This window comes from Periplaneta americana, chromosome 2 (genome assembly GCF_040183065.1).
Source record: "Periplaneta americana isolate PAMFEO1 chromosome 2, P.americana_PAMFEO1_priV1, whole genome shotgun sequence".
Classification (NCBI taxonomy): Eukaryota; Metazoa; Arthropoda; class Insecta; order Blattodea; family Blattidae; genus Periplaneta; species Periplaneta americana.
This window is the reverse complement of record NC_091118.1, coordinates 92,256,012-92,328,100: the sequence shown is the minus strand read 5'-3', so window position 1 is coordinate 92,328,100 and position 72,089 is coordinate 92,256,012. Positions and strand designations below refer to the sequence as shown.

At 35.5% G+C, this 72,089-nt stretch overlaps 1 protein-coding gene across 1 annotated transcript; it reads left to right on the top strand.

Moving 5' to 3' along the window:
• Window positions 1–23,314: 23,314 nt before the first annotated feature.
• LOC138694428 (endocuticle structural glycoprotein SgAbd-2-like) lies at window positions 23,315–51,320 on the top strand. The gene is made up of 3 exons (XM_069818125.1): window positions 23,315–23,452; window positions 34,078–34,211; window positions 48,493–51,320. The coding sequence occupies exons 1-3, from the start codon at window positions 23,366–23,368 to the stop codon at window positions 48,803–48,805; spliced, it is 534 nt and encodes a 177-aa protein (XP_069674226.1). The 5' UTR covers window positions 23,315–23,365; the 3' UTR covers window positions 48,806–51,320.
• Window positions 51,321–72,089: the final 20,769 nt, after the last annotated feature.

Here is a 72,089-nt window from a genome sequence, read left to right as displayed (position 1 = left end):
CACCTTCATCTCATTCAGACGCTAAATAACCTAAGATGTTGATAAAGCGTCGTAAAATAACAAACTAGAATAAAAAAATACATTAGCTGTAGCTGCTCTATTTGGACCGGTCACAACTCTAAACATGAACTGCTTATACTACGAGACCGGGCGGTCGCTCACCTCCTTTATATTACCGTACATCGGCAACCTGATTGCATGCTGCGTGTGGCAATTCAACGAAGTCTAATAATTATAGTTCCCTTAACTTTCGTATGTAGCTAACAGTAAAATCATTATTATTAAGTTTTTCATAATTATTTTGTAATGAAATAGATATTAACCTACTTTTAAGTATGATGTAAGCCTAAATCTGTACTGTAAATATTTTGTAATAAAATAGATATTGACATAATTTATAGTATAATATAGGCCTAAGTCTAAATTTAAGTACATATTTTCTATCCTCTTTTTTCGAACAATGTCCTCCTTTTTGATAGAGTGTTAGTTGGGAGGCTGGAATGAAGAAGATCTTTGGGGAGACCGAGACATAGCTGGGAGAATAATATTAAAATGAATTTGAGAGAGGTGGGATATGATGATAGAGACTGGATTAATCTTGCACAGGTTAGGGACCGATGGTGGGCTTATGTGAGAGCGGCAATGAACCTGCGTGTTCATTAAAGGCCATTTGTAAGTAAATAAGTAAGTCCTCCTTTTTGAAGCTTTGTGTCCTCTTTTTTATCGATGTGAATCTGGTTACCCTAACTATGATACGATTTCAAACAAAGTGAAAATTGCGTATGTTACCACTGATTCACCACACCGGACTCCATTATGTAGCAATAATTTTTAAGTATAACAAAATGGAACTTAGTATCTTAATAAAATTTTTCATCACTGTACGAATTATTATATTACTTCTATAATTACGAATTAATTTTAAAAAAGTTTATTTCGGACCACGACAAAGACCGGAGTCGAAGTTACAAATTATTATTCCCACACCATAGAGCTCAACGCTTCGTTGAATCTCTGTAGGTTTGAGACTGCCGGCAACTCACACGGTAATAAAATGCTAAAACAATATTTTCTTAAAGAATTTAATATAGAAGCTGAAGTTGGCACGTTTTACCTCCTTCGATTTGAGTCGCACCCAAAATTGTTTCTCACTGCTCCCACCGACAACTCTACAAGTAATCATTTCCCAATTATACGGCCAGAGTTCGATTACTAGCTCCAGAGAACAGGATTTGTTGACAAAATCGTCACATCATTCATCTCGTTCTCTTTCATCATTACAATTATTTTTCTCTGAATCGTGAGGAAATGGTTGACATAATAAAACAGCATGACGATCGAATCTTTTCATCTCACCAGTTACTTAAGCAGTACAGAGATGAGAAAAATATACACGATAAGCTGAAAAGTCCGAGAATAGCACACCTACGCTCTTGTGGGGCAACAACTGATGGATGGAAACATTCCCTCAACAATATACAGGTATTCATTACTGTCTTCCAGTGACACATGATAATTTGTTTTGGGCCAGGAGAAAGATTTCTCAAATACCACATTTCTAGACTGTATTTGGAGGTTAAATTCATTTAATACTGTAATCTGATCCACTAAGAACGACGTATCAACGCTTCATACAGAAATATGAGTACATGTGTGTGAAATCTTTACTGCTAATCATCAATCATTGAATTATGCAATAGTGTAAAGAATTTAACTGTTTAGCATTTTAGTAGATAACCGTAAGTAAAAGGAGCATGGAGAGTAAATATATTTAATATTGTGTATAATACATGGTAAAGTAACAAAAGAGGGAAGAAATTAGTATATTTTTAACAGTTACTGATGTTGAAAAGTAAATAGAGTAATAATGAACACGTTTAATATAGTAGGCCTAATATACCATATGAAAGCAAAGAGACTAAGAAATAAGTAGGAAATGCATCATTGTAAACTTATACAGAATGATTAACGAGGGGATACCACCACTTAGGAGCTTATTTCCAAAGTCATTTTGAGCACAAAATGTCAAATAAACTTAGGTCATATTCTCAATATTTTCAGAGCTATAATACTATAATTTGAAGTTGTTTATAAAATACCTTTCTTCTTTAGTTTAAAGGTAAAAGAATATTGCAAATAGAGAATGAACTATTCAGAAATATCATTTCTTTAATTGGCTAGTATTCTGAAGCTAAAAGTTTGTTGTGAGTTCCATAATTGCTTTGTACAATTTTTTTTCGATTTCTAACTACAAAATTACATTATTCTTACGCACTTATCACAACAATAATTGTTACAAACCACACCACTTCAATGAAAATTCAATTTTGAATTCTAATGTACAGTCTTGAATAGTTTATAAGGGTGACGTTAAAGATCAATTCTGTAAGAAGCAACTATGGAATTTACAACAAATGTTTAGTTTCAGAACACTAGCCAATGAAAGAAATTATACTTCTGAATAGTTCATTCTCTATTTGTAATATTCTTTCGCACATTTGGCATTTTACGAACAATTTCAAATAAGTGTAACTCTGAAAATATTGATAATATGATCCATGTTTATTTAACATTATTTTGCTCAAAATGTCATCGGAAATATTCTCCGTAAGTAGCGGTAACTCCTCGTGAATCACTCTGTATAGAGCTGACTTATTTTCTATTCCAACTGCCCCGTCGGATGTTGGAAAGTAAAGATGTGACGCTAATTTAGTGTCACCATTAACATTAAGTAAATAAACAATGCTAAAAGAAATACAATAGATATGAGGAAGGAAAAAGAAAGAAAAACTTGTGGAAATAAGTTAGCCCCATTTAAATAAAAACACTTTAAAATACCCTAGAGGAAAATATAAACTTAAATTGCAGAAGTAGTTTATGTTTCAGTCGGAACAAATCAATAGCTAGATCTGATTCTCAATTTCATGATCACAATAAAGATGATGGCGATAATGAGAGAACAATAATGATTATTAACATAACAACAATAACAATAACAGATTTCATCATCATGTATAGAAATATAAGACCATCTTTAAGCTTTCCGTGATGCATGTATTTGTTAAGACGTAACTTTATATTTACATGAAAACCGTGATCTTAGTTTGTGTATTAAGTGAATAAATTTTCGCATTAAAATGTGAAGATACTTGTTGACCAGGTGGAAATTCGGCATTGTTCCAGCAATGTGTTATGGTAGCCTATATGTATAACAGCTATTCGGTTAAAGAATGCAATGAAATTGACCTGAGGATGAAAGATACTAAAATTAATGGGAAGACTAGGTTCGACAACTAAATAATGACCATAAAAGTTGAATTTGTAAGTTTTCATCAGAAAGCATTGCTATGTGTTGTAATAAGTACGAACCTTGCTTGTTGATGCCACGAGTAAGCTATTCTTCTATGTATGCGTCAAAGCCCATGCGGTCAAGACCGGAATTCGACTGTAAAACAAAAAGAACAGGACATGAGAAGGCTTTCTTATATACGATAAGTATTTTATGACACTATGTTACATAATTCTACACCACAAACTAGGGAAATGCTAAGGATAAAATGTGAATCAGTATATTTCAAATGAAGAAGACGAAGAAAAAAAAGAGAGAAGAAGGAAGGCAAAGAGGGAGATTTAGAAAAACAGAAGAAAGAGATGGACAAAAAAGGGGAAAAGAAGGTAAAACAGAGGGAAAGCGAAGAAACAGGTAACGACAAGTAGGAAAAGACGGAAATGATGCAGAAGAAGAAGCTGTAAAAGTTGGAAGAGAACATTAAAAAGAAATAGAAGATCGACAAGATGGAGTCGAGGGGATGGTAAATAAACATACGGTAGAAAAGAAAGAGGAAAAGTAAAAGATTAGAATATAAAAATATGAAAGAAACATAACAATGAGAGCGTAACCTTATATTACCACGTTGGGTAGGCCTACATTGTTTTCAATAACAAGACAGATGTTACACCAGGCGACACATTTATAGTCTATAAAGAATGAAATTACACGGGTTCGATCATAGACAGCTCTTTTTTTTACTCCCAGAAAGGATGTCGGATCACTTACCTAATTGTCGAAAGACGAATTGTTTCTTTCTCACAGTTGGAAACGGTAGATTAGTAACGCTAAGCACATAATTCCTTTTTTCTCAAGGTTAACAATCATCCAACTTCTAACTTCTTGCCCAAATACATCTACATTGCCTGCAAAAGGGAATATTATCGTGATATTTGTCCCACTTCATAATATATTAGTATTATGATTATATGTTTGCAATTAAAATATATAATTTTCTCCTCATTGGTGTATGTAATATACAGCAATTAAACTCTTGGCTAAGCAGAGGTTTCCAAATATCCAGGATCACATCCCTGTTTTGCTGTCATAATATTCTCAATTCTGGAAAGGTTAACTGCTCTAATTCCAACCCCATGGATGCACGAAAAAATACACTTTCAACCACTCATAAAAGAATACGAAGAAATATTTTATGTAATAAAAGGATTCAATAGAATAGTCATTGGAGCAGATTTTGAGTAAATTAAGGTTCTGTGCAATCGCCTAAAGGCTTCCAATAAAATCTGAGCATGTTACGTGTGTTAGAGTAAATTGTTACTCCTAATTCATTCATGTACATATTTTCGAGATAAATTAACTTATTCTACATAAAGAGTATTAATAAAATCCGTCAAATATAATTGAAAAAAACATGTCCAAAAAGTTATGAAGAAAATAAAAGGAAGATGTTTCTTTCGTGTCAGACATACTGAAAACATATGTTATTGTAAAAACAAGGCATCGATTCTTTTTTCAGCATTGAAGTACTCGTACTTTGAGTAGGTAGATACTTGTAGGCCTACTCTTGTTTTAGGCAATCATTGCGCTTTATGATGCCGTTTAACGTTCAGGTTTTGTAATAGGTCTATTATCTGCTGACATTTACTACAAAAGAGCATAGGCCTACATTTCAGCGCATTTATTACCTTAATATAACTATTCTGTTATTCTCGCATTGTTTCGTGCTGAGATTGCCATCGTTGTGTCAGTGCGGCTTAACGTCATTTTGTTTGTTTGAATAATGAGATAACATCTTAAATAAATTGCTAGCCTGGCTTTTGATGGGTTTTATTTCGCTGTGTTACTTTCCCTAGGTAATTCAGTTTTCTCTGCTAATATTTTACAACTTCTCCAATTACTTCATTATCATCGAACCGTTAACTTTTAATAAGGCTTCATAAACGACCAGCAACTTGAGCTGAATTCAGAAGTAAAGGAAGAGAATTACTTACCTACCTGAGCTAGGTCACTTGCATAAACCTTTCAGTTATTAACCATTCATAGCATTACACAAATTAGATAGTAATAAATAGTAAATAAATAGCTAAAATTTGAAGATATATTTCAAAATAGCTAACTGGAGTGCAAGGTTATTGACACATATTTTGAATTCCATTAATCCATGTTCACTGTCCGAGCAAGAAAAACATGTTTTTCTCATCACACTCACAAGCAAACATTCTGATGGGGACAGATAAAAAAAAAGATTTTTTTCTTCTACCATGTTAATAATTTCAAAAGAAGTGCTTATACAAATTTTGGCCACTCGGACGCAATTACGAGGCCGTCCAGAAAGTGTTTTTCCCTTGGGACGTTTACAGAAAATAATCACAATTGCATGCAAAGATTTATTGACACAGATACAACAATTGTTGTACTATTTGTCAAAATATCTCTCACTGGAATTGAGACATTTGTCATACCATGGGATCAATTTTTATCCTTTGTTCTAGAAATCAGCCATCTGGGATCGTAATCAGCGTTTGACAGCCGTCTGCACTTCTCTGTCGATCCCATGATATAACATATGTCTCAATTCCGATGGGGAATATGTTGAGAAACAGCTCAACAATTGATGTGTCTGTTCCAATGAATTTTTCAAATGACATTATGTTTTCTTTCTGTTAACGGCCGCAGCGAACTTATTCTTTACGGCCCTCGTAATTGCGATCGACTGTCCAAAATTTGTATAAGCACTTATTTTGATATTATTAACATGGTGAAAGAAAAAAAAAATAACTTTTTTATCTGCCCCCATCAGAATGTTTGCTTGTCGGACAAAATAATAGGCGTCATGTCTCACATAATGCTTCAATTTTCTTCTGCAACTGGTTGCACGAACTGGTTTTCATGTATTTTGTAATTCTGGTATAGCATGAAATGTTAAAAAATATATAAATTATGATTAAGAGATTACGGAAATTTGACGCTCTAAATACTTTACACTTTCGGCCTAAGTAGACTCTGCTGTAGATAAAAATAATTGTTATGCTTTCAAATTAAACATTTATTTTAACTTCAGATTATGGTACTGAGATTTTCCCTAGTTCCTTAAAGATATTAATGGAGGGAAGTCAGGTATGAAGCCGTCGTTATTATTCCACTTAACTTTCTGACATTTCGTGTATATGCTTTACGGATAAACTGGAGACATTCCAATTTGAGGAAAATTTTCATTCAGGTTTTTCACTGCAAAACCAGTATTCTCCAGTCTTTCCTATTTTCTGTCTTCCTCCTAGTCTCTGCACATGATCCATACATCTTAATGTCGTTTATCATCTGATATCTTCTTCTGCCACGAACACTTCTCCCGTTCACCATTCCTTCCACTGCATCCTTCAGAAGACAGTTTCTTCTCAACCAGTAACCCAGCCAATTCCTTTCTTCTCTCCTGATCAGTTTCAGCATTATTATTTCTTCACCCACTCTTTCCAACACAACTTCGTTTCTTATTCTCTCTGTCCATTTCACAAGCTCCATCCTTCTCCATATCCACATTTCAAATATGAACTAATAAAATGAAAAATTATTTCACATAAACAGAACACGAAAAAATACACCTATAGTTTCCCGATACCAAAAGCATGTAGTTACTAAAAATCTGCTAATAATTATTTTTCTACATCACTTTGTTTACTATACAGACAATGCAAAATATTAAGTAATATACATTATATAGTTTGTAAAGGTACAAATCTTATCATGAAACATAATATTATCTTAAATCACATAAATTTTAAGTAAAGTATATGTTAATGTTTTAGCAGCACTGGAATATTTTTATAGAATTTGGTAGTAACGAGGCACAAAAGTGAGCAGTTTTCGTACCAACTTAATTCTCTTCACTTATTACACATTGTTTCTTTTCGATGCAGATTTATTATCGTGTGTAATTTTACATTTTTAAGTTTGAATAACTTTCAAGTTTAATATAATTCTAAGGATAAGCTAAAAAAATGTGATGTCTTGAATTAGGCCTACAAGGAATTTATTGACAGAAGAATTGTGACGTATTTCATAAAGTGTTAGTGAAATAAGGAAAATCTAATGAATATATCTTGTTTTTTTAAGGTTTAGGCCATTGTGACCTGTTCCGACCTCAAGAGTTAAATTCATCGTATAGTAGATCTTCTAGGATATCTAGTTTCTATTGATTTGCAATTTAGAAGCACTTTACAGAGTCTAGATTCTGGCATTCTTACCAGAATGTCGGCCCCAGAATGTCGGCCCCAGAATGTTTATAATAATATTTTCTGTTAGTGAAAATACATTTAATTGTTCTCTAATCTCCATATTTTTCTTTTGATATATAAAAGTGTATTCTGCTAAAAGTCTCAAAATTTTCACTTCAGATGTTTCTATTTTTTTTCCATATGATCTATTTGTTGCGCAATTCTCACAACTATATTTTACAATAGGCATTGTCATTACTTTATAGAACTTTCTGCGTGCTCTGCATTGATTTATTTCTCATAGTTCTCCGAATAGTGCTACACATTCCTTGCAATCCGTTCAGTTTAATATTGTCTTCTTTTTCGCAATATAATACATTAACTCCAGAGTAGGCCTATAGTAATTAAAACTTAACTTATTAAAGAGGTTTATTGTTTATCGATAGTTAAAATGTTAGCCTATGTGGTTTTTATCTTAAAAAGTAATTGTTTTAGACTTAATAATATGTCATTGTCAAATTAAATTCTTTTCCTACTTTCTCAAGATAATACGAAGATATTTGAAATTCATCTTCGGAGTTTCTAATACAGTCTTATTATCCACAAATGAGATATGAGATAGCCAGTAAGTCCCTATTGGGCAATGACCTCCTATTAAGGTGGGGTGATTGCGTTGATTTCCCATTGTGAGCCAGTTCATGTAAGATATTGTCTAGCGTTTTACCCTATTAACATTAGTTCAGAATTTAATCAATTAGAATATTATTATTATTATTATTATTATTATTATTATTATTATTATTATTATTATTATTATTATTAACATTGTGGTTTTCGATAGCACTTTCTATACACTGTTTACTATAACATTTCTCACTTTACTCATAGTTTTTTTTCTATATAACTGTTATATTAGTTTATTCCCACGTGTTGCCACGTTCTCTGTCTAGTGTTGTCCATCTTTTCCCCACTGTGTTCACAAATTCGTCTGACCTTGATGCGGACATCCTCGTCCTTCTCTTTCCCTGTCACTTGTCTAATATTGTTGATGCATATGTCTATGGTTCTGGGTTCATCCTTGTCAATCTTCACTTGGTATTGTATCTAAAATTTTTATAATTTCATTTTAAATCATTAGAATACGTTTCTGCTAATTTCAATCGCATCGTCAATGTAAAACTATATCGAAGAGGGCAATTTTCAGTGGACATTCCTATTTTACTTCTTGTTTTATACAGTATACCTTATTAGTACAATATCGGAACAAATAAAATTAAAGCTAATAGAATGACACACAAACTAATGACATCATGAAGTATTTGAATGAATAAATGAATGAATGGGGGCAAATGGGAGGGTAAAAAGTACGAGAAAACGTATCCTTGCGATGCAAACAGAGACTGAGAGGAAGTAGGCCTATATATGAGAGCTCCAAGCCCGTTGACCACTTGTCTGATTCTGATTTTCGCCGTTTCTTATGATTATGGACATTACAGAATTTGGAAGGCAAAAGCCGAAAATGAAATATAGCTACGACATGAGGGGAGGAACGAAGCAAGAGAAACAGAACAGGTCGCCGAAGATTTTAAAAGCCTGGGTAACGAGTGAGAAGAGAAGGGATCTAAGCCCTTGCGCTGTTACTCTCGAGTAAATTAGCCCTAAAAGACCGAAGGCGACATGAGAAAGCCAAGATTTCGATATCAGAAGACTTTAATTTGTATTTGTAGTTATTTACAATAATATTCCTAAATAACATTCATAACTATTACAACACAGTTGGTCATCCTCGATGGAGTAACGGATAGGCTTCTCGACGTTGAGCCCTAGGTACACGGGTTTAAACTCAGTAGATTCCGAAGGATGAAAACCGTTCTCTGTTTCTTTCAATTTCCCATCTGTTTCAAGATTTACTTATCATTGACGTAGGAGGATTGAAATAAAACAAATGTTGGATACATCCGCTTCGATATAAAACGCAATAAGCGCAATCAATTTCAGATTTTAAACATAATCTTTCCAAGGTAGTGTATATTTCCCTTGAGTCATATTTTTAGAAACACTATATTTCACACACTCGAACCTGGTTAAAAGAGGAATTTAAGTAACAGGTGATTATAATAAATTAATAGTGTATCATTCAATCACTACTACTGTCTAACCTTATTTCTGTAACTATGGTTACAGCTCTTTTAACCAATATTGATGTACTGAGTCATGTATTAACTTTATCTCGCCTGTATACTATAAAAAGAGATATTCTAAATTAATGTTTTCAGAATAAGTAAAAGGATTTCATTTCCACCACAGGAACCCAAATTCCAATGAGTCTAAGTGATATTTGTGTAGAATAACTAATGCTATGAGAAAGTTTCGCCTGTTATAACTCCGACATTCCCACGTTTATTAATGCGCTAGATGTTCCGTTAACATCAGTTATATAAGGTAATTTAGGAGGAATAGTAAATATTTTATGAGGTTGTAATGTGGACAATTCTGAGTAGAACAGTTGATATAGGCATGTGGTCAATTTTCAGTGGGTGTGCAGATACAATTGTTTGAATGTTAAAAGAGGTATTAAGGAAGACAAATGATTACCTGTACGTCCTATTGACTACATACAAAGAAAGAGTAGACCTACTGCACGTGTTCCTCTCCCGAGATACTCTGAGGGCAATACTATTCATAAAGAATGTAGAGAAACAGCTGTTTGTAGTTCCCTTGGCTACAAAGATGGGCATGTTCTTCCAGCAAGACGGAGTCACTGTACATTTTAGTCGTCATATGACTCATCCCCATATCAGTTTGATTGATAGGTTTTCCCCTCTACTCACACTCTCTACCATCAGTCAAGGGGAAGATGCTACTGTCCATCTCACTAACGTTCGACTAACACAGTGCCACAGTGACAAATTTTATTATTGAAAATGTTTACCGGTTATCTATATTTAGAAATCAAATAATGTAAGTTCTTACAGTCAACTACTTAACAATATTATATGCATTGAACCTTTATGTTATTACATGAAGTAGTATTTACAAATTATGACAAACGTTTTCACCAATAAATTCGGCATCTTCAAGTCACATTAAAAACATATTAACATAAAATGAACACTTAAGATATTCCAGTTAAACACAATCGTTAAAAATTAAAAACTGGTATAATAGGCAGTCTGAGTAATATGCCATTAAAATACGTGTAGCAAAATGATGTTACCAAGATGTCGTGGAATATGCTGATAACACTGTATTAACATGGAAGTGTAAATAACGAAGACAGAAGGCATGGCAATCCTCAAGTTTATGCAGGTGTAGTTCCCAAAATGATGAAAATATGCTACAATATATAGGACGATCGTGTTGCTGTTTATGGACGTATGGAATTAAAGCCGAGAAGGTTGAGGAGAAGTTGGCTTGAGTCCATTGATGAGTCGTGTTGCTGCATCAATGGACTCAAGTCAACTTCTCCTCAACCTTCTCGGCTTTAATTCCATACGTCCATAAACAGCAACACGATCGTCCTATATATTGTAGCATATTTTCATCATTTTGGGAACTACACCTGCATAAACTTGAGGATTGCCATGCCTTCTGTCTTCGTTATGTACACTTCCATGTTAATACAGTGTTATCAGCATATTCCACGACATCTTGGTAACATCATTTTGCTACACGTATTTTAATGGCATATTACTCAGACTGCCTATTATACCAGTTTTTAATTTTTAACGATTGTGTTTAACTGGAATATCTTAAGTGTTCATTTTATGTTAATATGTTTTAATGTGACCTGAAGATGCCGAATTTATTGGTGAAAACGTTTGTCATAATTTGTAAATACTACTTCATGTAATAACATAAAGGTTAAATGCATGTAATATTGTTAAGTAACTGATTGTAAGAACTTACACTATTTGATTGATACTATGGGTATAGCCTACTTAGCGGATCCCAAAAAAAAATAAAAAATATATATATATATATATATATTTCGAAAGTTTATACTAAGCGTTTATATTTCATTTTATTGTTGTTTATTATCAATTGACGCATTAAAAAGCAACTGAGAGCAGAAGATAAATGTTTTCTTCACTGCTAATTGCTACACTACAGTGTACAGAATGGAACAATCTGCACTGTGTCACTTGCCCCTGATTTCATAATATAAACCAAAATTCCTTAACTTAATTATTAGTTATAAATATTGTAAGAACGGCGCTATGTAATTATCAAACATCTGTGTCACTGTATTTTATATTCACTTATGTATTTAAGTTAATATTTTATTTTCTTGTGTTTATACCCTGGGGGGGGGAGGGGGTGCACGTATAAGAGGTAACAGCTACCGCTCTGTCACTGACGGACTCAAGACAAGTAGGAATGGAAAGAAATGCCTTCGCATCCTCTCAACTTGTATGAAATGTCGTTTAAATCACACATTCCCCGAACGATGGATCAGCTGCAGTGGTCACGCGCATCTCAGACCTTACTGCTGCCAATTTTGTGTCTGTGTGGAGGGGAGGGGTGAAAGGTGAAGTGTACAAAAACTAAATAAACAGAAGACACGAAATGGTCGAACGTATAATAAATAGTGCTGCCCTCATAGAAGAACAACAAGAAGAAATTTACTGATACTGCAATATGTAGCAATAAATACAATCATTAAGTCATTTGCCTTCCCTTTTTGCAACTTGTTTTGCCTAATATTCAAACAGCTGTATCTGCACACCCTTGAAAATTGGACACATGTTTATATGAAGATTTTTACTCAGAAGTGTTAATATAATCACCCCCCCCCCAAATACGTAGTTACTATTCCTCCTGTATTACTCTGTCTTATATATTCGTACTTGTGATATATATTGCAGGTTAGTTACACCTATGTACTTATTCGATTACTGAACGTCGCTCTATCCACTGCAAAGTTATCTAGAGTTGATGAAATTGATGACAGCGAGATGGCATGTCGTTGAGCTTTGAGTTAGCGTCGTGCATTACAGGCGCTAAGTTCGGTTCAAATTTGTCGAGTATGACGAAGTTCGATATTCGCCGATGTTCGCTCTGGAAAAGGAGGCCTGTCGTGTTTATTTCACCTTGTTATAAGAATACTCGCCGTCCTCTTCTCATGCTTTAAATGCTTAAAGATTTTTGCATAGATCTTGCGATTAGTTTTTTATATAAGAGTAAGATTAAGTTTTTAATGTCTTTGTTGCCTCTCTCATGTTCGAACATTGCAGGACACTAGTGTGAGTGATGATTCACTATAGGATTAATTGGTGTTTGTTTTAAGTTGAGGAAAATGTCAGGAAAATCCCCAATGAAATAATCAGAATAACGGTGTTCAAACCCACGCCAGAGTACATTCTCTGAGTGCAATTCCCACTCGCTATTCCTAGACCACCAATATTAAACACAAAACTCTTAAAACGGGACTGCTTTGTTCAGTTGACTGAGATATCCAAATATAACGAATTTAACAGAAATGTAGATATGTTCAGGTCTTCAAAGTACCAATCTGAGAATTAAATCCGTAACAAGTTCCGAAACGTAGGAAATTAAATCTCAACACACAGCATAAAAACCGAAATTTTTCTTCGTTAAACAAAAATATTGCGCACTATCGCTTCACATTAAACCAATCCCTTAGCATTTCTAAGGTGAACATTCCATCTGTGTAGCTGCAGTGGAGTCCAATGCATATTTTTTTTAATATGATGAAAAGAGATGAAATGACGAAAATTTTATCACGAAGTCAATGTTTTATACATTTCGGCAATTAGTCAACAAAATCATTTTGCCTTTCCACCTACTGAAGTTAAATTCAAGAGAAGCTCAAATGACTTTTACACCTGTTTATTGAACACTGAACTATTACGACTCTGTGATACTAAAAGTTTGTTACAAAGCGTCGACGACATGTGGGAGCCATGACAACCGTTGGATAATAGGCCTATTTGACATTTCATAGCTCATCAGGCAACATTCGAACATGCAGGATGTACAACAGTGATGTCAAAGCAAGCGCATTTTTCTGACCTTGACGTCGTGCGCGGGTAGCAAGCGCTAAGTATGGAAAGAGGAAGGGTTGTGTATATGAATAAGCAACCTGTTGGATTAAGAAAACAGTGGTGCACAAACTTCAAACGGAACGTGAAATTTTATGTCGTTATTTTTATATGGCGTCTTTCTGTTTAATATGATCTATATTGTCTGTAAAACAAAAGCACTAACACTGATTTCTTAATATTGCACTTGTGTTTTAAATCTTAATAACATAATAGAGAGTTAAGAAGGAATATTCACTTAAATTCCATAGTAGTATAATATTATACTGTATTAAGTGGATGAAACACATCATTCATAAAGAAAGTGATATTCCAAAGAAAGGGATTGAGTATGACGTGATAAGTTGGAATTGATATTGATGGTATCTTTAGCCTTGCAAAAGTAATCAATAAACTAATCAAAACAATATTACAGTACAAAGCAAAGTTACCTAGGTACTGTATCTGTTTTAAGTGTAACTAATATTACATAACTTAACAAAACTCTTATCGCATTATGCTTTTAAGGTGATATTTGTGACCAACTTCCTATCATCAGAATATTAAATTATTTTCTCGAAATCTGCTGAAGCTATAGAGCTGACATTTTTACAACACATGGGCACGTATCTTTTGCTTATGATGTAACAGTAGTTGCTTTGTTAATTCATTTCCTTACAAACAATTTCCATGCGAATATTTTCAAAATTTTCAATAAACTATCTTCAGTAATACGTACATACGGTATATTAGATTTAGGAAAACATTCTGTAATGCTACTAAATAAATAGGCCTATACCTGATAATTTCACTTTTCTATACGAAAAGTTGAGAAAATATTTCTTTTGAATAAAAAAATCAAACTTGTGAAAAATGAGCATTACAATTAAAACTTACATTCTTATAATGCACTTATACTTCTCAGGAAAATCTAAAAATTAACATGGATACAGTTTTAATAAGTTATCTTCCCTTTATCTATTGAATCAGTGCTGGCCATCCCTGCATATAGCTCGACCAAGCGGCATATACCACCTCTTTCGTCTGTCTCTTTCCTTTCCGCTGTAAAGCGCTCAGGCTCTCCTGGGGTCTAAAGCGCGCGCTTGCTTCTGTGGGCATCAATTGACATGCCTGATGTACAACATATTCGTTTCGTCTTGCAACTGCACCGAAGCTTTCTAAAATAGTTCCATGTTACACAAGTAGTATATCAAATCTTAATTACTTTGCAATGTATATTCATGTTACTTACATGAAATGGCAGTGAAATACATTTGACATTTAATATTTCCTCTCTCCTTGGAAGATTATAGAACCGTTTCATCTAAGACAAGTATATGTTATGGATTACCACATGAATTAGGCCTAAATGTTGATAACATTCACAATCAATGTGTGGAAATTTGGACTCAAACGCTGATTTCCGAATTCTTACTGATTAGATTGAAGCCTATAACTTAGTAGGTATAGGTGAAAGATGGAAAGCATAACAAGCCCATATTGAGTCCATTGTGAAGTGGTCCATAAATTTTGCCTGAAACCCTCTGCTGGAGAGACAGTTCTTTCATGTGTCGTAAGGCTACGACACGGATCTTCTAGATTTAATTCCCTCCAGGAGAAAACCTTCTTTTAAAATCTATCTCCCAGGCCGATTTTCAACCCTCGAATCTAGACCACTAGAACACGGAAGACGACCTCACTAAACAGAATTATTGAAGTTGAAATCAGGAAAATTACTGTAGCAAACCAAACCTATACAATTTCACACTTACCTCTGGACTTCTTATGTAATGCCGAACAAAATACACAAAAATATATCAACCTTCAAGGTCTCAGTTATTTAAAACAGTTGTCATAATTTTTTTATCCCATGCCATCAGCTTTGAACATGTTATCAATTTCATGTCTTGCAGTCCAATACAAATCAACTAGTTTTATGAAGTTTTTGTTTTCATAGTGCCGGTAGGTCTTTCCCTAATATTATTGTCTTAAGGTTGTCGTTTTAACACTGCAGAAGATGTTCAAAGTCCATTTCTTCTCCTGACGGTCACAAAATAGAATGTCGTGACATAGTGATGCCGATTCTACGCAGATGTTTCTTCAGGTATCGCGGCTACATTGAATTTTGGAGTGAAGAACTTCTTTGGTGGATTTGATGGTAAAGGATGTGTGAGCGGAGTAGTCCATTTTTCCCTTGTTGATGAATGTAGTCGTTCTTTTTTTTAGTTTCACTTCAACTGCGCTACTTAAACTATAATATGCTGCATTTAGAATACGAAATGAAATTCTTAAGAAATTGAAAGTTTCACTGCTTTTTAATTATACATAATTACAATATACAGTATCGTCGGACAGTTGACTAAACAACAAACAGTAGAGAAGAAGGTGAAAGGAGTTGGATGGTTCATGTGAACAAAATTATAGAATTCTACACCAGAACATAAATTCATCATTTCAATATACTTTAAAAGTTTGAACATTTAGATCCATTCTGTTTGTATTGAGAATATTCAACCAATAATAGACAGTCCCAGCAGAGAGACTCTTTGGTCGTGTGGTCAGCATGGAGTAAGGTTCACTTGAAACAACACAATATGTCGAACACAAGACATTATACATATACGAAATCATTCTCCTAAAGGGAATTGAATCCGGTTCCCCTGGATTTCTAGTCAGACTATAAGTAACTAGACCTATAACAAGGCTAATCAAAAACTGCAACTATAAAGATCAAAATTGCAAGTTAATGAGGCCGGAAGAGCCCAGCAGGATTCTAATACATTCTTTCTGTTCCGATCGCTCCACGGCCTGAAGGCTTGTTGTGTTTGCCGGTGGAACAGATGTTCGCGAAGTGGTATTTCAGAAGATGAATCCGAAGTGTCGTTATGGGATTACCTGATACTTGTCTTACTGTTGGAAGAGTTGGAAAAACACAAACTAGATAATCAGTCGAAGCGGGATTCAAACCAACGTCCGAGAGCATCCTCAGGTCTCGAGTCTAAATAATAACATGATATTGATTACAGTGCAGAAGAAGGGCAAAGGTATTACAATTTTACAATTTTCTTTCACTGTGTTCAGCACTAAGTGCTTCCTAATAACTAACGTCTGAATTTATTCTAGACAAAATTCTCGTGTGGACAATATCAATTTGTCATAGAAGAGCTGAGAATAATGCGCATTCTCTGGTTCAACCTAACAAATCTTATGTCAGACGGCAAAAGGAAGTAAGCGCCAGAACATGGATTTTCAGGTTATGGTTGATTCATACATAGTATTTTATGCTTTTTTATATTGGTACTTCCGAGTTGCAGGGATGGATTGCTACGTATATTTTTCGATATCCAAAGGAAGTTAAGTCATAAAGCTGCGTACATAGTGTCATCTCACAATATCTCAAATAAAGATTTTGGACTTAATTCCTTTTGGTTTCTTAGATGAGAATTTACTCTTCGTTTTACGGAGTAGAGTTATAAGTCAACTTAAGAGTGAATGCAAGGGTTAAAGCTGATTCTTTCTGACAGTCATAACTGCCGTTCTAAAATCATCTCATTTTTCAAAATTAATTTATAGATATCGTCGCAGGGAGCTGACAGTCAGTGTTGCTACAGTGATTAATACACCAAAATTTCAAAACTATCAACATATGATTGAGAAAGAACCACACCCAAAAAACATGGATATTTTCTCACAAAAGAAGCTACATAATTGGCAATGCAAAGTCCTATGCAAACTCAATAGTAATTTCTAAGAATGAATTCATGAACAGTGTAAACACTCGCAAATGAAAGATAAATATTGGATAACGCATGTCACTGATGTACATAGGCCTAATCTTCTCAATGAAAGACACTTTACTTTCTCTCTGATAATTGATTGGATAAATCTGGATTTATGTGCAGAGTTCCTCTGGTAAGGCGTAGCCTAACGTGTATGTGTAATTTCATAAATCTCAGTTAAATAATGGAAAGAAATTTCATTAAAGCTCGATTATTTTCCGGTTATGAGATATAGATTCAGTGCTTTTTAAATGTCTTGATTTACCCTGTTCTGTAATATAACTACTCTCGAACTATGGTTATAACTGGAGGCGAGAATTCCATGCAAATGCATGTTTTTGTAGGTACTTAGAACATAGCTCAAACTTAGTATTTATCCATTTCATTAATTTCCAGTTCCAAATATGTGTACTTTTTCCGTGCATATTTCCATGTTTTGGACTTTTTGAGGATAAAACAGGCATAATGCATATTTAAGCAATTTCTAGCTTAATCATGCATATAATATACATTAGGCCTATATTCAGTTTAAATGTATGTTTTAATGGTTTTGAGTGGACACCTCAGTTTCTCGATTTTTATGACCCTCATTTTAACTTCAGAAATCAGGATTGAAAAAGGAAAAGGGGAAGAAAACAAGTAACAGGGAAAGGCTCATTCAAGTTTGCACCCATAACTTCTTCCGATGTAAAAAGGTCATTCTCTGTCTATAAAAACTTATTGACTGACAAGCGTAGGAACCTAACAGAAAACAATTTAGAAATGTTGTTAGTTGTTAATTGTGCAAAAAAAAAAAAAAAATTGAAGTGAAATAAGAAATTTGGAAAAAAAAAAAAACTGCATGTTTTAATGTATTTTTCGCTTGATCGTGCATGTTTCACAGTTTGATAGTGCATGAATGCATACATATTTTGGGATTTTATAGTGCATGAAATTCTCGTCTCTAGTTATAACAATAACTGACAATAACATCAAGAAAGTGCGTAGTGAATGAGATATAGATAGATAAAATAAATTAATATGTAAATATATTATGTAGGCATGCATAGACCTAAAATATGGCACAAATACTTATAAACTAGGTCTCTTATAAAGATACTTTGTATATTGACAGAACTCTAACAATATTCGTTTTGGAAGACTACTGAATGTAATTAAATTAAATTATGATTTATTTAACGACTCCCGCAACTGCAGAGGTTATATCAGCGTCGCCGGTGTGCCGGAATTTTGTCCCGCAGCAGTTCTTTTTACATGCCGGTAAATCTACTGACATGAGCCTGTCGCATTTAAGCACACTTAAATGCCATCGACCTCGGCCGGGATCGAACCCGCAACCTCGAGCATAGAAGGCCAGCACTATACCAACTACGGTACCGAGGGCGACTACTACTCAACATATATTCTCATTTTCTGTTGAAATAATTGCGGTGCATTTTTAGTAGTTTTATTATCATCTTCGGTATAATTTTCATCTGTTATTTAACGAGTAGTATCAACTGCATGATTACTTTTAAAATTGGATGGAATTTGGCATAGAAAGATTTGCTTTATACTTGGAGTAAACCTCGAAGAGAAATCGAATCCTGATAATGAACTCAAATAAGATTCAGTTCCACGCCCGAATGCAACTTAGGGGCACGAGTATCGTTCGCTAACCAAACGACCCCGACGACTTCTGATATTCATTGAATAGACAATCAAATAATACACTTACATGTTTAGCTTTTAACTAGATTTAATTCATATAATGTACTGATTTTCCGGAGGAACTTTATTTCATTTCTAAACAGGCCTGTACATTTCCTATAGTTAGCTAAAATCTATCCAACAAGCGAACTTTTAATGAGCTCATTTTGAAATTTTCCTCAAACTTTGTGCATAGACCTGAACAGCAGATAGACAAATACGTAAAATTACTGGATTTAAGGGAATTTCAATGATTGTGTGAAACATCTATATTCGAATTAAAATGATAAAATAGAATACGAAATGTCTTTAACACTGGAGTGTATTTTATTTCACATTCATGTACATACACAACCCATATACCCAATACTGACTATTGATTACAGTAACTATTGTGTGAAAAACCTCGAGGGACGTTAAATAGAAAAGGGAGCAAGACAAATCGAGTGCAAGTCCGGTTTTACTAACTAATCAATCCCCATTTAATTAATTATATATTTCTCTTTCAGGCATTACAGTTTTTTATTGGCCACTACTATTAAAAAGTCAATTGGCCCTGTCTCCCAAATTGAGACCACCAATCCTGCCTGTGGTTTATCCATAGTTTGGTTTCTCTAAACTATTAAGGCAAATGTCGAAACGAATCCGAAAAGAAATGGGCCACGGACCTATCACTCACCATTATACACTTCGAATTTCAAAATTCTGTCGTTCTTATCTTCGGCTGGCAATCAAGCGTGGTATTGCCGGCGCAGACATCGAGGACTTGGCTTTGGCAGTGTTTCTTTCCTCCCTTGGCCCCACGGAGGCTGGTGTGGGATGCGGTGGTAATTGCTGTCTATATTGTTGCAGGTTGACTGTGCGCGTCCTGCTTAATTGTCCAGCCTTTAACGTTCTTTCCAATTTACAGTTTTTCCCCTGGAAAATATTCTTAAGTCCCTTAAGTGTAACAGTGCGAACAAAATCAGACAAAACCTCCTGCTTAGCTCAATTGACTAAGGCATTTGCCTGCCGATTCGGAGTTGCGCTCGGGCGTGGGTTCGATTCCCGCTTGGACCGATTACCTGGTTGGGTTTTTCCGAGGTTTTCCCCAACCGTAAGGCGAATTTCAGGTAATCTATGGCGAATCCTCGGCCTCGTTTCGCCAAATATCATTTCGCTAAATAACTCAGTAGTTGATACTGCGTCGTTAAACAATTGAGAAAAAATAATAAAAAGTGAGACAAGTAGTCTCTAAGGTAGAAGTCGCATAGCTGAATCTCAAGATAATAGTTGAGTTTCCATCCTCCTTGTATGCTTACGCTGTCACGTGACATACGAAATGATCTTGTGCCCTCAACGGTCTTCATCAACTAAGAGAGCACTATCTACTCACGGCCCGGGCTACTCCGGTCTTGATAATCTATTAAACTCTCAACTCAAAAATCTTTAGTTAGCATGATAGCCATTTCTTATATTTGTCTATCTACTACGTATATCTAACAATGTGCGCAGTTTGAAAGAAAATTTCCATATAAGCTCAATAAATATTCCTTTATTATGGTGAAACCTGCCATCAAATTCGTGTGTTCCTTCTTTAACTCCCTCATATACCGTGAAAAAATGGAGTTAGGTTTTAATTATTGTTTAGGGAAGGTATTGCGATCTGGAAAACTATTTGGTTTCAGAATATAATTCAAGAATTGTACTTGATTGAGTTTATCACCTTTTTATTGCATATTTTTTTTATATTTAAGAAACCAGTTTTGGTTTAATAGAAAGAGTACGTATAGTAGTCTTGTATAAATCAGTTTATGATTGCTGAAAAAATATATCGTCGTTGTTCCCGCAATAACTCCTATGTGCAAAATATGAAATTTTTCAGTAGGAAGAGAAAACACATTTATTCTTCTATGACAGTAGTGCATAGCAGATTGTAAATTCTTACATTTTGGAAAGAAAGAAACATAATTACATGTAGGAGATTTTATTATTTGCTTTATCACTATTTAAGTTATTTAATAGAGCAAAAATCTTAAAATAGATAAATATGTCACATAGGAGTTTTTGCAGGAACAACGAGGAATTATAGGAGACACAGATATGTGGATGAAATATTAGAATTTTTTCGGATATAAATTTAGGTAATTTTCCATTTTATGATCTCTCAATTATTCAAACCTTCAAAATTTATAGAAGGGAAAAGATGTGTAGTTATTATAGTAAGAATAAATATGATTTAATTTATTTCAAAATCTTAGAAATAAACATCAAAGTTTCAGAGAAAAAGAAGATTTAAAAGATAGCAGGCCTACTGCAGTTTGACAACATGAAAACTCTGACGACTTTGAGGATCTTTTGACAAATGAAATTTAATATAGCATGCACGTTGAGTGGAAATCAAAATTGTATGTTCGAATTTTGTTCAGTAACTATGCATATTTCCGTTATCAAGATAACGGTCAGTTTGATTAAGATGGAGTCCCCAAGTCATGCCTATCTCAGGCCATTGAAGTTAAAAAAAGGTACATAATAAGAAAACTAAAATTGGTTTGGTGTAATTTCTACAACACTATGTAACATGGCGTAATTGCTTAAATATTTTAAATCATAATACCATTATATTTGCCCAACAATAAATACTTTTAGATAGTAGTTACCCAGCAGTAAAATGTCTAATTATACATCACTTTACCATGTTCGACGTTGACTGCGCAGCACCCCAAAAATAATCTGCGTAGCACCACAAAAATTGTTGATATGGAGAGATACCTAGTAAAATGTTGGCAGAGGAACTGGAGTTCCTCGAGAAAACCTGCCCCAAACACCGTCCTCGCCCAACACAGAATTCGGATAAATCCGCTATGACTTGAACCTGAACTCCAACGTAGGAAGTCAATGCTTTAACAGTTTTGCTAACGATGTGTTAAGGCAGGTCATTCAACACGATAAGACGATTATGTGACCATAAAGAAGCTACGATAAGGTTAATTTCAGAAAATACCTAAATATAAATAATACGTATAAAAAAAATTCCATGGCCGTTTTGTTACACTAAGGAACCAAAAGTTAACCGAACTCGGTTAAATCTAATTAGGATACACAAATTTATTGATATATGACCATGCAGTTCATACAAAGAAACGATCATAAATTTGAGAGGAATACGGGTACCTCATTAATTCGAATTTATGGCTTCAACGATCCTAAGAAGATGTACACAGAAATATACAGCAATAAGTTTGCCGCGTTGGTAACTGTTCATTTCGAAGAGTGAAAAAGGAGAATTTCGTTACACAGACGAAATTAATTTCCTTCGAATATATTAATCTGAACTATAGGCAAGTATTTATTTTCCCACACTTTGAAAATTTATTACAATTCTTACTGTAGATAATTAGTATTCTGTCTGTATACTAAATTGCCATTGTTAACACAATATTTAATATACTTTGCTTCATATTTATTGTCTGTTAAAATTAACTATCTCACTTCACTATCCTGAAAATACTATACTACAGGACATCTAAAATATAGACCTACAGTTCTGTGATAAGTGAGAAACAAGTCTTTAGTTTTTTCTCAAATTATTTTTACATTATTAATTGTATTGCAGTTTGGTATAGTAAGAGCTTAGTTTTAAATAACTATGCGACACTTACGTAAAATATCCTACACATATTTAAATACTCTATAAAGAAGTACTAAAACATTAAGGCTACATTAACTACATACTAATAGTAATAAGAGTCATTTATAGATTTATTTCTGGTTTGAAAATAGTACTTTGTATTTAGATACTTGAACAATTTTGATGTAACTGTTGTTCACTTGATTATTGCTTTATTTTAAAAAAAATTAATCAGTTTCATCATCCTCCCCGCCTATTTTCGTTTCCTTCTCAGAGGAATATCTGAATTTAGCACTAGTACCCTACTACTCCAATCTCAAAGAACATCTTAAAGACTCACTTTCCAATAAATGAGGGAAAAAAATCGCCTGTATTTTTTAATAAAGACAGGTTTTTATCGCCTTACTGTATCACCTGCAGTGGATGTAATCACCTGAACATGTGTGTTTACATCCTCTAAAAGTGGCTTTTATCTAAATGTTGCACTTGGAAGAATTTAAGAATCTGCTTTGAATGGACTATCTCGTAACAAAGGAGTTGGACAATACAAGAGAGGGGATTCCATTTCACAAGGTCTGGGAATACTATCTCTTGACGCACGTTCGGAGCACTCCCCTCTGACAGCCGGCGGACCTAGCCCCCCCGCGCCGCCCAATGAAGGCACACCCTCCTCTCTCTGACCATCTCATTGTTGGGAGGTCCGGGTGTGTTCGTGCAGGTACGTATAAAAGAAGGTGAAATGGATGCAAAGACCATCACACGTTAAGTGTAACAGTCTGGGAAGTGTCTCACGAGCGCTCTCAAGTGGTACAACTGGAAACATGAAGTTGGTGAGCTAACAATATTATTTTTTCATTGCCTACAGTCGTGAAATGGCTTGTTAGCAATCTAACTCAAGAAAATGTTTCTAGGTTTTTTTTTGGGGGGGGGGTTAATGCATGTAATTTGTGAGATTCTAAATTAAGTTCTCACAATTAAGAAGAAGTCTAGAACTAAGAATAAAACATTGGAAACTCAAATGAATACTTCAGCAATTTTACACACATGCTAGGACCCATATGTAAAAGTTTGCTTTTAGAAAGAAGCTAAAATAATACAAAAGAATAATAAACAAATATTTCTGAACTTTTAATGTAGTTACATTAATTTTAATAAAGTAGACTATATATTTTGTAAATAATAAAGAAATAACATTTGAGACTTAAAAAAAATAATAATAAATTTTAGCACTAAGTAGGCATACATCTTTCAAATTTGGTTACCGATGTCTATATTGTTTCACCTTAGATTTTCCTTCAATCTTGATTAGATTTCTCTACCTGCAAAATATAAGATTATTTAGAGTAGCAAAATAAAAGGTTCTCAGTATAATTTTTTTTCCAAATTATATTTGTAATATTTTTCATTTCAAAATTTCATATTTTTATTTTCTGTCCGAGGAAAACCCCAGCATTGAGGAATTAATTTCCTAAAAAGTAGAAAGAAACAATTTGTCTGTTTTTTATATAGACCTAACTATATTTAGTTATACAAACATATAATAATTTTACGTAACTTACAGAGGCTGAGAATAAAAGCTTCCAGTTATAATCTGGGGAAATTGTGTTGTAAGAATTAGCCGTGAAACAGGTTTTTTGCGCCTATATCTTTTTCCTCTGTATTCTTTCTTATCTGTAAACAATGCCTTTTATCACCATGTCATAGTCCTGAATAGTTTCTGTATTTAAGGAGGAGTTTTATGTCTTTACGAAATGAGCATTAAAATTGATTTAACACACTGTAGTCTCATTATCTGGTGGGTTAAATACATTTAATGTTTTGGTATTTTATTAATTTTGACTGTCTTTATTTATATAGTTTACATTTATTTGTAATATTTTTATTTCTGGATTGCATTTAATTAATGTTACTTATTATAAATAATAATAATAATAATAATAATAATAATAATAATAATAATAATAATAATAATAATCTCCAAGATTAGATCTTGCAGCCTGATTCGATTACAGAGCAACTACTTTAACTGTACTTTCCTAGGTTGTTCCGAGTGTCTATTCTCTTCTTGTAAAAAAGTGCATACATTTTTTGTCATTCCTGATTTTTTTTTTTTGGAAATAGTTGTACAATATTATTGTTTCTGTTTCTAACAATCACTCACATAAAAACTGTTTATTTTTTCTTTGCTTATCTCGAAAATTAAAGTCAACTACATATATCATACTGACCTATTTAAAATCTATATCAGTTTAATATAGGTCAAGTATTTTAATATAGCTTATCGCCACTATTTCAGATACAGATTGTTCATATGAGTCTATACTCAGCCACAGAATGAAAATATCATATCAACCTATTCAAAGTCTCTTAGGCCTATATCAGCTTTAAAAGACCCAGCACCTTTAAGTGTAGTTTAACACAGAGATCGACATTACTTTAGATATAGAGTGCCTGTATGAGTCTAATGTGTTAATGTTGTGTTTATTATTCCGGACATCATTATTGAGTTAACTATAAAAGTAAGGGTCGCGACTACTGATGGAACCCGCAACCCTTATGTGTAAGTTTTATTACTATAGCAATGTAGATTATTAAAACTATTACAAAGTAAAAAGAAATGAAAACAAACACTTCATCATTTTAAATTTGTTCATAAAATATTATTTTTAGCGAATTGTCGGACGCAAAGACGCTATTCGTAATTTATATGGTTGTGATATACTACTCCCTACTCACTGATATGCCTGTCAAGGTTTTCTCTTAGAAGAAAAGTTTGAAAGTTGCTGGTATTGATATGAAATTTCATCATGTAATAGATAACACACTTAACGTTTAAAATTTGGTACCTCTTTAACCTCAATATTGTCTACTAGACTACTATTTTACACCTAGTATCTATTTATTGCTAGCAATACCAAATTTTAGATTATGAAAATATTTTTAGGCAATGTTATTATCTTCTCCTTACGATGTATGTATTGGTAATTGTCTTAATACTTGTGTGTGAAGAAATCTGTAAATACAAAAATATCAGAATATTTAAAAGTATACGAGTTCATTGCTCGATTGGTTAGGAACTTGTACACGGTCACCCGTGCCTGCCCCAAGCCGCTCATATCAGGCCTTGGCAGGTATGACCCCAGGTTACGGCGAAGAGACCAGACAGATCCAATAGTTATTATCTTAAGACAGGAAGACACGGAGGCAGATTTAGGTAGATGAATCATTTATGTCTTAATACTTACTCGAATAAGCAACCGCTGTGAAATGACCTTGCTCTAACTCGGGCTATAGATATATTCTATCCCACTTACAGATCGACGGAGTAAAGAACCAATTGGCTAGTCTCCTGATCAAAGAGCAATTGGCCATTACCGTTTCGATGATTAAATAACTTGAGCTAACATATCTTCCCCAATAGTCCGCTTTTGCTGATCGATGGAGTTGTACTACAGCCAATTGGCTAGTCTACATCCATCGAATCGTAGAGTTATTTTACCTAAGAGCCAATTGGCTAGTCTCTGAAATTGAGACAACTCATCCTACCTAAGATTTTTCGTGTTTTTCCTATGGCGATAAGACAAATGGTGGGATGAGCCCTAAAAGAAATGTGCCACGGACCTGAATTCACTTCCCCATGGCATTTCGGCATTCATTTCCCCAGACCCTGGTAACTGTTCAGAATTAATAATATTATTCACATCTAACTCAGCTATAACAGAATCTAATCGTCCTCTTTTACAGATCGATGGATTCATCAAGGAGCCAATTGGCTAGTCTCCTGAACTGAGAAAAATCATCAAAAAGCCAATTGGCTATTGCCTTAAGATGATTAAATCTTACGCGTTTGAATTTTCAAACAGCCATATTGGCTATTACCTTTCGTTGCCTAGACTCCGACAACTTCTCCTCTTGGTCACTACCCTCGCGTTTCTATCTCCTCTTGGCAAGTTCGCTGTGCTTCTCCCCCTTTCTCCCCGTATGTTGTAGCTAATAAGTTACGTTCATTTTCGGTTTTTTACTTTCGAAATTTTCTAGCGCTTCTTCAGTTGAGCAGCGAAAACCGAAGTGAGACAAGTGGCTAACAGGTTGGAGCTCACATATTCAGTTTTTCACAGCTCCAACTCCCTTGCAAGGACGTGTTTTCACGTACCTTTAGAGTTTATCATTTCATTTCCCTCTCTTTCATTCATTCAAATTATATAAAAGATTATTCAAATGTAAGTTACCGTACATTTTGACGTTACCATAATCTTTATAAGAATTAAGATATACACAAAACAAGAACACACTTATACTCATAAATATATGGGAGTTCATTGAATTCAGTTTAAATGTTGAATATGTCCACCATTTTGTTCTTCTTCAAAAAGCAACAATCTTTCTTCTATGTTGTGAAAAGCATTTACTAATAAATCTGATAGAATATCTTAGATTTTGTGCAAAATTGCATATTTTAGTTCGTCGGTAGTCGTAGGAACAGTTAAAAAAACTCGGTTTTTTAAATAACCCCCTCCCCAGCCAAAAATCTGCTGGTTAGATATCAGGGGAACGCGCTGGCCAGGTGTTAGGAAAATGTCTGCTTCTTATTATGCGATCACCAAACGTGTGACGTGAGGTGTTAGGAAAATGTCTGCTTCTTATTATGCGATCACCAAACGTGTGACGTGACAATCGTTAAGTGGTGTATAAATCCTGCATGAAGATTATGTTCTCGATGTTATATTTCGTAAATCTAGTATAACAAAATTCTGAAGCATGTCAAAATAATGTTGTCCGGTAACCGTAACCGCTATAATATAATGGGATGTGAATCCACACCATACGGTCACTTTCAAATCATGTAGTCCTTGCTGAGTAACAGTATGAGGATGAGTGTCAGTCCAAATCCTACAGTTATGAATATTAACACCGTCATTCAATTGAAAATGTGCTTCATCAGTCCATAAAACTTTATCCAACCACTGCGGATTTGTTTGAATTTATGCCAAGACTCGAAGAGCATATCCACTTGCTTTATCAGCTACTTTAACAAATAAAAGTTGCAATTTATAAGGATACTTTTTAGAATTCTTCTAAGAATTATGCAAACTGTTGTGTAACTCATCTAACGACGTTTTGCAATTTCAATAACACTACATATTCCATAGTTACTATTTTCAGCTATTTCTTCATTTTGACTTAACACTTCAGCAACATTAACATTAGCCAATGTAGGTCTTCCAGACTTTTCCTCATTCGTAACACAACCAGTTCTCTCAAATTTGTCCATTAACTTTCTGTAAGCTTGTAAACTGCATGGACAAATTATGAAATTATGTTTTGTTATGAATTTTCGTATGCCGTTTGTTAAACTACTTTTACATTCATAATAACACTGAACAAGACTAATTTGATCTTGTAAAGTCAAAACTATTTCAAAACATATTCAATGATAGTGATTTAAAAATTAAATAAGAAGTAAATTTACTTTTGACACATTATGAACAAAACCTGTTACCACGTTAAACAAAGCAAAAGAGTGTGATAAATGAACAAATCCCATTGTTCGATACATACAAATGTGCCACTAATTTGTGCATACGTTAATTTTAAAAATAATATATCTCTTTCAAAATGTAACTTAGGCTACTTTTGAATATATAAGAACAAATTTAAAATTCTCAAAGCCACTGAAATTTTGAAAATGCAGGCTAACCGACGGGTGTTGTAAGACTGTATAAGTATAGTTTTGTTGTTTCAAACCATATACAATATCTGTTAACATTTCTAATTAAGATTGTAATGTTGTAATGTTTATTAACTTAATTTACACATCACTGAGTGGAATAGCTACACTCTCTGCCCTATGTTAACTGCTAACAGCTTCACGTGATTCTGAAGAAAGTGGACAAATTAGGTTCTCTGTCATTTTGCAGACGAGATAATTCTGTCCATTATATTCAAGGCTAGCGAGATCATAAAAATCCTTAGTACGATTTCGTTCTCCGTGAAATATGTGCAGTTTCATGTTCTCTCCCTGAATAGGAGAGGTTCAGACAATATTTACCAGCAGTTTCACACTCAAGTCAAAATTAATCGACAATGAATGACCTCTGCAATTTAAAGCATAGTAATATGCAATACTCATAAACGCGACAAGTAAGAAATTGAATAGAATTGTAAATCAAATTAGTTCAGCTAACTCAAAGTCAAAATTATGAACATTCCTACGCAACTTTTTGTACTGTCTCTATTGCACACATTACCTTGAGTTAATATGAAACATGCAAACATATTTTCATCACAGCATACTATGATTGCACGCCAAAAATCCTTCACAGAACCCTTCATCGAAAATGTTTTCTTAACTGGCCATTCCAGTTACGCCCACACTATCACCTATCCTGGGGCTTCCCGTCGCTTCATAAATTTTATGAGCACATTCTACTTGTAAACTATAATTTTGTTTGTGACAAATCACATCGAACAGGGGTGCACAGCTAGAGTGAGAGATAGATTTTTGACACAATCCATAAGAGAAAATATTTTTTATATTTTAAGTAGGTTATTTAACGGCTCTGTATCAGCTACTAGATTATTTACCGTTGATAGAGTTGCTGTTAGCAATAAGGTTTATGATGAAATGATGCTGAGGATTCGCCATGAGATTATCTAACATTCGCCTTATAGTTTGGAAAACCTCAGAAAACACCCAATCAGAAAATGAGCCCAAGCCGGAATTTAAGACATGCCTGAACGGAGCTCCGGATCAGCAGGCTGAGCTATGCCTGTGACTGTTATTTACCTTATTTGGTTTAACTACAATTCACTTAATTCTACTTCTTTTATATATTTCTTACGTCTATTGCCTTTCCACCTTTTTTATCACTTCTTATTTTTTCTAATTCTTGGTCTCTTATTATAGACTATCTCTACTTCTTTTTCTTCACACCTTTACATCTATCTCTTCCCATATTTCTTTATTGTCTTCGTTTCTTCTCCATTTTCTGTCACTGAGTCTCTTTCTCCTCCAACTTACATTCTTACTTTCATTATGTTCCTGTTCCTTATTTTCATTCCTTCCTTGCCTTCTTCTTACACTTCTTTCTCGTCCCTTATTCTTGCCCCTAAAAATTTCCTTCTCACTACTCTTATTCTTCTCTTTGTGTTTTCTTCTTCGTAATCATATTCTTCGTAGAGGTAAAGGTATCCCCTTCACATGCCATGAAGGCACTTGGGAGACATGAAGGTAGAGCCCCATGCTTTCTCAATCTCGGCACTAGAATGAGGTGGTGTGATCGGCACCACGCTCCGACCGCCTTTTACCACCGGAAAAGACCCGGTACTCAATTTGATAGGAGGGTGATTAAACCTCGGAGTCGTTCTGGAAGTTTGCCAACGAGAAAATCCCGTCGCCACCCGGGATCGATCCCCAGACCTTCCAGTCTGTAGGCAGCTGCTCTACCATCTGAGCTACCCGGCAGCCTCATATTTTTCATACCTCCATTATTTTCCGTCCACTTCTTCTCATTTTTTATTCTTTCTCTCCTCGTTCTTCTTCACTTCAAGAACCAGTTGTACTTTCTGCCTCAACCAGTTGTACTTTCTGCCTCGTTCATGGCTAAGAGCTAGCGCACTGGTCTTCCTTGTAGGCGGCCCGGGCTCGATACCCGGCCAGATCATGAGGAAATTTCTGATGAACAAAGCAGAAATTGCAGAGGGATTTTCCCAGAATACTCTCGTTTTCCTCTTTCATCGACCAACACTCCCAATCTTCCCTTCATTTCACCTATCATCTTAGTTAAAAATATGCTGAGGCAGGCCTAATAAGGATTTGCGATAATCATATAGGAAGTCTTGGGACTCTTGGCCCTGGGGCTTATCAAATACTCGTCTGGGTAATGGGAACTGGATCTGTCAGTGCAGAAGTAGGAAGGCCCACCTATCAGCGTCGGATTGGCGAATGCTACCCACACCACCTCTCCGACTGGAACACAAAAAAACATGATAAACTGGTAGTGTTGATGCTACGAAATATGAAAACACTAAACATCCGAAATAGAAGTACAGAATTTGTTTCGGAAATGAACGTGACTTCAAGCCTTGGTTGGGATCTCTATTGAAGGCCCCTTGTAAACTGTGTAATGATTCGATAAGAGCAGATATTCATATTCCTATACGCAAGCACATAAAATCAAACATATAGTCGTCCCATCAATACATATTATCAAATTTCTCATTTGTGAATTTGTAGGTCATGTATCATATACTTCAGAATTTTAGGTTTTTCCATGTAAAGAAATAGATAAATAATCAGTTCAAAACATTTAATTTTATTAAGAAAATACACTATTATAAAATCATAACTACCGTACTCTTGTATCTGTTGTTCGTAACTTTATTACATTAAAGACATAAATTCTTGTTCTCATAAATAAGGGAAACAAATTCTCGCACACACTAATAAACGTCAGTTTTTATTTTATTTAATTTTTTTCGTATCATAAAATTCCATAATTTAAAAGTATCGATACCATAATGGTTCAATGGAAGGTTGGCATCACTGTGATAGATTAAAGGTATACACGCCAAGGAGGAGATCGGAGAGGCATGGAGGTAGAACTCCACGCTTTCTTGACCTGAACACTAGAATGAGATAGTGTTGTTGGTACAACACTCCGACCGTCTTTTACCCCGAGAAAGAGACGGTATTCAATTTGATAGCAGTCTGAGTGAACTCTGTGGCCAAGCTGGAGGTTTGGGAACGAGAAAAATCCCGTCACAATCCGGAATTGAACCCAGGACTTTCAAGTTTATAGCTAGTTGCTCTACAAACTGTAACTCGAAAGGCTTCATTTTATTTAACATCTTACATTTGTTTCTTCTTTCTGTTGCATTAAATATCAAGTTTGACATCGTGTTTCATTGACCGTTGAAAAAATAACACAAAATTGTTGATACCACCAAGGTGGATCAGTGCCAAAGCATTGGGGTTTATAAATCAGGGAGCCCGAGTTCAAGTCCCGCTCTACTCTGAAACATAGGTGATGGACAAGTTCGTGGTCCAAGGAACACAAGAATGTTCTACAAGTAGGCATACTCGTTCCCCTGGGACATCGCAACAATTCATTATCATTCATTATGCCAACCGCCAGTGGTGCTCTCTGGACAGTCTCTGGTCTACACTTTTCGGATTACCGACATCCATGCGTCAGAGCTAATAATACCACTAAAAAAAAAAAAATAAATAAAAAAATAAAAAAAAATAAAAAAAAAATAAAAAAATAAAAAAAAAAAATAAAAAAAATAAAATAAAATAATAAAAAAGTAAATGATAAGGTCTTGCAATATAGAATTTTATTTAATTAATTCCTCTGAATAGTTACTGATGCATTTCGATGTGTTTTTAGTCCCTCAACATTTTTCCTTATGCTGTTTTCCTGTGAGATATGCAGGGAAGATAGTATTTAGCTTAAAGAAAAATTATTTTCAATGGCACAATTATATTACACACAGTATAGGTTCTATGTGTTTTATACAGGGCTTTCATTTCAAAACTTCCCAGTCTAAATAACTAATTATTTAAATTGAATTCAATTTAAACAAAAAACACGTCAATTTAGATATTGAGGGGGAAGTCTGAAACCAGGCTTAATTGCATTTTAGATTTCACCCCTCACCCCAGCAATCCCCACATTGAAATTTAAAATGGCACATCTATATTTTTATACTTATATATGAAATAGCATTCAATTGTTTATACACATCATTAATTTATTTCACATCTTTTGTTTTATATCGTTGCCTGGCAACCTCGATTGTTGTATTAGAGCTGAAGCTACAAATACCGTTGAACATTTCTTGTAATAGTTGTGTCCGTGTATTGTAAAATGGTGTATACCCTTCAAAAGAGAACAGAAATCACATTTATCTTTGGAGCTGAAAACCGTTGTGCTCGTAAAACTGCTAGAGCTTTCAACGAAAGGCATCGTGAGAAAAACTTAAGTCACCGATATCACAGATATAACACGGAAATTTGAAGAAACTGGTTCTGTATGCAATAAAGCAAATGACCAAGCTAGAAAACTCGATGAAACTTCGCAGATTGAACTACTAGGTCATTTCATTAATGAACCCACTACCTCCATTCCAAAAGTAACTGCTGTAACAAACATTTCGGTTGGTTCCATACATAAAGTGCTGAAAATGAACAAATTTTTCTCCTACAAAATACAAAGTCATCAATAGCTCAGCGAAGACGATTTTGATAGAAGAGTAGAATTTTGTGAACAGATGTCATAGAGAATTGAAGATAATCCAAATTTGACACAAAATATTTACTTCAATGAAGAAGCGATTCTTTTTCTTAATGAGTTTGTCAACAAACACAATTGTAGGTACTGGAACATCGAAAATCTTCATGTGTTTCGTGAAGATAATACCGAGTATTCTCAGAAGATCAATGTGTGGGCTGGAATTTTTGGGAATGATACTGCTGGACCGATTTTCATTAAAGAAAATCTGGCTGGAGAATTGTCTCTGAACGTATTAGAAACTGTACTTGATCCACTTATCACACTGTCGCTAGACAACCAAGTCAATGAAAGAAACCTGGTGTTGGACGAACAAAATTTGTATTTGCAACAGGAAGGAGCTCCCCCACACTATGCAATACCTGTGCGACAGTGGGTGGATAGAAGATTTCCTGGAAAATGGATTGGTAGGAGAGGTGCTGTAGAATGGCCGTCGAGATCTCCAGACCTGACACAGCTTGACTTCCTCCTATGGGGTCATTTGTTTATACTCCTCCGCCTGAGAATATTAAAAAACTGAAAAATAGAATAACCCAAGAATTTAATCGGATTAGTAAGGAAACATACCAAAACATTCGCTAAGAGTTCCAAAATGGACAGTATTACTGTTAAGCAACAATGAAGCACATTTGAACACCTGATTTAGTGCAAAATAAACTGTTGCTTGTTAGTTTGCGAGGAAAAAGATGTGAAATAATATGAATGAGGTGTAAAAACAATTGAATGCTCTTTCATATTTAAGTATAAAAACATAGGAGTGCCATTTGAAATTTCAAAGTGGGGGTGGCTGACGGTGGGGGTGAAATCTAAAATGCAATTAAGCCCGGTTTGAGACTTTTCCTCAATATCTAAATTGACGTGTTATTTGTTTAAATTGAATTGAATTTAAATAATTAGTTACTTAGAGTGGGAAGTTTTGAAATGAAAACCTGTATAACAACCACCCCTTTACAAAGACATGAATTCCACTTACGTTAGACTTGCATGGACTAGCAGGAGAGTCCTGGCATAAAAATTATCACGCTCGTTCATTAGCGATAGGCCTACGAGTAGCGAGTTACAATGTTATTCAGTGAACTACTGTGTTTGAGAGCTGTGGTTTGATTCATCTCAAGGTTGTATTTTTTAGTCTACATGCAATTTACTTTGTACTGTTGCAGCTGATATGCTTGTCCGCCATGTTGGTCATCTGCGTGGCCAGGCCGCAATATTATCCACAACACCAGCAAAAGCAGTTCGTCCCAATCCTGGCCTACAATAATGACATCTCTCATGACGGATCTTACGCATACAGGTAAGTTATCCAACGCTGATCATTAGTAGACATCGAATTTTTATACTAAAAGTTAAGAATGACACTGAGTAGGCCTATGCTAGAATGAATATGGTGTCCGTTAGAGCAGTGGTATTCAATCTTTTTGCTAGCGTATCCCCAAATGCATTTTTTTAGCTTCGCATCCCCAAACTGCATTGTAATTATATGAGAAATAACAAACGACAATTAAAATATGTAAACTACAAAAATTATCAACAAATATAAAATATGTCAGCATTTCTACATACGTAGTCGGTTGCTCATTGGAATGCGTACCTCTTGAGAACACCCCGCTTACCCCTGAGGGTACGCGTGCCATAGACTGAATAACATTACGTTAGAGGATTTCTAGGCGTTGTTCATAAGACTAAAATCTATCAACAGAGAACTGAGTCACATTGTTTGGGAAATGCACAGTGTAAACGGCATTCTGACGCTGACATGGCTTAAAATGTAACAACATTTTTAAGTTTCTTGGTAGTGTAAAAGCACTCAAAATAAACAGATGTAAGAAAGCACGCATCAAGTACTGTGGAAGAGAAATCCTTATTTCTCTGTTAGAAAATATAGCTCGGGATTTTCGACATTATCATTATTATTTAAGAAAAGGATAAACGCAAGACAATCCGGTGTGATGAAGTTTGTTGGAGTAACTTCTATTGGAGTGCGTTGTAGGTCCTTTAAACAACCAAAGGCTGCCAATACTTAACTTTATTAATCAATCTTGAAATACAAGGCGTAGTACGAGTGATGAAATGAGGTTGATGATGATTACTCGTAGCCACGTAGGCCATTCGTCGCCCTCCTCCGCGCTTCTGCTTACTGCCGAGCTACGTTATGTTAATGATAAGTAAGTGAATGAGATCCTCCAATGATGACCGCGCCTTTTTATGACCTGCCTATAGTAACGCTACGGTACCTTTGAAGTCCGCGTGATCGCCTCTACTCGGCTTGGCGTCCCCACGCTATAACCAGTGCAATGACCTGATTCTGGACTTTGACAGATAAACCCTTAGTCATTAATCCCAGTACATACATGACTCAATTAGTAATTATCGGACGGCTCTGCACGAGTTATGAGGATGGAATACATTTTAGACTTACAATGTTAACAATGTTACTCTTAACATTAATTACAAACATACCAATTATAATCATACCAATTACAATCACACCAATAGGTGGCGCTTATCACACCGGAATGCAATCCAAGATTATCGCCCAAGGCAACAAAAATACAGGAGACACATCCAGTTCCTAAATCGAACCTGGGTCCTCTGTATCATTGTTAAGACAACATAATATAAGCAGTCCCTTTTGAATGAGATAAACCTGCGTTGCCCTGTTGAGAATCGCACTCCGCTCTACGAATTGAGCCGCAACTTCTGGTGTGGAGACACTTCAATGGCAGGAAGGTGGATCAGGAAAAAGAAAGTCTGTGTGACCTTGACAAGTATTAATCCTCGGGGACGACGACAGTAACAAAGGAAGCAGAGCTCTGATGAAAAGGGTGGAATCCGAGAATGCGGAACGGACTGAGAGGGGAAGTGGAAGATGCAATCACACGCGGGCTGGGACCTACACCTTGACACACTTGTAGCCGGCTCAGCGAACTGCAGAGCCGCGCGCGAACTTTTACTCTTGACCGACGAGTCTCGCGAGAGCAGGTGATTCACTTTCTACATCTTGTGTTCCACCGCCTATTCAACGCATGCATTCATTACCTTTGTTGATATGCTTAGTGGTTATCGGTTAAAATCAAGGCCATTCATTATTCAAGCTCACTTTAAATTCCTCCCTCTTCTTCAGGGTTTACTTGGAATTTTACCCTAACTAACATTTAAATACGAGTATATTTCGATCTGATACTAGACTAGCTCCTGAAAACGCTAATCATTTGACCGCTGGACCGAGTTCAAATCTCAGGGATGGTGGAATTGTATTTGTGATTGATGATGATGATGATGATAATAATAATAATAATAATAATAATAATAATAATAATAATAATAACAATAATAATTTATTTATACTGGCAGAGTTAAGGCCATAGGGCCTTCTCTTACACTCTACCGGATCACAAATTATACAAGCAGTGAAAATTTAACAAAAGTTAAAGAACAGAATACTAGGCCTAACATATTACAAAAAAAAATAATAATCAGGGGTGGCTCGTCCATAAGAGCTGCGGAGCTGCAGCACTCCCTGCTTTGACAGAAAAATAATAATAATATTTGTTTTAATTTGTAGAAGAATTGTTACACCTTTTATTGGTAAATTGCTTTATATTTCATATATGTACTATTATCTTATGCATAATCTTTTTGCGCGTCGACTGTATTGGAATTGACACTGCATTCAAAGTCGTCCTGGGATCTGCAGGGTGGGACAGCTCATAGAGAGTATGTCTTGTTGGTCAGGAGGTAGAGAGGTGAAGGGAAGCAGAGGGGAAACTGCCGCTGTTAAAACCATATTTCGCTGCAGTGACTTGCAGAGCCAGGCCGTAAGGGAAGATCTTTCCTCCACTCCCACGTCGCTATTGTAATGCTACGTCAAATGGATTCTCTATTCTCTTGAAACTTAATGACAAAATTTTTATTTTTTCTTCACATACTTATTGTTGTAGAATCTTATAGAGTTAATATAACGAAATTAATATTCTTTTTTGCCTTATTGTTACGTATATATCCAGTGTCCAGTAGAACCTTAGGACAGTAGTGTCAGAGTTGTAAGCTCCGAAACCGGTTATGGAGCTAGAGACGTCCAGTAGGAGCGTGAACTTGCTTATGTCTGTGGAAGCACCGGAGCACGCAACGAGTTATAGTGGAGCGCTCCGTTCCGTTTAGGCTCTGTCTGACAACGCTGCCTTAGGATTTGCCTTAACTCAAAATGATTGCACGAGTAGAATCCTTTTGATATAGCACGTAAAATACGAAAGAGACTTCTTTTCCAGTTTTAGAACATTGTTGACCATCAGTATATCTGAGTGTTGCTTTGGTGTGACGTCTTAGTACCGTAACTTAACCAGTGCAAATGGGCAAGCATGAGAGTGTGTGAATTATAGAATATTAATTGTATTTTTCTCAACTTCCCTTCGCGGAGAAGATTGATGTAATGAAGTGAAATTACAGGGTCGTCCGTTACCCGACTTAAATCTTACTCAAGCTTCAATCAGCCGAAATAGTGCATATATGTAAGGAAGTATAACAATGAAATTTACGCTAAGCATTTATGGTTACGTGGATGTGAACAAAAAAAAAATCTGTATTTTGTTTTCCTTGCCTCCTCTTCGGTGATGATACTGCATAGACTAGGAATGGTGTGACAGATTTAGGACATTTGCCCCTAAAAATTAAAAAGCACGAAACTTCGCAGTCTCACCTGAAAAATGTTGTTTCATTGGCTATGTAGGAAAACTAATATTGCTGCGCAACTAGGAGAAATGAACAGAACAAACATTCTCAAACATAATCAAGAAATGAGAAAAAATCGTGAAATTATTTTTAAAAATATTGATTGTATCAAATTTTGTGGCCAATATGAACTTCCCCTTAGGGGACATGATGAAAAAACGATTCGAAGAACTCTGGTGTATTTCGTGAGTAATCTAAACGAGTCTCTCACAAATCATTTGGAACATGCCACTGTTTAAAGGTAATTCTAAAACAATTCAGGATGAACTGGTAGATTGCATGTTAAGTGTCTGCCGATTTGAAATTCAGACTGAAATCGATGATATCAGTTTTTTTTAGCGATTATGGCAAATGATGCCACAGACATCTCCCAACTAATTCAGGAAATTTTTATTTTTCGATATGTAGTGCATTAATTTTTGTCCTATACTTATTAGTAATGATATCAAGAAGTGAAATTTGTATGTACCAAAATCTACTGCAGCTCCCCCAATCCACAAGTTCACGAGCCGCCACTGATAATAATAGTATAACAAAATCGATACTAAACAACATGAAAATAATACCATAATAGAAAAAAGAAACTAAAATACATTGGAATATAATAAAAAGTAACTCATTTAGTACAAATAGTTAATATGGAAAACGTAAGGAAGAATATAACAAAATGGAATGTAATAAAATAATAATAAAAAAGAAGAAGAGAAATACGAAAATTAAATAAAATTCACAATAAAAAAGGTATGATGTCAATGTCAAGTTCTTGAGGAGTTTTCCTTCGTCAATTCACCGAAACTCTTCACAAATTCTCTTTCATAACTGTCCGTCCGGCACTTGTATTTGCGTGACGCCGAATCGATAGTCCTTCAAACTGTGTCGCTAGCAGTTTATTCAGAGGTTAATAGATGGGAGTGGTAATGGAATCTAGACAACTCATAGATCTGCTTAAGAGGCATTACCAGTCATGTAGATCTGTGAGGTATGGCAGACTACCAGGAGTATGTATACGAATTTGATGGTTGGAGAGCAATACTTGGCTTAGCCGGGCAGCATAGTCGACACGAAAGTAATTTGATTTCATAACGAGTGCACAAAACACTTCAACTGAAGTGTTTAGAGATGCATCGTGTCCCGCCCAATAAGCAGCTCTACCTCCACCTCTCTCCTCAAATGCAGCACGTCATAGACTCAGCTCGTTCCAGTTTGCTGCGATCTTGTAGCTACGTTCATAGATTATGTTGTCAGTACATTTCATTGAACAGCTGTTTACATTAACGTTTAAACGTTTAATTAAATCCTATTCTATTTTCTTTTTAGCCAAATGGTAGTGGCCGGTTTCTTTCTAATTCCAAACATCTGACTCTTCTGTACTGGTCTCGGTTACGGTTTCATGCACCTTCTACGTCATTACACATAATATGGCTCGGTCAAGATCGAATATTGAGACCAAAGACTAGTACAGTAACCATTAGATCCCAATATCTAAAATCACATTAATTAATTTTGTAATAATGGCAGTCTTTCTCAAGTCGCTAGTGGGTAAGAAAATATGAAAATTAAATTATCACTACTACCATTACAAATACTATCAACACCACTACTATTACTACTAATACTAGGCCTACTATTAATAATACTTCTACCATCATCACCATTACCATCACTACCATTACAATTATTACTAATACTAGGTCTACCACCACTAATACTGCTACCACCATTACCATCACTGCTACTAGTGAACCAGCCAGGGCTAGACTCCTAACCGCACTCACGACGACTGATTCACACGTAACGACGCTACCATATGCGGATGATTTGTTTCGCGCTTTTGCGGTTAGTACTGCGGAATGATGTACTTACCGAATTCATAATTCATGTTTGAAATGACGTTCTTGTGATGTCTGGCAGGCTGTACATCTCCTGAAGACATGTCCAGCAACTCGCCGCAGTTCGTTCTCCGAAATAGCTCAAATTTATGTCATGTAACAGTTGTTCATGGAAACGGTGTGGATTTTCACTGTCCCAGTAACGATTGTTTTAGTGTTCACGTAATCAATGAGATGTGACCATGCTTCGTCACTGTAAAAAGTTAAGGGGGATCGAGTAGTCCATCATACATTGACTGAACCACATGCAAAACCTAAGTTTGCTCTGATAATTGGGTTCCGTTAACCTCTGAAATACACGAATTTTGTAAAGTTTTAATTGTAATTGTTTCGTACCTCTGATCACTGAAGACTGTGACACCCTTACCTGCTGAGATACACGGCGGGATCATGTAGGACTTCTCTCTAGTCGGTGGCCAATTTCATCCAACATCTCCTCAGCGAGAACACGCTTCACATATGTTCGTTTCTAATCCAATATTGATCCAGTTATACGAAATTTCTTCACTAAATTGTAAATCATTGCTTTAGAAGACTCTGGCGAATCAGGGAATGACTGATGAAAGTTTGTTAAAACTGTTCTCCAAGATTCGTATTTCACAAAGTTGTCGTAAATATACACTCATTCTTCAAGACTATATTTCATAATAGACGTACTACTGCATTCTAAATATTTACGTAACTAAAGACGAAACGTACGCGAGCGAGAGGCCTGATCACTGCGAAGACGCACGTCTAGCCCTGGCTGACTCACTCTGTATTACCAATACTACTATTACTACCACCACCACCACCACCAGTACTACTATCACTACCACCACTATTACTACCACTACCACTACTATCACCACTACTACTACTACTACTACTACTACTACTACTACTACTACTACTACCACCATTACAACACTACTATTACCAACATTATCTCAACTAATACTACTACTACTATCACTACACCACTACTATTACCAACATTATCTCAACTATAACTACTACTACTACTACTACTACTACTACTACTACTACTACTACTATCACCACCATCACCACCACTACCACCAACATTACTACAACCACTACTAGACCTATTAATATTATTAGCACTGTCATTACCACCAATAGTACTATTACCACCACTAATCTCTACTACTATTACTAATGTTACCATCACCATCAAGGTTCGATCCCCGCTTGGGCTGATTACCTGGTTGGGTTTTTTCCGAAGTGTTCCCCAACCGTAAGGCAGGTAAAATGTTGCGAATCCTCAGCCTCATCTCGCCAAATACCATCTATCTATCACCAATCTCATCGACGCTAAATAGCCTAGTAGTTGATACAGCATCGTTAAATAACCAACTAAAAAAATCACCACCATTACTATTACCACCACCAATATCACCACTACCACCACTACCGCTATCACCATTAGCCCGTTACCACTACTACTATTATTGCTACTACAGTGCAGTGGTCGCATCCGAGCATTACTCACGTGGTCCCTGGTTAGCCATTTTTGTAAGCCATTTCGGTAAGCTAAACAATGTCATATTGTATCAATGGCTTACTTCATGCTGATCACCGGACGAGCATCTTCAGTCCATTTTGAATCATGCCCATAAAATTAATCAGATACACTACATATTATTATAACAATACTTTTATATAGTTCAGAATGAGCGAGGATATGTGTCATGTATTGTACACGCATGTGGAACAGTTGTTCAGGGATAACTACTGTAGCTTGACTTGTGAACCGAGGCTGCGCTCGAGCGTGGATTCGATTCCTGCTTGGGTTCATTACTCGATCTGGTTTCTCCAAGCTTTTCCCAAGCTATAAGGTAATGTCAGGTAACTCCATGCCGAGACCTCGGACTAGTCTCGCCAAATACCATTATCATTATTACCAATTCCAATAACGCTAGACAAATAGTCTTTAACTGAAGAAAGTGCTATCATCTGAAGAGGTTATGATCATTAAGAATTCGCCTAACAGAACTGTGCAGAAAATGGATACATAAAGAACGCAAAGTAAGAAGACAGTATAATTCCTGCATCACAAACCAACACATGTTATATCGTCGAGACATCATGCTAGATTCACAGAAAATTATCAGAACTGAATTACAGACAAGAGCGTTGATCACGAGTTAAGTACGGATGAATAGCACAAAACGGAGAGAAGAGTTTGATTTTTATAGAATTCAAATACCTCTTAAGTTTTTTCTGCCTTGCAAGCATATTCTCCATTATTAGAGAGACATTAAAATAATTGCTCCCCTAGCAATAAGTGCGTGTGCACTCACTGAATGCTGTCCGTAAACGTCTCACTCGTGCACAAAAGTATCACTTTCTGTCCTAGTTACGTAAATAACTATAGTCTTTGAAACTATCTTTGGAGTCCACCGTTGTTGCTCTGTAGGTAGTTCGTGCTCTTTCCACGTCCACGGTCCTGGATATTTGTCTGGTGTCTTGTGATGTCTTAGAATAAAACGAAGAGAGTAAACATGCCCACAATTATTCCAATAACTTCAGCAATACATTCCTATAATCTGGCAATGTTGGGTACGAGCATCCCATAATGTGCTGCGAAAGAAGCGACAAACATAGAATACCGTACCAACTCTCTTCTGACCTGAGTGTAAGTATTTGATATGACTGAATTTGTCAAGAAAAAGATTAATAATCGGTTAGAATCGTTCAATGGAACGAATGATAAGTCTACGACCAAATTTCAGAACAGAGTAACCTCAACTTCAAGAACTACGTACACACCAACGAGAGTAGCAAGTGCCTAATACGGCTCTTAACGACAATGATGATATTTACAGAAATGTTCTACTTATAACATAATGATCATTACAATTTCAAAATTTTTGCCAGGAACGGATAACGATCGTTTGCATGAAATAGCTCATAATTAAGACTTAGAGAAGGATGTGGAAAATATTGCCTGATAAGTTATATTATTTATCGCTTCTGTCAGACTCTTTAGCCACACGGTTTAAGGTTCGATAGTCTTGTAGAAATATTGCGGTCTTGCAGTATATATAATCAGGAAGGGGCAAGGAATTTCATATAAGTTATTGGAATTAAAATATCTCAACTTATCTATGTACTTCTGCCAGTGACCAGGGAATTTCTTCATTCCTTCTTCAAATATAATAATTTGTTTGTTTTTGAGCCATTTCTGCGATTCTTTCTTCAACAGGTCATTCGTTGCAAATGCTTTGCTTCCTAAGCATTTTTAGGAGTCCAAATAGAGGACAATAGCACGGATATAAACTCAAACTATATGGAGGATGTGGTAGCACTTTCCAGCCAGGTGCAGTAAGGGTTCTTGTGTAGTGTTTGCGCAATGAAAACGTATCTTGCCACGAATGAAGATGATACCGGTACAAAATATACCTCATTTAAAAATATTAAGAACTTAAGGCTTTTTCAATTTTCTGTCGAAATATTGATATAGTATACCAGTATACCGCATTTATTACTTGTTGATTTAAGAGAAAATCGATTGATATCGATCTTTCCACGACCTGAAAACCGTAACCATCGCCTTTTTATCAGATAATTTCAGCTTAAAAATTCTTAAGGTGGCGAATCTAAATGTTTTCATACCTTGCTAGCAATCTTGTTCTCAAAATTGTATTAAGATATCCAGATCTCAGAGATGTCACAAATCTATGCACACGCTTGTGACCATGTTGGTTGTGACGCTGAAGATATTGGGAACAAAACTAAACTCGTCTTGCTTTGCTTTCTTAAAAGATCCATGCATTTTTGTGTCACTAATGCACCATTACTCAAATGATACCATAATGACCCAAATGTTTATAGTTTAAATAATATGTTAAAGACATTCTTGCTACAATACAGAAGGAAGAATAATAAGTGCATTTATATCGACACAGAGTTAAATTTATACCAAGTGCTCTACAAATGTAGGCTACAACAACGGTGTAAAAACGTGATTAGTCTTTAACATGTCTCCAAATTATTTAATCAGCTTGTTCATTAGAGCTTATGATTAACTGTGCAGTCGAACAGCGACGAAACTCTTCCCTGAATGTTTTATAGGCCTAAGGTTTAATTACAGACTACGGTAATTTGGAATGGGATAAAATCGATTGAGAGTGAAGAAGTGATGGCAGACGACAATTTCGTTCCAGTAACCTAGCGCCTAAGGACTGGAAAGCAACTGTGATGTTCTCTTCAGAATATCACGAATGCGTCTCCTAATTCCAAGCAAATTGCTGCCGCACCCACTCACGTGTAACAGACGTTCCCTTGTGAGTGGACAAAACTTGTGCTTTTCTTCTGCTCTGGTTTTGGCACTGCAGAGTATTAGGTAGTAAATATCTGTAACCCAAAGATTTAGATTTCAGATTCAGGAAGATCCATGATGGCTATGAGGTATAAAGCACCTTTGAAACGAGTCCTGTATTTCTATCCCTCTCATATGATAACATATTCTTATCTCAGCTCACTCGTCTTTCTCTTTCTCCTTCTGTTCTCATTACTCTTCTTCTACATAACCCTCTTCGTTGTCCTTACCGATCTAATGGACACCATGTTAGCACAGTCTACTGTAAATAGTCACGAAGCTCAATACATAGTAAATATGCATCCATAGATAGTTTGTGACCACTAGGATCGCTGTTATCGTCCCATTACAGACAATGCGAAATAGTACCGGCACAGTCTATTCTTTCTAGCATCCTCATAACTCAAGCCTCGTGACTGTATATTATTAGACTGTGATGTTAGTCTAGATTAAAATTCGGCGGAAGAGATTAATTTTAAAGGCGATAAAATCCTTAGCTTGGTTTACTCAAGTGGAAAGGAGAACTAAGTGTTCCGTGCCCGTAAAAAACTCTCTCCCTGATAGTGATCTCCAGGCAAAATTTTCTCCATTTAACGTCCATCTTCAATTTCGTCGCTGAATAATTCCTGCAGTTCAAAGCGTCTTTAAATAAAATCATCTACTACTGATACTACTACCACTATTATAAATATTACCACCACCATCACCACCACTGCCACTATAACCAACACTACGATCATCACTAGATACCACTAATACAGCTAGCAATACTAGGCCTATCCCAATACTACAACCACTTGCACTATTATCACCACCACTAGTCTACCGCTGTGGAGTAACGGTTAGCGCGTCTGTCCGTGAAACGAGCGGGCCCGGGTTCAAATTCTGGGTGGGACAAGTTACCTTGAGGTTTTTCCGAGGTTTTCCCCTCAACCAATTGAAGCAGAATTGCTGGATGACTTCCGGCCTTGGACCTTGAACTCATTTTTTCGCCATCATTCATTCACATATCAATATCATAACAATCATCATCATCCATACAATAGCTCGGGTGAAGTTCACGGTGCGGCGTGCTGTACTTGTAGAAGAGCACGGTTGTTAGGCTACTCAATCATTCACAGAATAGGAGTGGTAAGTACAATAATCCTCAGGCTGCAGTGTAAGACTTCTAGTCCCTCCTCCGTACAAACTAAAAAGAAATCACCACCACTACTACCACCATCACCAATATTATCACCACCACCACAACCACCCACACTACCGCTGCCAGTATTACAACCACAACTAGTACTATCACAATCACTATCGCTACAACCATCACGACTATTACTGTTGCAATCACCATCACTAAAACCATCACCACTACCACTACTACTATCACCAGTACCACTATTGATACTACTTCTTACTACTTACTACGATTTGCTACTTACAATCACTACTTCTCTGCATTCTTCTTTTTCTTCTCAATCTTTTCCTGCCATCTTCCTCGCCTGTTCTTCCACTTCTCATAACTCATCTCGCTCATTCTTATTCTATTTCTTCTTTTTCTTCTGCACTTAGTTTTCTCATCTTTTTGCTGTTTCTCCTTGTATTCTCTTCATTGCAATTATTATTATCATTATTATTATTATTATTATTATTATTATTATTATTACTGTATTAACATTCATCTCCCACAGTTCTCATTATTTTTTTTCTCCCACTCCTTTCCCCTTTCTTCATTCAAAGATATTGACATCCGTCAGTTCTGCTATTTTTTGACAATGTAACCACCTCATTCTTGGGTTTTCAAATATTAAGTACTGTATACGTATTCAGAAGAGTTTATTTATTAGAATCGACGCTGTATTGTGTCAGCGTCTCCTTGTCATATATAAGTGAGCAATTTGTTTTTCGTCTAAACTGAATATATGTTTTAGTTAATTTCTTACTTAATCTATTATATAATAAACTAGTAATAACAAATCTCATTCCTAGGGATTGTAGTTTATTTCTCTCTTTCTTAATGTTTACGTTCTATATCTGTATGTGAATAACAGAAAAGTTCATAATATGTTCCCTTTGTATTGCAGGGTTTTACTTCTGTGCCATAAATTTGTAGGATAACATACCCGATATTAAACATTTAATGTGAGGAAACAGGATGCATGCCAAGAAATTTCAGAGAAGTTAAATATGGAGTTGAGGTAGCAAAAAAAATTAGGATGTAACGACTCCATTTTATTCTAAATTATAAAGAGAAACAGAAACCATCAGAAAGTGGAACAGAAGAAGTTGATTGCTCAAAATGCTTCAAAATGATGGCACACATAGCCTATCACTTTGTCAGCACCTTAAACTCAAATTTTGAGAACAAATGTTGATTTAATACAATAAATATTTATTTGACAATTTTTTAGTCTAAAAACTTGTCTTTAGAATAATACATTATGAAACCATTATAATAATCAATCGAACATGGACAAACATGTATATATAAAGACATGATAAAGAAGCTTACAGTATAATCATATTTGAAGTTAAAAGTTAAATTAAAAATTGTTAAATTTAACAAGTAGGATCTGTAAAACATTATCGTGTAACATAGGTTGGTTTAACATTAAATTTTATGACATATGGTTATGTTTAAAAATGTAACAACATATATTTGGTATTTTGATGATGCACTTGGGTTATTCTGTAATGATTATGCATAGCTAACTCGGTCGATCCTAGTATATGGGCATTATGGCCGTGCTGGATTGTTCGTTGTGTTGCTGCTCGTCTATTGGTTCGCCCGAGTTTTACTTCATAGTAAACTTTTAATTTTTTTACTTTAAATATAAGCTTCTGCATAAGTAAAATATGTATACATTGTTCATCCGTATCATTTATGTAGACCTGAAGATGACCAGTTCTTGATCGAAAAAGTTAGTCATATTCGATTGATTATCAAAATGGTTTTCCAATCCATTATTTTAATGATAAGTTTTCAGACTGAAAAATTGTCAAATAAATATTTATTATATAAAATCATAACTTATCTGAAAATATGACATTAAAAGTGTTGATTTAGTTTAAACACCTTGTTGCAGTAAATTATTCATATGAAACAATTTTCACTGGTGTAAATAGGTCTTTAGATATTCAACCAGATGCACGTGACGGATTATGAAATAGAGTTTTAACCTTAAATCTCTGGTAACATTTAAACAGGAGATATTATAATAAAAATTGTAATTATTTATTTCACATCACTTCTCAACTAATGGCGATGCTGATGATATCAGTTAATAATAAAGTCGTAATAGTGGGGTGAAACTGGCAGGGGCGTCCATAGTGTGCTGGACAACAATGCTCACAACTGTTTCTAACTACAAATCTCACACGATTTTTGGTAGAATGTTCTCAGTTGACTAAATCATCTCCACGTCATCTGGTACACCAGTTTTCTTTATTTCCTTACGTCTTTAAAAGTCGAGAGTTATAAATAGATAGAAGAAAAAGAAACAAAAACAGTGAGAAGAGAAAGTGACGCAGGCAGAGTGTTCACAAAACCTTTCTTACATCTCCAATGAATCAAATTAGTTGATTGAGTTATAAATGCTTTCACTTCAGAACATTTGTTAGACGTAATATAAAGTATTACATAACGCAATTCAAAACAGTAGGCTAATGATAAAATTAGCTTCGCAATCCGAAGTATGAATTGTGGCTGCTATCGGAAGATATTCCTACAGTTACTTACTACTCGTATTACTACAGTTACGATAGATTCTCACAGATTGATCTCCTGGGAGTATACTCGATAGTTTCGTTTTGATTCTGCACCTGATAAGATTTTAATTACAGCTGATGGAATTATAACAGGGGAAACGGAAGAACGGTACTTTAGAAAATTATCTTGTTCATTAGAAATAATTTATCTTTGAATCCATTGTTTATGAGCACTTGTCTCAGTCGTTAAAAATAGATGCTTTATTCGTCTGATTAATCGCGAACTGTTTGTTCCATTATGCGAACTTGAGAATACGAAGAAAATAGATATTTCGTTTAGTTGCAATAAGAATTAAAATTCTCTGTAAAAGAAAATTCAACAGAATTTTAATTACATCACAGTTAAAACGAAATATGAAATAACAAGCAATAAAACTTAATTTAATGAGAGTAACAATTCGACAAAACTAACAGACTACTAAAATTGCATAAAGAATGTAGTTAATCGAGAAAGAGTAAGAATTAATATTCAAATTAGATTAATTTTTAAACAAGAAATTATTTCACTTTCTCACTGAACTCCTTTCCCTTGTCACATACAAACAACCGTCGTATCTGCATGACTCGTAACAGTTTCTTAAAAGAATTGAGAAATATTATGTGGTTTTGCTTTTTCTTGCTACTTTCATTATCAGATGAATCGCGGTCATTTCCTTTGTTTAGAATTTAGTATGAGGAATATAATCAAGATATATATAACAACAAGGAAACTTCTCTGAAAAGAAGTGATGTCATTTCCTTAAACTTTCCCGAGGATACGCATTCTTCCTGTAATTCATAAAGCGACAATATCCTTTGCCACATTTCTACTAGTCACGTCACGTTCACTCTTACCGAGTCATCGGAGCTTGTAAACAATTCTTATGTTACAGTTTCCAGACGGGAGATGGCACCACTGCTCAAGAGTCAGGTTACCTCAAGAACGCGGGAAGCAGGGACTTGGAAGCACAGACAGTGCAGGGATCATACTCATATACATCACCAGAGGGCACTCCAATCACAGTGACGTACACTGCAGATGAGAATGGATTCCGCGCAGAAGGAGCTCACCTGCCTGTGGCGCCGCCTATACCAGAAGCGATCTTGAAATCGCTGGAGCTTATAGCTCGAACACAGCCAGGAGCAAGCGCAAATCTCGGCGCTTACGCTCAGCAAGGATACAACAGGCAACAATACAGATACTAATCTTCACACCAGTGCTACCAACTGCTTCCATTTAACTTTAAGATACTAGGATGCAATTATAAAGCTGTTTGCATTTTATCTTAAAATGCAAGACAGTAAGGTTACAACTAAGGAGACGTGTGTAATTCGAAAAATTATAACCAAAAAGTACGACGCAATATTACGAGAAAGGATACTGACAACCTGAAATTTTTGGAAATTTTAAAATTGAACTTTAAGTTATCTGAGCACCAAGTTGGACTATAATTATTCAGGACAGCCTCCAAATTAATAATGTTCTCCTTCTAAAGCGCAGTCTAATTTCTTGAACAGAAAATTGATGTAGGCTTAGAGTTCCCCACTAGATGGAAAAGATTTAATAATAGGTACTGTAAGAATTTGTATTTCAAAATTACAGATTGAAATGACCCTTCACTAACAACCAATAATGTATGTAATTTAATTAAAAAAGAACATTTAGTTCTTTTGAAGAGTACATAATATCATGAGTCTAATGAAACGTAACTGGTGTCTTATTATTTGCTTTGCTAGAAATGAGCATCAAGATTGTCAGCTGTGATGACAATTGCAGACATAGTAGTGATAAAGTTGTCGTAGTTTTTATAACAAAATGTAGTATGTTCAAAGTCGATGCGAATATGTATGAGTGAGTGAAATTAGTTTTCTTTTTTTTTAACGTCATTATATCGTTATCTGCGACATTATACAAAATCAGGTATTATAATCTCTGGTACAGAACCAGAAACAAAATTTAAGCCGCTTGAATTTTGTTCCTGGTCTGTATGGGTAACAGCCTAATTCAACATTACACCAATAGAGTCTCGAGTAAGACAACCATTTTTAATTTCCGTTAGGGACCTATAGTTAATAGTCACTACAATCTGATTTTTTTTTTTTTGGAAAGGGATTAACTGAACAATACAAACATCACGACTATGATACATTTGTGATATTTCAGTGTTAGTATACACAAATTATTTCTTTTATTCTTATAGTTTCCTTATTAAGGAAATAATTTTAATGTAGCGCTCGTCATCCCGACATAACTGCAAGTAGAAACTACATCTACTAAGTACTATAACCTCTACTATGAAGACTAGATCTTAACACAAATAACAGTTTCTGAAAGGGAATGGAATAAAGTTTCGCCGACGAAATCATACACTTCTCTGTTCAGTATAATTACATTCGACACGCTTTATTATAGGCATATTCCCTATAACATTATGTTCTCTTGTGACAGGACAGATATTTTAATATAGAGTTCTAATATTTGTATGTAAATCATTTCGAATATTAAATTAATGTATTAATAAAAATAATATATTAACTCTAAAATTTAAAATTGAGTCACAAAATTCTATGACGCCTGTGCATGAGAAAAGAAAATGTAACCTGAAAATATAAATTTTGAAAGATGTACGGGTATGCTTTATAAATTAAAGTTATCTGTTATAACTTTTAAGGAAGTCAATATTTAAATATCTATAATTCAAATGGGTCAGACAACAATACAAATCTTGGGTGAAAAACAATTACTGGATATTTCCGTAGTTTATTACTGAAATAACAGTAACACGAACTCTAACTTAATACTAAAATAACATTGAGGAATAAAACTTACTATACATCTGTAAGTTAAAATTCGGACTTCAGAATAATAAAATTCCCATAAATGCTTCCCTTATCAAAAGAGGTAGGCATTGTTGGTGAGCTGTCTGTACACAGAAAATATTGTATAAATAAAAGTATTAATTTATTTCAATATTAATATTCAACTTAGAACTTGGTCAATATTTTATGAAGACCTAATTTTATTGCTAGCGAAATCTATTCTGACGTAACCATATGCTGTAGTCCATTCTTAACTAAAAAGAAGACCTTCATAAAGTTTTGAATATAGAATATGAAGTAATTTATCTTTATTACCATGAGGCTAGGTGTTGTAATTTGTTCGACGTCAATGTTCCAAACCTAGCGATATATTTTTTTAATACCCTCTTGAAAATGAATTAATTTTGAATTCCGACGATATTTCTCGAAGTCAGTAAACTATCTGATACTCTATAGGTAACTATTACAATTTTCTTTCGTAAGCGCTGTAGTTTCTTCGATGTTTCTGGCGAGAAGATGAATTAGTTTCTCTTTCTTTTTATTTTTATTGAGTACAAATTTATTTCACGATCTAAAACGATTAATTAAAACTACTATAAAATTAAATTTTCCCTTAAAGGTAAATAAATATTACAATTGCTTAAGTAGTTCATAATATCCGAGTCACGAATGTCTTGTAATTAATTAATTTTATAAAACTGAGTGGGAAGTAATTAAAAAATTGTCTGATATCTTAGGTTAAAGAAGTGCCTAATGGACTTAACATTAAATATCGTGGAGTCCTATTAGATCCTGATAATGTGTTTAAACCCTAAGTTGCATATTTTAAAGTGTGTGAAATGTGGTGTATATGTTGATTAACTTATGTGTATATTTTCTAATAAAATTATAGAGCAATACATACATTCATTCATTTTCATTCATAGCCTAAGGGCAGATCTTTCGCTACAAATCTAGCTTCCTCCAATCTTTCGTATTTTCTGCCTTCCTCTTTGTCTTCTAATATGATCCATATATCTTAATGTCGTCTATCATCTGATATCTTCTTCTGCCCCGAACTCTTTTCCCGTTCACCATTCCATCCAGTGCATCTTTCAGTAGAAGTTTCTTCTCAGTCAGTGACCCAACCAATTCCTTTTCCTCATCCTGATCAGTTTCAGCATCTTAAAGCAAACGAGGGTGACAAACATTATGAACAGTAATTTTATTTCGTTACATCTGAAATTCGAATACTGATGTATATATTTTTCATGTATTCTCGTGTTCCCTTAAATATTCTCATAATCTGTTGTAAATCATAGCCATCCCTACCCTCCAACGGGATGACGTTGCAAACATCGTATTCCTAATTAATTTTTTATTACTGTAATGAGATATTTCAAGAGAAGTCACCACAGGAACTTTCTACAGTTGATACCAATGCGTGAGTATATCTACAATCCTAATTAGCTTTTTTTTTTAGATTTTTTTTAATTCCATGTTAATATATTTCTAGGGTAATAGTAAGAGCATTGAGAATTTCGTAATTTTTAAAGAGCAATTGATTTTTAAGAATTTTATTCTCGATAACATGTACCGAAATTGTATTTATTATAGTAATTAGCAGGGGCAGGTATTTACGATTAATTTTATCATTTGTGTTTTTTAATATTGGTGTTGGCGGAGATTGTTGGAATTTCATTTGTACTCTTGATGGAGACGAATGGAAATTTTGGAAAATATAATTATTTAGGAATTGGAGTATTAACTCAGTATGAATATTACTTTCCAAATAATTAACATTACAGGTTCGTTGGATTCTGGTAAAGGTACAGTATGGCCAATAGACAATATTTGTTGGATTGAGACTGTATTTAATACACATTCATTAAAAGCGAAAAAAAACTTTCAGCCCTCAAATTAACACTTTCAAATTATTAGTGAAATGTTGAATTCTCGTCTTTTGAGTTCACTAATATAAACATAACACCTGGAATACCATATGTAGTAGCCTACTTGGATATATAACAAATTCAAGTGAAAAAAATTCGAAAAAACTCGGAATATGATATTCACTATGAAACAACCCAATAGTAATAATTCGCGAATATGTTCATATTTCGCTATTAGAACTCTGTTTCGCGATTTGTCGCGATTGTTTTATTCGCATATTTTTAATAAGAATCACTTAATTCGTAAAGATTAGTAAAAATCTATAGTATATCTATTAAGTCGTGATTTTCGCGATCTCCACAAATACCCGGCCCATGTGATTAGTTTAACTGCTGTGTAATATGTATAATGATATAGCATGTGACATATAATGCAGTATTTTTTTCTATTTACTAATTCACTTTATCTCATTATGTTTATTTTCTTTCCCAAACTTGTTCGTATAACATTAATATATATATATATATATATATATATATATATCCATGTATGGTGGGTCCCTATCACCACGGCATGGCGCGTCCTCAGGTTGCGGATAGAGGAGACGGCCTCCAGATATGGAGGGTAGCTGCGAATATATTGAATAAGCAGTCGTGGACAGCCGATAAGGGGTGGTCCTCCAGCTTGGGGGTTGGGCGAAGGGCTAACAACCCATCACCGTAAAAAACAGCTTGTTACGAATTCCTACAGTAAGCCTCGGAATAGGACTGATTCTCTGGCACGACCACAGCAAAGGAATAAGGTTTTGAGATTTGGCACTTGGAACGTAACTAGTCTTTATAGAACAGGAGGGGTAACATTAGTAGCAAAAGAACTAGCTAGATATAGAATAGACTTTGTGGGAGTACAAGAGGTTAGGTTAGATGGGAATGGCATATCACAAATAGGAGATTACTTGTTGTATTATGGCGAAGGAAACAATAATCACCAATTAGGAACAGGATTCTTTGTACATAAAAGAATAAAATCAGCAGTAAAAAAGGTCGAATTTATCAGTGACAGGTTATCATATTTAGTACTTAAGGGTAGATGGTGCGACATCATAGTTATAAATGCTCACGCCCCTACAGAAGAGAAAGACGACTATATAAAGGATAGCTTCTATGAGGAATTGGAACATACTTTTGATCAGTTCCCTAGATATCATATGAAAATTTTATTGGGGGATTTCAATGCTAAAGTAGGACGGGAGGATATTTTTAGACCAACTATTGGAAAAGAGAGCCTACACGCAATTAGTAGTGACAATGGAGTTAGATTAGTCAACTTTGCCACATCGAAAAATTTAATTGTCAAAAGTACAACATTCCCCCATAAGGATATACATAAATATACTTGGACTTCTCCAGATGGATTTACACACAACCAAATAGATCACATCTTGATAGATAAACGGAGACATACTAGTATAGTAGATATTCGAACTTTCAGGGGTGCAGACTGTAATTCTGACCATTATTTGGTGATTGGAGAATTAAGAGAAAGATTATCAGTAGCCAAGCGAGTAGAGCAACAAGTTAATATTACTAAATTCAATATTTTGAAATTAAAGGACGAGGAAGCTAAGCAAAATTATCAGGTCGAAAATTCGAATAGGTTTGCCACTTTAGAAAGTTCCGACGAAGTTGAGAAAGAATTAGATGTTAATAGCGTGTGGGAAAATATCAGAGATAGTATCAAAATTGCAGCTGAGCAGAGCATAGGTTATTATGAAACTAAGAAAAAGAAACCGTGGTTTGATGAAGATTGTTGCATGGTAGTAGAAAGAAGGAAACAGGCGAAATTGAAATTCTTACAGGATCCAGTTGAGGAGGAGAGAGATAATTATTTCAATGAAAGACGGGAAGCAAGTCGTACACTTAGGAATAAAAAGAGAGGTTACTTGAAGGAAAAACTGAATGAGGTAGAAACAAATAGTAAGAATAAAAACATTAGAGATTTATATAAGGGTATAAAGGAATTTAAGAACGGATATCAGCCAAGGGTAAACGTGATCAAGGATGAGAATGGTGACTTGCTTGCAGACTCTCCATCAATCCTAAACAGATGGAAAAACTATTTTGCGCAACTACTAAATGTACATAGGCCAAATAGAAATGATCGGGACGATATTGAAATACAAACTGCTGAGCCATTTATACCCGAGCCCACGCTTTCAGAAGTCGAAATTGCGATAGAAAATCTGAAAAAGTACAAGTCTCCAGGTATCGATCAAATTCCAGCAGAATTAATACAAGAGGGTGGAAGTGCATTATATAGCGAAATTTATAAACTTGTACTTGCTATTTGGGAAAAGGAAATTGTACCAGAACAATGGAAGGAGTCCATAATTGTACCTATTTTTAAAAAGGGGGACAAAACCAACTGTGGTAACTTTCGAGGAATATCACTTTTGTTGACGTCGTACAAAATTTTGTCCAATATTCTTTTGAGGAGATTAACTCCGTACGTAGATGAAATTATTGGGGATCATCAGTGCGGTTTTCGGCGTAATAGATCGACTATTGATCAGATTTTTTGTATTCGGCAGATAATGGAGAAAAAATGGGAGTATAAGGGTACAGTACATCAGTTATTCATAGATTTCAAAAAGGCATATGACTCGGTTAAGAGGGAAGTATTATATGATATTCTTATTGAATTTGGTATTCCCAAGAAACTAGTTCGATTAATTAAAATGTGTCTCAGTGAAACATACAGCAGAGTCCGTATAGGTCAGTTTCTATCTGATCCTTTTCCAATTCACTGCGGGCTAAAGCAGGGAGATGCACTATCACCTTTACTTTTTAACTTCGCTTTAGAATATGCCATTAGGAAAGTTCAGGATAACAGGCAGGGTTTGGAATTGAACGGGCTACATCAGCTTCTTGTCTATGCAGATGACGTGAATATGTTAGGAGAAAATCCACAAACGATTAGGGGAAACACGGAAATTTTACTTGAAGCAAGTAAAGCGATCGGTTTGGAAGTAAATCCCGAAAAGACAAAGTATATGATTATGTCTCGTGACGGGAATATTGTACGAAATGGAAATATAAATATTGGAGATTTATCCTTCGAAGAGGTGGAAAAATTCAAATATCTTGGAGCAACAGTAACAAATATAAATGACACTCGGGAGGAAATTAAACGCAGAATAAATATGGGAAATGCGTGTTATTATTCGGTTGAGAAGCTCTTATCATCCAGTCTGCTGTCCAAAAATCTGAAAGTTAGAATTTATAAAACAGTTATATTACCGGTTCTTCTATATGGCTGTGAAACTTGGACTCTCACTCTGAGAGAGGAACATAGGTTAAGGGTGTTTGAGAATAAGGTGCTTAGGAAAATATTTGGGGCTAAGCGGGATGAAGTTACAGGAGAATGGAGAAAGTTACACAACACAGAACTGCACGCATTGTATTCTTCACCTGATATAATTAGGAACTTGAAATCCAGACGTTTGAGATGGGCAGGGCATGTAGCACGTATGGGCGAATCCAGAAATGCATATAGAGTGTTAGTTGGGAGACCGGAGGGAAAAAGACCTTTAGGGAGGCCGAGACGTAGATGGGAGGATAATATTAAAATGGATTTGAGGGAGGTGGGGTATGATGATAGAGACTGGCTTAATCTTGCACAGGATAGGGACCGATGGCGGGCTTATGTGAGGGCGGCAATGAACCTTCGGGTTCCTTAAAAGCCATTTGTAAGTAAGTAAGTATATATATATATATATATATATATAATTTCTTTCTATTTCACTTTCCTCTTTTTCATTTTATTTCGCCTGCCGTGCCAGGTTTGTAATGGAAAAGTTATTATGAAAGAAAATTCTATCGAGTAGTTAGATTTTCTATTCTTGGTAGCTTGGAACAGTACTCTAATTTATTAAAGAATATGTGAATGTCTTCAATGTTTAGTCTAATTCGTTCACTTTTCTTTATATTCCTTTTTTTCTCGATTTTCCCATCATTTTCTTTCTTATGTTTCCCCTTTTGATCTCCGTACACTTCTTGCTACTACATATCATCATCATCATCATCATCATCATCATCATCATTTCTTCATTTCACTGAAAGCCATTAATGGTATTAAAGATTTTACTACATTCTCCAGGTGCCTGTATTTAAAGCTGAATCTCTCACGGTTGTAAAACATCGTGCTGGTCGTAAACAAATAACCACTCATGCTCTCGGCCCGTTTCCATGGCAAACTTACTCTGTTGCCCAATTTCATCTCTTTCTTTCACATTTCCGCATCCCTTGCTCTTTATCCTTAATGTAGGTATGAGTTTCTCGTGCAAGTGCTATGCATGAGCTGCTTATGCTACATTATAAGTTAGTATTTAGGTTGCTGAATGTAATCTATTGAAATAATTTAGTTCTGCACTGTTCGTTTTCATTCCATTTAACATTTAAGAAACGTACTTACTTACTTACAAATGGCTTTTAAGGAACCCGAAGGTTCATTGCCGCCCTCACATAAGCCCGCCAGTGGTCCCTATCCTGTGCAAGATTAATCCAGTCTCTATCATCATACCCCACCTCCCTCAAATCCATTTTAATATTATCCTCCCATCTACGTCTCGGCCTCCCTAAAGGTCTTTTTCCCTCCGGTCTCACAACTAACACTCTATATGCATTTCTGAATTCGCCCATATGTGCTACATGCCCTGCCCATCTCAAACGTCTGGATTTAATGTTCCTAATTATGTCAGGTGAAGAATACAATGCGTGCAGTTCTGTGTTGTGTAACTTTCTCCATTCTCCTGTAACTTCATCCCGCTTAGCCACAAATATTTTCCTAAGCACCTTATTCTCAAACACCCTGAACCTATGTTCCTCTCTCAGAGTGAGAGTCCAAGTTTCACAACCATACAGAAGAACCGGTAATATAACTGTTTTATAAATTCTAACTTTCAGATTTTTGGACAGCAGACTGGATGATAAGAGCTTCTCAACCGAATAATAACACGCATTTCCCATATTTATTCTGCGTTTAATTTCCTCCCGAGTGTCATTTTTTTTTTGTTACTGTTGCTCCAAGATATTTGAATTTTTCCACCTCTTCGAAGGATAAATCTCCAATTTTTATATTTCCATTTCGTACAATATTCTGGTCACGAGACATAATCATATACTTTGTCTTTTCGGGATTTACTTCCAAACCGATCGCTCTACTTGCTTCAAGTAAAATTTCCGTGTTTTCCCTAATCGTTTGTGTATTTTCTCCTAACATATTCACGTCATCCGCATAGACAAGAAGCTGATGTAACCCGTTCAATTCCAAACCCTGCCTGTTATCCTGAACTTTCCTAATGGCATATTCTAGAGCGAAGTTAAAAAGTAAAGGTGATAGTGCATCTCCCTGCTTTAGCCCGCAGTGAATTGGAAAAGCATCAGATAGAAACTGACCTATACGGACTCTGCTGTATGTTTCACTGAGACACATTTTAATTAATCCAACTAGTTTCTTGGGAATACCAAATTCAATAAGAATATCATATAATACTTCCCCTTAACCGAGTCATACGCCTTTTTGAATTCTATGAATAACTGATGTACTGTACCCTTATACTCCCATTTTTTCTCCATTATCTGTCGAATACAAAAAATCTGATCAATAGTCGATCTATTACGCCGAAAACCGCACTGATGATCCCCAATAATTTCATCTACGTACGAAGTTAATCTTCTCAAAAGAATATTGGACAAAATTTTGTACGACGTCAACAAAAGTGATATTCCTCGAAAGTTACCACAGTTGGTTTTGTCCCCCTTTTTAAAAATAGGTACAATTATGGACTCCTTCCATTGTTCTGGTACAATTTCCTTTTCCCGAATAGCAAGTACAAGTTTATAAATTTCGCTATATAATGCACTCCCACCCTCTTGTATTAATTCTGCTGGAATTTGATCGATACCTGGAGACTTGTACTTTTTCAAATTTTCTATCGCAATTTCGACTTCTGAAAGCGTGGGTTCGGGTATAAATGGCTCAGCAGTTTGTATTTCAAATTCGTCCCGATCATTTCTATTTGGCCTATGTACATTTAGTAGTTGCGCAAAATAGTTTTTCCATCTGTTTAGGATTGATGGAGAGTCTGCAAGCAAGTCACCATTCTCATCCTTGATCACGTTTACCCTTGGCTGATATCCGTTCTTAAATTCCTTTATACCCTTATATAAATCTCGAATGTTTTTATTCTTACTATTTGTTTCTACCTCATTCAGTTTTTCCTTCAAGTAACCTCTCTTTTTATTCCTAAGTGTACGACTTGCTTCCCGTCTTTCATTGATATAATTATCTCTCTTCTCCTCAACTGGATCCTGTAAGAATTTCAATTTTGCCTGTTTCCTTCTTTCTACTACCATGCAACAATCTTCATCAAACCACGGTTTCTTTTTCTTAGTTTCATAATAACCTATGCTCTGCTCAGCTGCAATTTTGATACTATCTCTGATATTTTCCCACACGCTATTAACATCTAATTCTTTCTCAACTTCGTCAGAACTTTCTAAAGTGGCAAACCTATTCGAAATTTCGACCTGATAATTTTGCTTAGCTTCCTCATCCTTTAATTTCAAAATATTGAATTTAGTAATATTGACTTGTTGCTCTACTCGCTTGGCTACTGATAATCTTTCTCTTAATTCTCCAATCACCAAATAATGGTCAGAATTACAGTCTGCACCCCTGAAAGTTCGAATATCTACTATACTAATATGTCTCCGTTTATCTATCAAGATGTGATCTATTTGGTTGTGTGTCAATCCATCTGGAGAAGTCCAAGTATATTTATGTATATCCTTATGGGGGAATGTTGTACTTTTGACAATTAAATTTTTCGATGTGGCAAAGTTGACTAATCTAACTCCATTGTCACTACTAATTGCGTGTAGGCTCTCTTTTCCAATAGTTGGTCTAAAAATATCCTCCCGTCCTACTTTAGCATTGAAATCCCCCAATAAAATTTTCATGTGATATCTAGAGAACTGATCAAAAGTATGTTCCAATTCCTCATAGAAGCTATCCTTTATATGGTCGTCTTTCTCTTCTGTAGGGGCGTGAGCATTTATAACTATGATGTTGCACCATCTACCCTTAAGTACTAAATATGATAACCTGTCACTGATAAATTCGACCTTTTTTACTGCTGATTTTATTCTTTTATGAAGAAAGAATCCTGTTCCTAATTGGTGATTATTGTTTCCTTCCCCATAATACAACAAGTAATCTCCTATTTGTGATATGCCATTCCCATCTAACCTAACCTCTTGTACTCCTATGAAGTCTATTCTATATCTAGCTAGTTCTTTTGCTACTAATGTTACCCCTCCTGTTCTATACAGACTAGTTACGTTCCAAGTGCCAAATCTCAAAACCTTATTCCTTTGGTGTGGTCGTGCCAGAGAATCAGTCATATTCCGAGGCTTATTATAGGGATACGTAACAAGCTGTTTTTTACGGTGATGGGTTGTTAGCCCTTCGCCCAACCCCCAAGCTGGAGGACCACCCCTTATCGGCTGTCCACGACTGCTTATTCAATATATTCGCAGCTACCCTCCATATCTGGAGGCCGTCTCCTCTATCCGCAACCTGAGGACGCGCCATGCCGTGGTGATAGGGACCCACAATACATGGATTTAAGAAACGTATAGGCCAAATATTCAAATAATTTTTTTCCCATTATTTTAAAATTCAATAACAACTTTCATGGTGTTTAAATTATTTTTATATTATTATAATAATAATAATGATAATAATAATAATGATTTATTTAACCTGGCAGAGTTAAGGCCATACAGCCTTCTCTAACACTCAACCAGGAGTAAAGACTGCGTTACAAAAACACTACAAATTTACAAATTACACTACAATTTTACACACAAAATTGAATAAGATAATAATAATAATAAAAAATAAACAACAAATAAGAAGAAATCGGACATAATATATAACATACAGAAAGAAAGAAAAAAGCATAATAATATGTCAACAGCAGGTCAAAATAAATGAGGCATACAAAAAAAAGACAATTATTCATAATAATAATAATAATAATAATAATAATAATAATAATAATAATAATCAAATAAGAATAGTAATAATTATGGTGATGATGATAATAATAATAATAATAATAATAGTAATAGTAATATTAGTAATAAAATAGTGCAGTACAAAGTATACAGTGAATACAATATTTCTAAGTACACACAATAAGGAAAATTAAGATTATATATAGCTCATCTTATCACATTAGAGATATAACATTATCGGAAAATATGAAAACAAAAATATAAAATAAGTTGAATATCATTAGAACATAAAAAAAAATGTGAAAACGTGGAAACATGCAATACAACACTTGTCATAATAGTAAGTTAGTTTGGCAACTCGTCATAAGATAATTTTCTAACTTTGATTTGAAAGAATTCAATGTTCGGCAGCCCTTGACTTCAGGCGGCAGAGAGTTCCAGTGACGAGAGGTAGCAACAGTGAAGGATGAGGAATACAGAGACGATGCGTGAAGTGGAATTTCTAGCGTGTTATCGCGTTGTGATCGAGTATTAATATTATGATAGCGAGAGAGAGTATGAAATCGAGCGAATAAATTATAGGGGGATGAAGAGTGCATAATTCGATATAAGAGAGAAAGTGAGTGCAGATTTCTCCTCTCATGTAACCTAAGCCATGATAACTTCTTGAAAGAAGGTGAGATATGATCATAGTATCGAACATTACAAATGAAGCGGACGCACGCGTTATGAACACGCTGTAGTTTCTGAGCGGAATCAATCCTGAGATCACTGAACAAAACGTCGCAATAATCGAAGTGAGGTAGAATGAGTGTCTGTACCAGCGTCTGTTTTAATTTAGATTGATAATGATACAATCTTTTTAGTGAATGGAGAATAGAGAATGCCTTCTTACATGTATATTTAATATGCGTATCCCAATTGAGATTAGATTCGAAATGTACTCCGAGATTTTTGACGGTAGAGCTAAACGGGATGATTGTTTTATTCAGTTTCACAGGCGGAATATTCAGGTCGTTGACTTCAGGAATTAATCTACGGTTCGCGAACAGAATAGCCTGTGATTTACATGCGTTTAGGTTAAGCCCAAATTGTTGAGACCAGGAAGAGATGGAATCAAGATCTTCATTCAGACTATTAACGCTATCGTTTAGTGCGTCGGGACGGGCTGAAATATACAATTGAACGTCGTCTGCATATATTTGATATCTGCAGTGCTTAAATGAGTTGGAAATTCCATTTATATAAATAGAGAAGAGCAAGGGGCCTAATACTGATCCCTGAGGAACTCCTGTATCTACAGTACGCCAGGATGAGAAACGATTATTAGATATGACACGCTGCTGGCGGCCAGTAAGGTAGGAGTACATCCAGGTGATAGCACTATCAGAAAGGTGTAGCGTTTGTAGTTTAGTTAATAGTAGATCGAAGTCAACAGAATCAAAGGCTTTGCTATAGTCCAATAAAACTAGTACAGTAGCCTGTCGTTTATCCATGGCTGCGCGTATGTCCTCAGTAACATTCAGCAAAGCAGTAGAAGTGCTATGGCCATTTCTGAATCCTGATTGTAAAGGGTCTAAAAGATTAAATTCTATTAGGTAGTCTGACAACTGCTTATGAATGATGCGTTCCAGAGCTTTAGATAAAACGGGAAGAATGGAGATTGGCCTATAGTCTTTTGCAGAAGTAGGTGAATTTACTTTAGGAAGTGGGCGTACCAAGGCTGTTTTCCAGAGTTGCGGATAAACAGACGTGATAATTGAAGAATTGAAAATATGAGTTATTACGGGAAGCACGACATCGACTAACTTATTGATAAAGACTATGCTTATGTTATCAGTGCCTTGTGCTTTAGATTTAATGCTTTTAAGAGCCCTTCTTACTTCAGAATCAGTAATGTGCGAGAAGAAAAATTTTTCGCGAGAAGGTGGGGGATTAGCTAGGAGAGTATTAATTGTATTTCGTTTTGACTGTTTTTCAGGTCGTATAGTGGGAGGTGAGGTAAAGTATTCATTGAGTTTATCAAGCGGTATGTTTATAACTTCAGCTTCTGATGCTTTCTTCCCTACTCCCATATCACGTAAGTTATTCCAAAGACACCGAGGGGGAATGGACGGGTCGACGAGACTCAGGGCGTGACGGCGTTTAGCATTCCTAATGCTTTGTGTGGTTTTGTTTCTAAGTTTTATTGTAGTTGTTAAAGTTTTCGGCAGATTATTATTACTATTATTATTATTATTATTATTATTATTATTATTATTATTATTATTATTACGAATATTTCGCATGTATGCTGTTATTTAGACATGTCCATTATGGCGAAATACATCAACCATAGATTGCAATATCACAGTTAAAAAGGAAACGTAGTTAAAATGTAATTTCGGTTCACCATTTCTAATCACTTGTTACTTACACATGGTTAGCTGATACCTCATTTAATGAGAGTAAAGATTGTGATGGTATACTGTTTAAAAAAATTACACAAATAAAACATCCACACCAATTGCGAAGGTGACAAACAACGTCTAAAATCGACTGCGCTTATTCCGTACTACATCTAATTGAACGTATCCTGTATTTTTGTGTTACATGTGTTTGTCTTTTGACGCTGTTACGTTCTGGAATTGAGTATATTTGTTTTTCGATGTTGTTAAAATCTTACAAAATGGAAAATAAAAAGCGAAAATGACTATATTTCTACATGAGTCTGAAACAGTGGCAGATATAATTACTAGACCTAGACAAAAACATGTAATATGGGAAAAAGGCAGAATATCCAAAAGGAAAATGATGAAACATAAATTTTTATTTCGTTGGTTACTTAACGAGGCTAGGTTATTTAGCGCTGATGGGATTGGTGATACCGAGATGGGACCGAGGATTTGCCAGATTACCTGACATTCGCCTTACGGCTGGAGGAAACTTCGGAAAAAACCCAACCAGGCAAACAGCCCAAGCGCGAATCGAACCCGCACCCGAGCGGAAATCCTGATCGGCAGGCAAGCGCCTTGGCAAACTGAACTACGCCGGTGTCTATGAAGCATAAATCACAAGGAGATAAATGCGAATGTGTGTACCATCTACGATCCGTTACACGAGGAATCTGTGCAATATTTTAGAATCCATTCACAACTTCACTTCAGACTGTGATGTAGGAAAAGAGACATACCTTAAGTCAAGCGATGATATTACATTGTTTACGTCATGAATGATTCGTACCATTAGACGCCGGCTAGGGTATGCTCGGTCGCTCTGCTCAGCATATCCGCTCATGCAATTTCTACTTTTTGATATTATTATTATTATTATTATTATTATTATTATTATTATTATTATTATTATTCATTCCAAGTTCTAGGCAGGATGCCTTAGACCACGACGTCACGGCGCGGAACACAAAATTATATTGCGAGTTTATAATTGCAGGTGGCGCAGTTTATAACTTGGACGTCGGATGTTTAGGCTCGTTTAGCGTAGGTTGAAACATACGTTCTTTAATGCACCTAGTTTTAGGCAATATCATCGCTCGAGAGTTTTTTGTGTTGTATACATTTAAGGATTTTTACATATAATTGTTGCAACCTATCCTATTCGACCCTAAAAATCCGAGGTCTAAACATGAGCATGCCTCAAGAATTTCAAAAGCCGGCGCCTATGATTCGCAATGCAATTCTGTGCATTTGTGTGGTGTTCCCTCTTAAAATACTAGAAACACAGATTGCATAGAAACATAATGTTGTAAGCAACCTGTATATAGGAGAATTTTTTTTTTTACTGTTTGTGGGATGTTCTGCTGCATCAGATGGATCCATTAGAAGTAACACGAATATTTCCACTAACTACATCTCCCCCGGTCTTTTCTGTTACATAATTTCTCATAAGGATTCCCTCCTTCCATTAACACAATTTCGTCGTCCTCGGTAGCGTAGTTGGTATAGCGCTGGTCTTCTATGCTCGAGATTGCGGGTTCGATCACGGCCGAGGTCGATGGCATTTAGGTGCGCTTAAATGCATATATATTATTTATATATTATTATTTTTTTAATGTACCGAAGTACATATGATATTTCCATGCAGATATTCTGCGTCATCATACGATGAAAGAGTAATGGAACGGAGAAAAATTCTCTCCGGCGCCGGGATTTGAACCCAGGTTTTCAGCTCTACGTGCTGATGCTTTATCCAGTAAGCCACACCGGATACCCACCCCGGCGCCGGACAGAATCGTCTCAGATTAAGTTCCAACTCTTGGGTTCCCTCTAGTGGCCGCCCTCTGCACTACGTCATAGATGTCTATGAACGTAGGACTGAAGTCCACACATGTACTGAGGTGCACTCGTTATGAGTGACTAGTTGGCCGGCGCCGGAGAGAATTTTTCTCCGTTCAATTACTCTTTCATCGTGCTTAAATACGACAAGCTCATATCAGTAGATTTACTGGCATGTAAAAGAACTCCTGTGGGACAAAATTCCGGCACACTGGCGACGCAGTTGCAAGCGTCGTTAAATAAACAATAATTTGAATTTCAACACAATTTCATGCTCACCACCATCCCTCCAATGAGTCCCAATACAATAATTTGTCTTGGAAATGATCAGTTTTGATTAACAATTTTATTTCACGAATAATCATGATTAATTATTTCCCTTAACCGTTCGAATATGTGTAGGTTAGAGATTATCGTGGTTTACCTGCTGTCTTAACCGAGATTGATGCACCGTAAAAATGTTTACCCAGGGGTTAGATAGCAATTTTAACCGATGGTTACACTAACCGACGTTGATTCACGTGGTTATTAGAGTTGAAATTAAATATTCAAATTACTGCTGAAGATCAGCTTATCACAACACAAATCACCACGTGCTGTACCTTCAATATTTGTCAAAGATTATCCCTGTCAAAATTCAACTATGGTTGGATTCATTCTACTGAAAAGCGTGAGATATATTAGAAGCACACGTCGGCGACAAATGGACGGAAGACTAATAATAATATAAGTGGCTCTAGTTGTGAAAGAGCTGCGGAGACTTGCACCTTCCCACGCGTTCCTGGGACCCTGCTGGAAACGTGTGGCGAATTGATTCGAGTGTTTCACGCTTGCGTAACATAGAAGCAATATTTCACTGCATTAAGATGGGAATTCGCTGAGGAAAGCAATTTATCTTCTCTTCAATCGGAATCTTCTGTAGGTAATACATTTACAAACATGTTAATAGGCCTATTTCCGTAATACGGTACATGAGCAATATTAATGCTACGAGGAAACCATGGTTGTGTGTTCGAATCCCCAATAGGTTATAAATATTTATCATTGTTTTATTACGATTTGGAATAAACTGCGAATTTTTTGGGAAGTTGGGATCTAGAAAAAATTGTGCAAAATATCGTAAAAGTAAACATATGTCCCAAAGAGGCGTATGTTTGAAAATGACAAATGCACCGGCATGTTAGAGAGGCGAGATAAAATCCCGATGAATGTAATCTGTAATAATTCATGGAGGAAATATATAATTTTAGTGCTATTCTGAAAAGCAATGGTAGAGTAATGTAACATCCACGACATATCTGTATAACAGAATTCCTAGGTTAAAAATTGGATGGAAGCGAGGTATTCGCTTTCAATCAAGAGTTGACATTCAAAGAGCTTTAGATTGATCAGTGAGAGAGATATCCAGAAATGCTGCTGCAGATAGAGTCCGCCGTCTTTCAAGAATTTAGTAACGTATTGTTGTCAGGATGTGATACTATATTTGAAGTAAGTAATGTCAAAAGTAACGTAGACAAATTTAGTGTGAAACATTAACTATCTTCCCATTACTTTTCGAATGCCCTAGTAGTTGCTGGTGTTAAGTATAGGCCTACTCAATGTGACCGAGAAATGGTCGACAAATATTTGCTGCAACACTCTCTCAGGGATATGATTCTTTCACGCGCCGTAAATATAGGAAACGGGCTTCCCAACTTTACTTCTCTTTCGGAAGAAATCTTGTTAAGGAATTTATTGCTTTTAAAATTCATCGCCCTCAGCCGGATTTGCACCCGTGAACCTCGGATCCAGCGGTCAGTATGGAAACCTCAAGGCCACTTAGGGCTATAATGCGAAGGTACGATGATTTTGAATTGACAAGTAGATAGGTATCTTCAAGAGATCTATCATCACGTACGATACGTGCTGAGATCTAATCCATGTCTCCAGAATACAGGGTCCCTCACCTGGCCGATTCGGTTGTTGTAATTATTTTAACCATAAAGTATATTATCAGCAACAAGAATAAACAAGCGAGTAAGCAAGTTTTAAATCGAAGCAGCGACCTACATTTTTTAATGAGCCTCCCGAAGCAATCACCGCTAGATGGCAGTATTATCCAGATTCGAAGGTGATCAATGTGCTCACAACAGGTACAAGCGAAACAAAGAAGCAGCAATTGTAAATGATGGTACCTGTGCATGAGAGTACCATTGTCGAGCAGCGCTCCGTTATATGATTTTTCGGGACAAGAAGTTTGAAAGCAAAATAATGATGTTCATAAAGAAGTGCTGTCCGTGTATGATGAGCATTGCCTGTCACGTCAAGCTGTCTATAATTGGATGCAGAATTTTTCTGAATGGTTTATAAGTATCGAATACTGAGTCAGTCGGCCAGTGGAGATTATTATGACGGCAAATAGCAACTTGATCCATGTAGACAGGTTAGTGGGGGCGACAAATGATAGCCCGAGTAATCACAGATGATGAGTCTTGGGTACATCATTACCAATCCGAGTGCAGATTATTACGAAGGCAAATGTGCAACAGATTGTAACTTAATCAGAGTAGTCAGGATAAAGGGGAACGATATGATAGGCCGGATAGTCACAGATGATGAGTCTTGAGTGCATTATTAACAACCAGAGACATAATATGTGTCAATGCTTGGATCAAGTAACCAATGGTATACTAATGCAAAGGAGTCGACATCTTGCAACTGTTCTTTCTTTGTTTCGCTTGTACTCAGATAGATAATATTGCAACTTAGCGGTAATAGCTTCAGGAGCCACATTCAAGAATTAGGTCTCTAGTTCAATTTGTTACTTACCTACTGACTATTCCTCGTATTTTAGGTCAAAATGAAACAGTTCAGAGAATTTGAAACGAATAATCACTGCCAAACTATATGATACATGCAAATACGAGGTGTTACCCAAAAGTTCTCAAAATTTATATTTTGCGCGCGAATGTCCATGAGTAGAAACACTCAGCGCTAGGTGGAGATTTCTACAATCTTTATGAGTTAGTGTGCCAAGCGGCTTCTGTAAGAGTGAGTAGACGAATTTCTTGATGGAGAGGAGTTTTTCACTGTCGTGTGGAGTCTAAAAGAGAATCGAATTTTTTTAATTTTGGCAAAGTCTCTTGAAGAGCTGTAGGTCTAAACACTCTAAACGGTATGAATATATATTTCACGAATCTGTTATAATGACATTTTTTCATCTCGAATAAAATTGAGTTTCCATATTCCAATAAAAATGGCATCTTAATTTCATAAACATCCAGGTCTATAGGCATTTGCATTGCCCCATTGTGCAATTTTCACTCTATTCGTATATAAATAGTCCCTTTTCTCCATACTAGGTAACAGAAAAAACTTTATAGATTAATTACTAAGTAAATATGGATTTTATTGCATAACCTGGAAATATTACGCACTAAAACTCGTACAAAATTACGGCATATAAGCTGCAAATCGGGCCTTGACAACAGCATCTGTCAGCTTAGAATTTCATCAGCTTCACAGCGTGATGCAGTGATTGAAGATTCGGATATTATGATCCTTGCTTTATGGACCTACAGGGTGGGAACCGGATAATTCACATCATTAACAGAATTTAGTATTTCTGTTCATTCAAATATAAGCGATGCAAATGTTTCAGGGACGTATGCGCCCTTTTTATTTAATGCCAGTATGGACCAATAACGGGTCTTAGCCAAAGCCTATTTGCGAAGAACACATAGCTAGCATCTAGGGATCTGAAACACCATGGGGCTGTAAGTTGATTATGAGTAAATGCTTATACCAGTGATGTCAAAGCAAGCGCATTTTGCTGACCTTGACGTCGTGCGCGGGCAGGAAGCGCTAAGTATGGAAAGAGGAAGGGTTGTGTATATGAATAAGCAACCTTTTGGATTAAGAAAACAGTGGTGCACAAACTTCAAACGGAAACGTGAAATTTTATGTCGTTATTTTTATATGGCTTCTTTCTGTTTAATATTATCTATATTGTCTGTAAAACAAAAGTACTAATACTGATTTCTTAATATTGCACTTGTGTTTTAAATGTTAATAACATAATAGAGAGTTAAGAAGGAATATTCACTTAAATTCCATAGTAGTTAAATATTATACTATATTAAGTGGATGAAACACATCATTCATAAAGAAAGTGATATTCCATAGAAAGAGATTGAGTATGACATGATAAGTTGAATTGATATTGATGGTATCTTTAGCCTTACAAAAGTAATCAATAAACTAATCAAAACAATATTACAGTACAAAGCAAAGTTACCTAGGTACTGTATCTGTTTTAAGTGTAACTAATATTACATAACAAAACTCTTATTGCATTATTCTTTTAAGGTGATATTTGTGAGCAACGTCCTATCATCAGAATATTAAATTCTTTTCTCGAAATCTGCTGAAGCTATAGAGCCGACATTTTTACAACACATGGGCACATATCTTTTGCTTATGATGTAACAGTAGTTGCTTTGTTAATTCATTTCCTTACAAACAATTTCCATGCGAATGTTTTCAAAATGTTCAATACACTATCTTCAGTAATACGTACATACGGTACCGTATATTAAATTTAAGAAAACGTTCTGTAAGGCTACTAAATAAATAGGCCTATACCTGATAATTTCACTTTTCTTCTATACGAAAAGTTGAGAAAATATTTCTTTTGAATAAAAAAATCAAACTTGTGAAAAATGAGCATTAAAATTAAAACTTACATTCTTATAATGCACTTATACTTCTCAGGCAAATCTAAAAATTAACATGGATACAATTTTAATAAGTCATCTTCCCTTTATCTATTGAATCAGTGCTGGCCATCCCTGCATATAGCTGGACCGAGCGGCATATACCACCTCTTTCGTCTGTCTCTTTCCTTTCCGCTGTAAAGCGCTCAGGCTCTCCTGGGATCTAAAGCGCGCGCTTGCTCCTGTGGGCATCAATTGACATGGCTGGCTTATGCAATAGATTGGATTCAGACTTACAACCATTTAATAAATGACGGATATGGTGGTTATAATTTGAAATATGATATTCCGATTAGTAAGTCAAGCAGACAGAGATCACCAATGTTGGATGTGGTCCTCGCTGCAAATTTTAAATCTCAACAAGAATTGCTTTTGAAGTGAAAGGTCGCAGATCATATTACTTTCTGGCGCCATATGAAATTGGCGTTACATTTCTTTCTTAATAGTTTTTTTGGTAAAGCAAGAGATGAGTTCATAAGCATTGGCATCGGAATCATCTGTGTCCGAACTGCAAAATTGTATAGTCTATTACTATTCGGATATTTATTTGAAAGGAACTTAATCTTCAATTATAGATACCTACACCTTTTCCTCAGTTTAGAATACATATTGAATTATCTGCAAGGTTCTATACTATAAACATCGACATCAGCCATACATATACCCTACATAGACATGTGTGGTGCAAACACTCATTAAACCTTTGATGATCGTGACGTTTATCAGCATGGTGAACAGAAAGACGGGAAGAGTAACACGTAGGTTTGATAATAAATACCCTTTTTATATGTCTTCATCTTCTTACAATACATCAGGATATAATTAAATGGAATTATGGTTTATTTAACGAAGCTCACAACTGCCGAGGTTATATAAGCGTCGCTGGTGTGCTGGAACTTTGTCCCGCAAGACTTCTTTTACATGCCAGTAAAACCAGGATATAAGGATGAAGAAATTTAATATAGAATGATAAAATATGTAGTACTGTTTCGTAAGCAGAAAATTATAATGAAAAATGGATTATTGTGCATTATAACACCAGAGGAAAAATTAGGTTCGTGATATAATTAATATTAAAAAGAGTAAAATAAGAGAGGATGAAAAACAAGTTATATGATAGCAGACAATGCAGTAAGTTAGAGATAATTAGATGTAGTACAAGGGCATAGAGCAGACTCAAATATGAGAAAGTAGAATGGAGCCAAGAGGAAAACAGAGCGAAAGGAAATCGGAGAGTTAAGAGACGAATTTAACGAGAACGAAATAATAGAATTGTATAGAATAGGGCAGTATGGATTAAAAGGCAATAAAGTCCGCTACTGTGTAATATCAGTCAGCATATCCGACCGTGAAACAAGCGTACCCTCGTTCAAATCCTGGTTGGAACAAGTTACCTGGTTGGGATTTTCCAAAGTTTTACTCTCTCAACCAATTGGAGCAGAAATGTTAGCTACTTTTCGGCGTTGGACCGCGGACTCATTTCGCCTTCATTAATATCAGCTTCATTTATCGTATTCCAATAGTTTCAGGTCAACCGACGATACAACAGTAGTACATCTACCGTGATTTCCATGCAATAGAATTTCTCAGAGAGAGAGTTTCGTAAGACCAAGGGGTACGGAATGACTTCAAAAACGGACTCTGTCGGACCTAGGTGAATCGATAGATTGCACCAAATAGTGAGTTACGATACTTACAGTAATGAAATCTACGATCTTCACGTCAATATACGATGCAGCAGGGATGTAGTATGTGTAACATCTTAGGAAGCTATTGAAGTCTCAGAAGGGAAAGTGGAGAGCATGAGCCCCGTCGGGCCAGTGTTGTAGCTGAATCGATATATGGCTCCAAAGATTGAATCACGATACATAAGTCCACACCTGTGGAGTAACGGTAAGCGCGTCTGGCCGCGAAACCAGGTGGCCCGGGTTCGATTCCCGGTCGGGACAAGTTACCTGGTTGAGGTTTTTTCCGAGGTTTTCCCTCAACCCAATATGAGCAAATGCTGGGTAACTATCGGTGCTGGACCCCGGAATCATTTCACCGGCATTATCACCTTCATCTCGTTCAGACGCTAAATAACCTAAGATGTTGATAAAGCGTCGTAAAATAACCTACTTAAAAAAGCGATACATATCAGAAATGCGGCCTGAGGACAACAATTATTATTATTATTGTTATTATTATTAACAATAAACAATCATCCCATAACAAGCGTCAGACTGCGGTGCAACCTATCGACTCTTCTCAGTAAAGGAAAAATAGTGAATAAAAAAGAGGAGATAACATAATAAATTAAGATAAAATTTAACAATTTAACAGTCTACCGATGTGAAGTAACGGTTAGCATGCCTGACCACGAAACGAGGGGGACCGGGTTCAAATCCAGGATGGAACAAGTTACTTGGTACAGGTTTCCTCGGGGTTTTCCTCAATTCATTCACAGCAAATGCTGGGCAACTTTCGGCGCTGGACCATGGACTCATTTCGAGAGCATTAACACCATCTCATTCTGATGTTAGATAACCATAGAAGATGATAAAGCGTCGTAAATAACCAATATAAAAAAATATATTTAACATAAGAGTACATTAAAGAATAATAGAATAGAATTAAATAAGGAGATTCGAAGGACAAAAGGAATAAGAGTTAATAAAAAATAAGAAAAATAAAATGGAACATAATATAC

Coding starts and splice junctions, on each gene's coding strand:
- LOC138694428 (XM_069818125.1), top strand. CDS start 23,366: ATGCAAAGACCATCACACGTTAAGTGTAACAGTCTGGGAAGTGTCTCA. Junction 23,453..34,077: donor CAACTGGAAACATGAAGTTG/GTGAGCTAACAA, acceptor GTACTGTTGCAG/CTGATATGCTTGTCCGCCAT. Junction 34,212..48,492: donor GACGGATCTTACGCATACAG/GTAAGTTATCCA, acceptor CTTATGTTACAG/TTTCCAGACGGGAGATGGCA.